General features: G+C 61.5%; 2 protein-coding genes across 2 annotated transcripts; both read left to right on the plus strand.

Moving 5' to 3' along the window:
- Positions 1-740: 740 nt before the first annotated feature.
- LOC140902615 (uncharacterized) lies at positions 741-12,441 on the plus strand. The gene is made up of 7 exons (XM_073322889.1): positions 741-919; positions 2,947-4,970; positions 5,487-5,560; positions 6,055-6,200; positions 6,700-6,824; positions 6,946-7,092; positions 11,635-12,441. The coding sequence occupies exons 1-7, from the start codon at positions 853-855 to the stop codon at positions 11,695-11,697; spliced, it is 2,646 nt and encodes an 881-aa protein (XP_073178990.1). The 5' UTR covers positions 741-852; the 3' UTR covers positions 11,698-12,441.
- A 13,074-nt stretch (positions 12,442-25,515) lies between these two features.
- On the plus strand, positions 25,516-38,607 carry LOC140902876 (mucin-1-like). Its single transcript, XM_073323467.1, has 8 exons — positions 25,516-25,582; positions 27,536-27,779; positions 30,819-30,891; positions 31,409-31,482; positions 33,090-33,235; positions 33,725-33,849; positions 35,148-35,294; positions 38,052-38,607. Exons 1-8 carry the CDS (start codon positions 25,516-25,518, stop codon positions 38,112-38,114), a joined length of 939 nt encoding a protein of 312 aa, XP_073179568.1. The 3' UTR covers positions 38,115-38,607.
- Positions 38,608-57,683: the final 19,076 nt, after the last annotated feature.

The raw sequence follows: 57,683 nt of genomic DNA on the forward strand, positions 1-57,683 counted from the left end.
GGACGGGGGGCGCTGGTGCCCAGCAGAGCGAGGGCTGCTGGCACCCGGCAGGGTGGGCGCCCACCTGGGCATGCCCTGGGGCTTACACCATGTGCATTCTGCATGGGTGAATCTGGGGCAGATGAGGGGAGCCCAGGGCCAGACAATAGCTGGTGCCTGGAATGATTAACCCCACACCGGGCGTGAGCTGGGGAGGGGACTAGGCGGCCAGCCAAGCAGCACCGAGGCCCCAAGGTATCTGAGCCAAGGGGCTGCAGGGACCCGCACCTCACCCCCATCTCTGGGCCTGGTTCCCCTCTCACCCCCTCTGGAGCTGTGGTACAAGGCCAGGACTGTGCTCAGATGGGACGGGGGAATCAGATCCACACGTTCCTCCTGCCTGGGGCTTCTGCCCCATTCTCCACCCAGGGGGGCCTCTCCCCAGCCCCAGTTCGGGGCCCTCCCCTGGCCCTCCCCGAGCCCCTGTGCTGGGGACAATCCAGGGATTTGTTCTGTGACCTTTCCACACCCATCTCCCATCTAGGGAGGGCGTGTGAGGTAGGGCTGGGGGTAGGTTTTGGGGGCATGGCCCCAGGGCTGGGGGTGCCCTGGAGGGCAGGGCCCCAAGACCAGCACAGACCTGGGTGACACGGAGCAAGCTCCTGGGAGTGTCCCCAGCCCGCTGGGTGAGGCCACACCTGCTTGCAGGTGCTGCTATAAAGCTCCAGCCCCAGAGCCGCTGCCAGTTCCTGATTCCTGGACTGTCGAGAGCCCTGCGGGCTAACGGGAGGCGCAGCCCCACCGGGCGAGGCAGAGAGAGACAGAGCCCGGTGCTGGGACACCTGGGGCCAAGCCCCGACCCCACCAGCCGCCATGAAGCCCAGAAGCCTGAGCACAGATGCCCTGCGGCTGGGTCTAGTCCTGCTGCTGCTGGCCACAGGTGAGCCTTAGTCTCCAGGAACTGCTGGGAGGGGGCCATCGGGCCTGAGCAGCACTTGTGGGCTCAGACCCACCCCGGGGCTCTGGGCTGCTCAGATGGGGGTGGGGCCATGGCTCAGCAGGTCCGGCAGCCCCAGGGCCCAGCTCTGTTCCGCTGCCTTGATCCGCTGATCTGCCCCTCGACCAGGGACAATGGGCGAGTGGGGCCTGATTGTCCCAGATGCTGCAGTGACCCAGAGAACAATGGGCAGCACCCAGTGTTCTTGGGGTCCCCTCTGTCCAGCTCCCGCACAAGGGCCCAGTGTTACTGGGGTCCCCTCTGTCCAGCCCCACCCAGGGCCCAGTGTTCCTAGGGTGCCCTCTGCGCAGCCCCACCCAGGGCTCTGTGTTCATGGGGTCCCCTCTCCCCTGGGCTGGGTGCTTTGGGGAGCCCCTTCTCCTCCCCCGAGCCCCTTTCTGACGGTGCCCAGGAACTCCCGGGTTGGGACCCAGGAGGGCGTTGGCCGACAGCCATTGGCCGACACTCCCCAGGGGCTGACGCAGGTGTGTCTGGACTGTGTCGGTCTGGCTGAGCCCAGTGCTAACGGCCCAGGACCAGTCAGGGAAGCCCAGCAGGGAACGTCCGGTCCAGGACCCCCGGGGGCAGCATGTGGGTCCCTTCCTGAGAGTGCAGGGAGCCCACGCCCCGAGTGACCTGCCAGGAGGCCGGGACACGCGCCCCAAGAGAAGGGGGGATGTTAGCCCCAGGCTGGTGCTGGCTGCAGGACAGGCCCCAGCTGCGGGCTCAGGTCGAGGGCGTCTTTATCAGTCCCAGGACTGCGTGGCCCATGGGCCGCCTGTGAGCGGGGCAGTGCTGCCCACTGGCCGGCCGGGCTCTGGGCATCGGGGTGGGCTGCTGTGTTAGCGGCAGGAATTGCTCAGCGGGACGCCGCAGCGGGGCGCTGCGAGGCCCAGGAAGGATGGGGTCAGAGCCTCAGCGCTCCAGGGCTGGAGCCCCGGCCGCCCGCACTGCCTGGGGGCACAGGCGTGGAGCTAGGGCAGCTGGGGGCTGCCGCACCCCCTGGCTTGAAGTGGTTTCCATCATACACAGGGTTAAACTTTGCTTCAATGGCTCTCAGCTCCCGCCCTGTACAAATTGTTCCAGCAGCCCTGCCTTGGGGCGTGCCAGCAGGCAGAGGAGAGGCCAGGAGGGGCAGGGAGGGCCCTGCCCCTGGGGCTCAGCCCCATCCATCTGTGAAAAGGAGGGAGGCAGAGCCCAGCCCAGCCCGCCCCACGGCTCGCTCCACATGGGGCACACAGGTCTGGGGAGCTTTCCGGGGAACCCAGGGGTGGGGGCAGCTCCCCGGGGACCCTGCAGGACTTGTCTCTACGGGGGACATCGGGCAGCTCCAGGTGGGACCCCAAGGGCTCCCGACACCCGGCTCCACGCACCGAGTCCGGCCTCCAGACACGGGGCTCGGGGAAGGTGCCTGATCCGCAGCGGGGCTGAGCTGTGCTGGAGCCCAGGGGTCGCTGGGCGGGGCCCACATCAGACCCCACATCAGGGTGTTGGAGCCCCAGCAGCGCAGCCCCTCTCCAAGTTCGGGGGGGGAGGGGGACTCGATGTGTCAGTCTGCGGCCCCAGGCTCTCCAGTCGCTCCCATCCAACCAGCACGGGGATCATCAGCACAGCCCCGGGACCTGTCCCCACAGGCCACCCCCGGCTCCTGCAGGACCCCCAGGCAACAGTGACGTGCCCCCTCCTTGTCTGACCCCTGCCTAGGAGCCACTTCATCCCCTTGGGGTCACCGGCTGCCCCCCTTGTCCCTGTGACAGGCCAGGCCTTGGCTGAGCCCTGGGAGCTTTCGGCCTCGCTGGGACCTTGTGGCAGTGAGTTCCCCAGGCTCATCACGTGCTGTGTAAAATAACTGCCCCTGACTCGTGGGCGCCTGATGCCCCAGCTGCCCCGTCCAGGGGTTTCTGCTTCTCGCCTGCACCTCACGTTTTGTTCTGTTTTCTCCTGAACTGAATGGACCAATTCTCTCCTAGGCGCAGCACAGGGCAGCAGCACCCCCCCACACACTGGCAGCACCGACAGGACCACTCCGCCCCCCAGCCGCACGACCACCCCACTCCCCGGCAGCATGACCACCCTGCCCCCCACCAGCACGAACACCCTGCCCCCCACCAGCACGAACACCCTGCCCCCCACCAGCACGAACACCCCTCACTCCAGCAACCTAACCACCCTGCTCCCCAGCAGCCCGAACACCCCGCCCCCCAGCCGCACGACCACCCCTCACTCCAGCAACCTGACCACCCCGCCCCCCGGGAACACGACTATCCCGTCCCCCGGCAACACGACCACCTCGTCCCCTGGGAACAAGACCACCCCGTCCCCCGGCAACACGACCACCCCGTCCCCCGGCAACACGACCACCTCGTCCCCTGGGAACACGACCACCCCGTCCCCCGGCAACACGACCACCTCGTCCCCTGGGAACAAGACCACCCCGTCCCCCGGCAACACGACCACCCCGTCCCCCGGCAACACGACCACCTCGTCCCCTGGGAACACGACCACCCCGTCCCCCGGCAACACGACCACCTCGTCCCCTGGGAACACGACCACCCCTCACTCCAGCAACCTGACCACCCCGCCCCCCGGGAACACGACTATCCCGTCCCCCAGCAACCCGACCACCCCATCCCCCGGCAACACGACCACCCCGTCCCCCGGCAACACGACCACCCCGTCCCCCGGCAACACGACCACCTCGTCCCCTGGGAACACGACCACCCCGTCCCCCGGCAACACGACCACCTCGTCCCCTGGGAACACGACCACCCCGTCCCCCGGCAACACAACCACCCCGTCCCCCGGCAACACGACCACCTCGTCCCCTGGGAACACGACCACCCCGTCCCCCGGCAACATGACCACCTTGTCCCCTGGGAACACGACCACCCCGTCCCCCAGCAACACGACCACCTCGTCCCCTGGGAACACGACCACCCCGTCCCCCGGCAACACGACCACCTCGTCCCCTGGGAACACGACCACCCCGTCCCCCGGCAACACGACCACCCCGTCCCCCGGCAACACGACCACCTCGTCCCCTGGGAACACGACCACCCCGTCCCCCGGCAACATGACCACCTCGTCCCCTGGGAACACGACCACCCCGTCCCCCGGCAACACGACCACCTCGTCCCCTGGGAACACGACCACCTCGTCCCCCGGCAACACGACCACCCCGTCCCCCGGCAACATGACCACCCTGTCCCCTGGGAATACGACCATCTCGTCTCCTGGCAACACGACCACCCCATCCCCCGGCAACACGACCACCCCGTCCCCTGGCAACACGACCAACCTGCCCCCCGGCAACACGACCACCCCGTCCCCCGGCAACATGACCACCCTGTCCCCTGGCAATACGACCACCTCGTCCCCCGGGAACACGACCGCCCTGTCCCCCGGGAATACGACCATCTCGTCCCCTGAGAACACAACCACCCCGTCCCCCGGCAACACGACCACCTCGTCCCCTGGGAATACGACCGCCCTGTCCCCTGGGAATACGACCATCTCGTCCCCCGGGAACACGACCACCCCATCCCCCAGCAACACGACCACCCCGTCCCCCGGCAACACGACCGCCCCGTCCCCCGGCAACACGACCACCCCATCCCCCAGCAACACGACCACCCCGTCCCCCGGCAACACGACCACCCTGTCCCCCGGCAACATGACCACCCTGTCCCCTGGGAATACGACCGCCTCGTCCCCCGGGAACACGACCGCCCTGTCCCCCGGGAATACGACCATCTCGTCCCCTGGGAACACGACCACGCTGTCCCCCGGGAATACGACCATCTCGTCCCCCGGCAACACGACCACCTCGTTCCCCAGCAACACGACCAACCTGCCCCCCAGCACCTCCATAACAACCCCAGCCCCAATCCATTTATTTCTCGCCTTCCGCATTGTGAACTGGAACTTCAACAACTCCCTTCTCGACTCCACCACCAGTTACTACAAGGAGTTATATTCCAAAATCCAGATCATGGTGAGCACAGCAGCTGCTCCCTCCCCTCCCGGCACCCTGCCCCGGCCTGCCAGCTGGGGGTGGCTGCCAGCCCCAGGCTGGGGGCTTCGCGGGGAGCTCCATCGAGCTGCCGTGCAATGAGCCTTCGGGCCTCTGGTGGCTGCTGCCGTTCGGGCACCACACACAGAGACCCCATGGAGCAGGGAGGGGAGACACCCCCACCCCACCCCCCAGCCCAGCCCTGGGCACCAGGCCCCTCAGCCCCAGAGTCTCCTGTCCTGGAGCAGTGAAGGGACAGACCCTCAATCCTGTCTGGGGAGCCCCCTCCCCGGGACCCTGCCCTCAGCTCTGGGCCCCTCTGCCCCTCTCCAGCCAGCTGTGGGGAGACACCCCGTGCCCCTGCACCCCAGCGAAGAGCACAGAGAAGACCAAGGAAGGTTGGCAGGGGCCGGGGCAGATCCGCCAAGCTGGGTGCTCCCAGCCTCCCCGAGCTGGCTGGGTGCTGGCGGTGACCCTGTTCCCCTCTGTCTGTGACAGTACGGCAAGATCTATGGCTGCCCAACGTGCCCGAATGGGCAGAACTACCTGGGATTGACTGATCTGCATTTCAGGTACAGTGTGTGCCATGGGGCTGCCCCAGCTGTGGGCAGGGGAGGGCTGGGGTGGGGGAGAAAGGTGAGGAGAGAGAGGCTAAATCTGTGAGCGTGTGACCCTGGGGGGTCACATCTGAGCAGCCCAGAGCTTTGGCTGCCTGAGGCCGTGCTGGGCAGGTGTGCTGCCCTGGGGAGGGGGCGGAGGTGCTGGGGCAGGGGCAGATGGGGGCATAAGGAGGGACGGTTCAAGGGGGTTGTGGGTGGGGCAGCTGGTGCAGGGCCCAGTGGGTAGTATGGGGAAATTGGTGCAGGGCTAGGTGGCAGGTGGGGGGCAGACGAATGGTGTGGGAAGGCCAGTGCAGGGGCAGGTGGGAAGGGGGGGTTGGGGCAGAGGCAGGTGGGAAGGGGGGGGTTGGGGCAGAGGCAGGTGGGAATAGGGGAGGTTGGTGCAGGGGGACGGGAAGGGCCGGGGCCAGACCCAGTTAACGCCCCCTCTCCGGCACGCTCGGCAGCCAGGGCTCGGTGGTGACAGAGTCCGTCCTGCTGTACCGAGTGAGCGACGACACCAGCATCAGCGCCGCCGACATTGAGCAGCAGCTGAGACAAAGGCTGGGCAGGAATAACAGCTTTGATGGGCTCCAGCTGGACAGTATCCGCGGTGAGCAGGCTCCAGCCGGGCCCCACAGTGTGGCCACAGCCACGTGTCCGGGGGTCCCTGTCCTGGGGGGCTCAGCCCATGGCTGAGGGGGGCTGGTGTCCTTGGCCCTTGTGCAGAGCTCTGTGGAGACCGGGCTGCCCTCGGGTGCTCCTCCAGCTCCCAGCAGAGCCCCCTGGCTGGGCTGCTTTGGGGCGTGTCTGTGGAGGGTGCCTGCCCTGCCCTGCCAGCCCGGCCCAGCCTGTATCTGTCCCAGGGAGGGAGCGAGGGTTTCTGGGCCCCCTGGCAGGGCGCCCATTCAGAGCCGTCCTCGCTGACCCTGGGGCTGGGCCCCCGGCCATCAACTCAGCCTCTTCCCAGCACCCCTGGGCCAGCCCCTTTCCCACAGCCCCTTTCCCTGGCTCTTCTGCCTGGCCAGCTGCATCCCCTGGCGTGGGCCCCTCTACGGGATCCCTCCCCTCCGGGTCCTCCCCAGCCCTGACTGCTCCTACTTGTGTTTCAGCCAACTCTGGCAGCTCTCCCCCGGCCACCTCGGCGCCAGCACCCCTGGTGCCCGGCTGGGGCATCGCCCTGCTGGTCCTGGTCTGCATTGGGCTGGTGCTGAGCATTCTCCTCTTCATCCTGCTGGTGAGTGCCCCCCGCTGCCCATCCCTCCGGCCTCAGGCCCCTCCAGCCGCTCTCCTTCTCCCTGCCTGACCCCTGCATCCCCTCCGCGCCCCCGCTCACCAGCCTCCTCTCGCCCCTCTAGATCGTCTGCTCGTGCTGCAGGAGGAACCGCGGGAAGCTGGATATGTTCAGCTCGCAGGCCTCATACCAGCCCATGAGCGAGTACCCCACCTACCACACCCACGGGCGCTTCAGCGCCCCCGGCAAGAAGCAGAACCCCTACAGTGACGTAAGCAGCGGGGCCTGGTCCTGCCCTGGGGTGCCCCCTCGCCCAGCGTGTGCCCCAATGCCTGTCCCCGTACACTGCCTGGGTGCACCCCGGACGCCGGCCCCCAGTACCTGGCAGCCCTGCCAGGCACACGCTGGGGGTGGATGTCCCCCACATTGCTCACTGAGGGGAGGTTTTGAGGGGAAAAGGGTGTTGGTGAGCTCATCCCAGAAAATTTCACCAGAGAGAAGAACACAAACCCGGAGGTGTGGGGGGCTAGTGCATGATGGTGGCACGGTGCTTCCCACGGTCCTAACTGTGTCCCATGCAATGCACCCCCCAGGACAGAGCTGGCCGGGGGAAGGGCAAAGGGGATCCCAGAGCCAGGAATGTAAGCACGGGGCCCTGCTGCACTATACAGCTGTCACGGAGTCCCTGGGCGATGCTCTGGAACTGCTCCCCATGAAGCCAGGCAGGACTCTGGGGCAGTCGCCTTTCTGGGAGCAGCCTGTCTTCAGGACACACAGCTCACCCGGCTTCCACCTTCCTGGGCCTGACCTCGGAGCATTCAGCCTCCTCTGCCCCTCCGTGCGCTTCCCACAGCAAGTCCACTCAGTCGGGGTCCTGGGGAAGCCAGAGGGTCCTGCCCCGCAACTTCGCAGTCAGACGGGACTCTCAGCCAGCCAGTAAAACAGAGGGTTTATTAGACAACAGGAACATGGTCTAACACAGAGCTTGTAGGTGCAGAGAACCGGAACCCTCAGCCGGGTCCATTTTGGGGGGCCGTGAGCCAGACAACCCCGTCTGCACTTCACTCCTCGTCCCCAGCCAGCCCCAAAACTGAAACTCCCTCCAACCCCTCCTCCCCTGGGCTTTGTCCCTTTCCCGGGTCAGGAGGTCACTGGATTCCTTTGTTCTCCAACCCTTTAGCTCTCACCTTGCAGGGGGGAAGGGCCCAGGCCATCAGTTGCCAGGAAACAGGGTGTCGGCCATTGTCTGTGTCCAGACCCCTGCACACACCTGCCCTCTAGGGCTCTGCAACAATCATACCCCCTTACCCCACCAGCTAGATACTTAAGAACTGCACAGGGGAAACTGAGGCACCCCCACACTATTCAGAGGAAACATTAAGAACAGTCCCACTTCGTCACAACAGCTCATCGGGGGGGGGGGATGTGCTGGGGTGATGCAATGTGGGGGGTGTTCCTGGGGTAGAGAGGGGGTTATGGGGTGTGATCCTGTGGGATTATAGGGCATGGTCTTGGTTTGGTTATGGGGTGTGGTTCCTGCGGGTGATGCAACGGGGGGGTGTCTGGGGGATTATACAGCGAGGTCCTGGCGGGTAGTCCTGTGGTGTGGGGGTGCATGTTCCTGGGGGGACAGGGGATGGGTCTGACCAGAGTCCGGGGAAGTGTTGTTCTCCCCAGTCAGGTGGCTGCAGCCCAGGTCCCGTGGGGCAGCCTCTGACCTTGCCCCCGGCCCCCCTCACTGAGTTAATCACTAACAGGGCAGCTCCTGGCTGATGTGAAACCAGCAGCTAATGGCTCTGCCCGCCCTGCCCCCACGGCTCTGCCCGGGTCCTGCCCTGGGACCAGGGCTCGGATGGTCCGTACCCCCGCCCCATCGCTCTCCATTCCCATGGGGGCTCGGCGCGGCTCCAGCGGGACCCTCAGCAGGGCTGTTTGGGGAGAGAAAGAAGGAGCCACCGGCTCCTCCGCCTCAGCCTGGGAAGAGCGTTAGGTGTGGCTGGGGGCGAGTAACCTCTGACCAGCCCCCGGCCCCGCTGGCTTCTCCAGCCCCTGCAGGTCCTGCACCAGACAGGGCGTTTGCTGAACGCTCGGCCCTAGTTCGGCAGCAATTCACTCCGGGCCGGTCTCTGGTCAGACGAGATGGTCACCATGGGCCGGCCGGCCTGGGACAGTCCAACCTGGACTCTGTGACTCCTGCTGCTGTCTGGGGGGAACGAGCCCCCTGCCTTGCTCCAGAGGGGCGGGGGCCTGGAGTGGGGCTGGGATCAGAGGGTGCAACAGTGGGTGGGGGGATGGAGTGAGAGGGGGGTCAAAGGGTGGCTTTGGTAGTGGGGGTAGGGGCAGGGTGAGGTGATGGAGTGGAGGTGGGGTGGTAGGGCAGGGAGGGAGGAGGTTGGGGTCAGAGGATGGCACTGTGGGTAGGGGGATAGAATGGGGATGAGGTTGAGGGTGGGGTAGTGGGGCAGAGATGGAGGTGGGGGTCGCAGAGCAAGGTGGTGGGGCAGGGAGGGAGGGGGTGGGGTCGCAGAGCGAGGTGGTGGGGCAGGCAGGGAGGGGTTGGGGTCGCAGAGCGAGGTGGTGGGGCAGGCAGGGAGGGGGAGGGGGTCACAGAGCGAGGTGGTGGGGCAGGGAGGGAGGGGAGGGGGTCGCAGAGCGAGGTGGTGGGGCAGGCAGGGAGGGGGAGGGGGTCGCAGAGCGAGGTGGTGGGGCAGGCAGGGAGAGGGAGGGGGTCGCAGAGCGAGGTGGTGGGGCAGGCAGGGAGGGGGAGGGGGTCGCAGAGCTAGGTGGTGGGGCAGGGAGGGAGAGGAGTGGGGTCAGAGGATGGCACTGTGGGTAGGGGGGATGGAGTGGGGGTGTGGTTGAGGGTGGGGTAGTGGGATGGGGTGGGGTCGCAGAGCGAGGTGGTGGGGTAGGCAGGGAGGGGGCGGGGGTCGCAGAGTGAGGTGGTGGCGTAGTGGGATGGGGTGAGGTCACAGAGCGAGGTGGTGGGGCAGGGAGGGAGGGGGAGGGGGTCGCAGAGCAAGGTGGTGGGGCAGGGAGGGAGGGGAGGGGGTCGCAGAGCGAGATGGTGGGGCAGGCAGGGAGGGGGAGGGGGTCACAGAGCGAGGTGGTGGGGCAGGCAGGGAGGGGGAGGGGGTCGCAGAGCTAGGTGGTGGGGCAGGGAGGGAGAGGAGTGGGGTCAGAGGATGGCACTGTGGGTGGGGGGATGGAGTGGGGGTGAGGTTGAGGGTGGGGTAGTGGGATGGGGTGGGGTCGCAGAGCGAGGTGGTGGGGCAGGCAGGGAGGGGGGTGGAGGTGGGTCAATGCCTGGCTCTGAGACAAGGCTCTCTACAAATGGCCCCCTTGGCAGCGCTGGCTGGGCCCCTTGCCTGGGGCGGCCTGGCTGGGCTCTGCCCCCTGCACCGTGCCCATGGATCCCAGGCGGCCCCGCTCCTGCCCCGGGACGGGGGGTTAATGTTGCTCTCACGCCCCTGCTGACTGGTGGGAGGGCAGCCGAGGCCCCTGCTGAGCCCGGGGTGGCAGGTGCCCTCGGGGAGGGCGGCTGGGCGGGAGCAGGCGGAGTCTGGACGTGAGGCTCTGGTTTTGCCTCCCCATGGAGCCCCGGCAGCCCTTAGCGGGTGGCTGGTGCCTCCTCGGCTCCACGTTTCTCTCCCTGTGGCTGAACAGCCTCCCCTGCCCCCTTGCCCGCTGCCCCCGGCACTGGCCCGGCACAGCTGCCTGGTGCCATGGCGCGCCGGGGCTGCCAGGAGCTCTGCCAGGGCTCAGTGACGGGGAGCCGAGGCCGGTGCAGGGGTGGAGGACTTGGGGGGCACTATCGGCGTGAGGGGCCTAGTGATGCCAGCACCAAGAGCCTGCAGCCCCTCTGCAGGGGGTGGGGGGTGCGTCTGCGGGGGGCCCCGCCAGCTGAGCCTCGTGGGCTGGGCTGGGAGCTGGCGTGAGCTGGTGCTCGGAGGAGTGGGCAGCTGGGGGCTCGTCAGTCCCTGTTGTCACCGGCTGTGCATTTGGCATGGCAGAGAAGCCCTGCTGCCCGGTGAGGTTCCTGGGGGGCTGGGCCCTGAAGCCGCCCCGGTGGGTGTTTGTGTCCCTGGGTGTTTGTGTCCCCGTTCCTCGCTGGGCTGGCTCCAGCTCCTCTGCTCTGCAGACGGTAGCTCAGGCTGTTCAAACACCCGGCCTGAGTAAATATTTACCTCTGCCCGGCTAGAGACAAAAGAGCCAAGTCATGGGAAGCTGGGGCGGGACAGGCGGGGCGCGTAGCCAGCTCCTAGGCACCTTGGAGGGGCTGGTGTTGCCTGGAGGGTGTGCCCCCTCCGCCCGGACCCCTGGCCCGCTGGCAGGGCAGGCCTGTGCAGGTCGGGGTGGGGGGCAGTGAGGGGCAGAGCTGGGCGCGTGACAAGAGCCATATTTACAGTAGACACTGGGCTGTTTGTGGTGCTGCTGGCAGGAGTCCAGCGCTTGCTCCTGTGGCACCAGGTGCTCTGAACATTAACCCCGTGAGGCAGCCACAGCCCTGCGGGGCTCTGGGGTGGGGTCACCTTCCCCCAGCCCCATCACGTGCCCCCCACGCTGCCGTGGGGCGGCGGAGCTGGTGCGGTCCCTGAGGTCTCTCCCTGCTGCCAGGGACGGGGTGGCCGGGATCGAACGGGACTGGGGTCTGTTCGCCAGGGCTCGGCCCACTGAGCCCCTCCCCAGCCCCAGAGCCCCGGTTTCCATGCCGACGGGGTACGTGGTGGTTGCCTGGTTGGGGGTCCTGTTGCCAGGTAACGGTGGATTGGCCCAGCCTGGCTCTAACCCCATTCCCTCTGCTTCCTCCCAGATCGCCGCCGGCAACGGCACCAACGCCTTCTACGCCAACCCTGCCACGTCAGAGAATCTCTAGGGGGCCACCCTGAGGACCGGCGGGAGCAGAGCTCCCAGCATCGCCGCGTGCTTCCTGCAGCTGGACTCCAGGGTGCCGGGCAGGGCGACTGCACTGTGGGGGAGAGGGTTGGATTCACAGTGGGCCAGGGTGGGGAGGGGGTGACGGCCCCCTCCACCCTGCAACCCCCAGCCCTGAGGGAGGGGGAGCTGCTCCAGCTCTGATTGGGCCATGTGGGGTGAGCACTAATGGGGCAAATTCCTAATGGGGGAGGGTAAAGGGGCTGCCCCATATATTCCCCCACCAGCCAGCCTGGGCAGTGCAGGGAATATGACAGGGACTCCCCAGGGGAGCCCCCCCCATACTGCCCCGAGCTGCGTATGGGCTGTTCCCCTGCCCCACTGCCCTGGGGGGCCCTCTCTGGCCCAGCTCTCGCCTGTTCCCAGGAGATGGGAGCGAGCGTCCGAACACATGAAGGAACTGGATGAACAATGTGAGGGAAGAACCTCTCCTACTCCCCCCAGCTCCAAGCACCTCCTGCCCCCAATCACTTGCCAAATGCCGTATCTGGCCACAAGGCCCCCAGTGTACTGGTTCCAGGGGTCACGTTGGCCTGCACCACTGGCCTGGGGCTGTTTTTGTACCTGTGATCTGTAACCACACTGTTCTGTGATGGCCGCCCCGCCGTGACGGGGGAGGAGGGGTCACAATGTCCTTGGGAAGGTCTGTATTTATAGGGATGCACAATAAAGGGATCTGTGATGAGTCAGGCTCTAGCCTGGTTTTCTCCTGCACCTCTCGGGCCTCTGCTTCGGAAAGGTGGGAGCTGTGGCTGCCCTGAGCTCTCGTTCTGCAGGGCCGCTGGAGTTCTCAGGGGCTCTTGCTGGGGATCGGGGCCTATGGCGGAGCCGTCCTTTAGTGCCATTTCTTACTGGCTCACCGCATGTGACGGGGAGAAACCGCCTGCCACTGCCCTCCTCCCTTTGGCTGTGTGCAGAGGTGTGTCCAGGGGCCCAGCCTGGGACAAGCTGAAACTCATGGGAAGGGCTGGGCAAGGCACTGGGCAAACACAGAAACGCCAGAAAACAAGGAAACAAAAGTGAATAGTTATGTAAGGAACTGACTGTGGGGCTAGGCCCAGGGCACAGGGCCAGGCAGCACCACCCCAGCCAGAGCCTCAGGTCCCTGGGCCCCTTAGCTCCCCCACCCCACCCTCAGAGGCGGGTTACTGGGCTCCTTGGCTCCTGACTCAGGAAAGCTGCAGCTACAGCCCCAAACCCCTGCTGCCCCAGGGAGGGCCTGACCCCAGTCTGTTGATATGGAGTGCACCCAGGAGGGGCTGGAGCCCACGGCCATGACTACGCCCTGGGGTCCGTGAACTCCTTCTGGCCCCTCTATGGGGAGGAGGAAGCAGGAAATGCCACTGTCCCGTGGGGTGTTTTGAAGCTAATTCTGCCCACAAGCAGTCAGGCGGGATGATGGAGAAGCCTGTGACGGCGTGGGAATTGGGCATAATATATTGGATGAATATTGTGTTTCTCAGTTTCCCCCATGTGGTATATGGGTAACTAGTTGTGGGGGGGAATAGTTGTTGGCTCTTTGCAGAGACACAGAGACACAGGCGTGACTCACCCCGAGCTGCCTGGGGGCCCATGGAAAGTCCCAGAGGACAATGGCCACTGTAATTGCTGGGACTCTTGGCACCTAGCAAAAAAAAGACCCTGGATGCCCCTCCCCCGCCCTTAGGAGCCAGGTGGGTGTGACCGGATGGGGGACAAAGGACTGGCGAGGGGCCAGGTGGGGCTCTTACCTGTGGGCTGCTGGAGGCTGGAGAAGCCTCTGGACTGGGGCTGAAGAGGGGTGAGAGGGCTCTGGACTGACCCAGCTGGACTTTGCTGTAACTTTCTCTTTTCTAAAAGAAAAGGAGGACTTGTGGCACCTTAGAGACTAACCAATTTATTTGAGCATGAGCTTTCGTGAGCTACAGCCCACTTCATCGGATGCATGCCGTGGAAACTGCAGAAAACATTATATACACAGAGACATAAATTGGTTAGTCTCTAAGGTGCCACAAGTACTCCTTTTCTTTTTGCGAATACAGACTAACACGGCTGTTTCTCTGAAACCTGTCATTTCTCTTCTCTGTGGTAACTAAGGCCGCTCTGTGCTGTGTCCACACACCAGATAATCCTCCTGCTGTTACCCCACTGGCTGAGAGTCGCTGCAGAGTCAGGAAGTTGGGGTGCAAGTCTCCCCAGGTGTCAAACTCAGGTGAGCTCTCTGCAGGGAGCTCACAGTGTGACCCAGGGGTGCTGAAGGTGCCAGAGGTTCGGTCCCAGGAGGCGGTGAAGCCGAGGGGCTGAGCCCATTGATAGTGTGACCCTAAGGGGGGGGGAGGGGAAGAGGCAGGTGGAGGTGGGCTGTGGGGCTGGGTATGAGGGGACCAGGCAAGTGGGGGTGGTTTTCGAGGGGATGAGGGAGGTGGGGGTGGGGTTTGAGGGGACTGTGAGGTTGCACTCCGCATGTTTTATGGAAATACGTTTATAAGTGTGAATATGATGTAACTGGTATACACTTTATGCTAAAGGTCTCTTGTAAGGTATCATTACAAAACTTATAATCTACTGCGTGTGGTCATCCTATTTGTATGAATGTATCATTCTTGTACCTGAAGCTAGAAATATGAAGTATAACTCTGAAGTCCTACTGTAATTATGCAAAGTGTGGGCCATTAATGGTGGTTTAGAATCTTGATGGCTCCCATTAACCAGGACAATTGGTTGTAAATAACTCTGTTTACTTGAAGAAAAGGAGTACTTGTGGCACCTTAGAGACTAACCAATTTATTTGAGCATAAGCTTTTGTAAGCTACAGCTCACTTCATCGGATGCATACTGTGGAAAGTTTAGAAGATCTTATTATATACACACAAAGCATGAAAAAATACCTCCTCCCATCCCACTCTCCTGCTGGTAATAGCTTATCTAAAGTGATCACTCTCCTTACAATGTGTATGATAATCAAGTTGGGCCATTTCCAGCACAAATTTGATTATCATACACATTGTAAGGAGAGGTTTCAGAGTAGCAGCCGCGTTAGTCTGTATTCGCAAAAAGAAAAGGAGGACTTGTGGCACCTTAGAGACTAACCAATTTATTAGAGCATAAGCTTTCGTGAGCTACAGCTCACTTCCTCAGATGCATATCGTGGAAACTGCAGCAGGCTTTATCTAAAGTGATCACTTTAGATAAGCTATTACCAGCAGGAGAGTGGGGTGGGAGGAGGTATTGTTTCATGGTCTCTGTGTATATAATGTCTTCTGCAGTTTCCACAGTATGCATCCGATGAAGTGAGCTGTAGCTCACGAAAGCTTATGCTCAAATAAATTGGTTAGTCTCTAAGGTGCCACAAGTACTCCTTTTCTTTTTGCAAATACAGACTAACACGGCTGTTACTCTGAAATCGGTTTACTTGTAAGCCTTCCTGTGTTCATGTGAGTCAGGGCAGAGAGAATGGAGGCTTGGGGTCTCACAGGACATGTGACCATGTCACCTAGTACTAAAAAGAAAAGGAGTCCTTGTGGCACCTTAGAGACTAACAAATTTATTTGAGCATAAGCTTTCCAGAGCTACAGCTCACTTCATCGGATGCATTCCGATGACGTGCGCTGCAGCTAACAAAAGCTTATGCTCAAATAAATTTGTTAGTCTCTAAGGTGCCACGAGGACTCTTTGTTGTTTTTACTGATACAGACTAACACGGCTGCTACTCTGTCACCTAGTACTGGTATCCATCTTAAACCTGGTGCTTTTCTATTTAGAAGGAGGGGAGGGGACCCAGAGAGACAAAGGATTCCTGCCTTGTGTCAAAGCTATAAAGGGGGGTGGAACAGAACAAAGGGGGCTGCCAGTCATGAGAAATCCCCTAGTTACCACCTGAACTGGAACTAACAAGAACTGTACCGGGGAAAGGATTGGGCCCAGACTAAGAAGGTGTGAGTATCAACTTGTCAACTGCTGGGAATGGGCCACATCCACCCTGATTGAATTGGCCTTGTTAGCACTTCAAAAAATAATTTTCCCTCTGTTAAAAGAAAAGGAGGATTGTGGCACCTTAGAGACTAACAAATTTGTTTGAGCATAAAGATCTGATGAAGTGAGCTGTAGCTCATGAAAGCTTATGCTAAAATAAATTTGTTAGTCTCTAAGGTGCAACAAGTCCTCCTTTTCTTTTTGCGGATACAGACTAACAGGGCTGCTACTTTGAAACCTTTCCCTCTGTTGATATTCAACCCTTTTTGTCAACTGATGGGCATGGGTGACACTCACCCTAATTGAATTGCCCTCATCAGCACTGACTCCCCACTTTGTAAGGCAACTCCCATCTTTTCATGTGCTGTATATTTATACCTGCTTACTGTATTTTCCACTCCATGCATCTGATGAAGTGGGTTATAGCCCACAAATTTATGCCCAAATAAATTTGTTAGTCTCTAAGGTGCCACAAGGACTCCTTGTTGTTTTTACTGATACAGACTATCACGGCTCCCCTCTGCAGTCTGTAAAAGAAGCTTATTGGAACATCTTTGAGGGTAAGATTTAACTGTATTCAGTTTCTTAAATGTATTAGGCTTAGACTTGTGTGTTTTGTTTTACTTTGCTTGGTGACTTACTTTGTTCTGTCTGTTATTACTTGGAACCACTTAAATCCTACTTTTTATACTTAATAAGATCACTTTTGTTTATTAATTAACCCAGAGTAAGTGATTAATACCTGGGGGAGCAAACAGCTGTGCATCTCTCTCTATCAGTGTTATAGAGGGTGGACAATTTATGAGTTTACCCTGTATAAGCTTTATATAGGGGAAAATGGATTTATTTGGGGTTTGGATCTCAGTGGGGACTGGGTGTTAGGGTGCTGGAGACAGGAGCACCTGCTGAGTGGTTTTCAGTTCAAGTCTGCAGCTTTGGGGCATGGTTCAGACCCTGGGTCTGTGTTTGCAGCATGCTGGTGTGTCTGGCTCAACAAGGCAGGGTTCTGGAGTCCCAAGCTGGCAGGGAAAACAGGCTCAGAGGTAGTTTCAGCACGTTGGGTGACAGTCCCAAGGGGGTCTCTGTGACCGAACCCGTGACAGGGATGAGGCGGGTGGGGTGTGAGGGGACGAGGCAGGTGGGAGTGGGCCAGGAGTCCGTGAGCACCCTGGCTAGTCCATCCCAATTACAGTTCCCAGTACCCAGTCAGAGCAGAGCCACATCCTCCCTTAGCTCCGGTCTGGTCGCTAGCACATGCAGGGGGTACAGAAGTTCTCATGCGGCCTCATGCCCTTTTGCCACCCCAAAACCTTTGGGTTTGAAACTGGGCTGGGGTTCTGTCACTGCCCCTCCCCCTCGTCTGTCAGGGAGTGAGGGGGGCAGGACCCCACCTACCTCCATGTATCAGCTGCCTTGGCCACAGTCTGGAGTGTCCTTCCCCCTGGTTGGCACAGGGAGTCACACCACGATCATTGGTGCTTACCCCAGCCCTCTCTCTGGGGCTCTGGTGCCCCAGGGGATGGTGAGGCCAGGGTGCCCCTGCAGCCCCCCGGAGTCATCTCCCAACCCCAGGGCTGTGCATATGTCAGGAGCCCAGCTCCCCTTGTGGGGTTAACCAGTTGGCCTCACTCCTAGGACTCAGTCCTCTCCCAGCCCCCCTTCCAGGAGGGCTGTGATTTGGGCTCTCACCATGGCCATGCCCCCCCCGACCAGGCCCCTGTGTTACCAGCAGCATCCTTCCAGCTGCTCCCCTATTCTCTGGGGTCTCTCTCACCCCTGGACAGGGCAAACATGTTTAGCCATGGTCCTGCCCTGCCTGGGGCCCCGCTGTGCTCAGCTGGGGTCTCGGCCCCCACCATGCTCAGCTCTGCCTTTGCTTCCCCAGGGAGGGTAGGCAGCATCAGAGCCAGCATGAGTCTCATCTCCCATGGGAGGATGGGTGGGGACCATCCCTCCCTCCCACTCAGACACCGGGCTCTGGTTACAGACAGGCCGGTATCCAGAGTGTAGCAGCTCCTCCTTTGTGTTACCAGTCGGGGGAAAATCCCCTCCTCCCTGCCAGCCCGGCAATTCACATCTTCACATGCACTTGCCTTCTCCGCCTTCTGGCTCCCTGGATTCAAATCCTTGGCCGTTACAGATGCAGGGCTCCCTGGATCCTTTGTTAAAGAGAGGTTTCAGAGTAGCAGCCGTGTTAGTCTGTATTCGCAAAAAGAAAAGGAGGACTTGTGGCACCTTAGAGACTAACCAATTTATTTGAGCATAAGCTTTCGTGAGCTACAGCTCACTTCATAGCTCACGAAAGCTCATGCTCAAATAAACTGGTTAGTCGCTAATGTGCCACAAGTCCTCCTGTTCTTTTTGTTAAAGAGAGACAGTCATTTTCCAAAAAGATGTCAAAGCTGGTGTCCTGGAGAACCCCAGCTACCAGCCATCCCGACCCCTCCTGGGTCTGCACCGGGATCTGGGCCATAGGCAGGGCGAGGGGCTTCGTCCCTGGGACCCTCACCCAGCTCACACAGCCCCTCAGCATCTGAGGCTGCACCACCAGGGCCTGACAACAGTTCTCTCGGTCCCAGGATCTCGCCACCCCAGGAATGTCTCCCCATTGACCGTCACCTTCCGCTCCCACTGGGGATCGGAGGAGCCTGAGCCCAATAGGGTACAACAGGACATGTGTACTGGGGCCTAGCATGGGAGCCCACCTCTCACCCTCTGTGCCCCTGAGGAGCTGGCTGGGTGGCTGCTTCCCTCACACAGTTCACTCTCGGAGCCTGGCCTACAGGCTGCCTCCCTGGGCCAGCAGAGGCTGAGTTAGCCCCTCTGTCCTGGGCATTTGCCAAGTTAACCTTTCGAGAGTTCTGCTTGGCCACCATTTCCTTGGTCTCTGGGCATTGCGCCCATTTCTGCCCACAGTAGTAATATCTCACGTCCCCTTTCAGTCTCTTTTCATACCCGGACCTACTGTCCACAAACTCATCTGCCAGCCTAGGCTGCAGGTCTTCCTGTCCACTAACCCCATTGCCAGGTCTTGAGGACAGATCTCATCCAGCTGCTCCAACCCAACCAGGGTATACAAATTCTCCGGCATAGTGACACCTGCACCCTTACCCCATTTGCGGAGATATTCTCCCAGCAGGGTGGTGACTTCCACGGAGGTCACACCCGCAGTCTTTTGCACACGCCAAAACCTCTTCCTATATGCCTCCATAGTCAATTCAAACTGAAGCAGCAAAGCTCTGTTGAGCAGTTCATAGTTCCCAATCTCCACTCCGTTCACTTGACTGTATGCCTCTATGGGTTTGGGACCGAGTAAGGGGGTGAGAAGTAGAGTCGATCTGCATGGTTCAAATCCCTAGCCTTTTGAGGCAGTGCGGTAGGTGTCTGTATCTCCCCCACCCCTTAAACCGGGAAACAATTTGGTATCTAGGTTCCCTACGGAATTGGCATCCCGAGGCCTTTCCCCACTTACCCCTTGGTGGGCCCTCTTGCCCCTCGGCTTTTCCATCTCCGGTTCATGCTTTCGCTCCTTCTCCTTAGTGTTCGGCTAGCCTCTGTTGCTCCAGCTGCCGCTCCTTTGCTCTTAGCTCCAGCTCCCACTGCTTCAAATCCACGATGGGTAGCCAGGTCATGAAGACCACTGCTGGACAGGGCGCTGGGTCTGGTGGATGCCTAGCTGCTGCTCGCTCCAGCTGTTGCCTCGGCTGCGGCCAGACTCTCTCAAAGCCCGGCTTGGGCCTGGAACCCGCTTCTTGGACCGATTGTCCTCCTCCAGCCGTCCAATCAGCTGTGCCTCGTTGTGCTTCTCCACATGGAACCCTCTCTCCCTTCACGGGTTTGCAGTGTTTGTCTTCGGGAGAGGGTTATACGGCTTTTCCCCGCTGTGTCCTTTAACTTCCCTTGTTTTACTGCTGCCAGTCACTTATTGCAAATGCAATAACTCAGCAGCCAACCGTCTACTGGGCGCATTCAGAAACCATCCTCTGGCTCCACCTGTCCCGGATCCCCAGGCCCGGTGCTCTCGCATGGCTCTGGAACAGCCCCTTGGAGGAGCCCGTCCGTGTGTCAGCCCCCTTAGAGGCAAACTGTCACTGGGGTCAGTCCCTTCGCTTCACCGCCTCCTGGAACTCGGAGCCCTCAGCATCCCTGGGTCATGCTGTGAGCTCCCTGCAGGGAGTCCATCAGAGTTGGATGCCTGGGGAGACTTGCACCCCTAAAGGGAACACTGCACCCCAACTTCCTGACTGCAGCGACTCACAGCCAGTGCAGTAACAGCAGGAGGGTTATCGGGTGTCTGGACACAGCATAGAGCAGCCTTAGTTACCACAGAGAACAGAAAATTACAGCAAAGTCCAGCTGGGTCAGCCCAGAGCCCACTCACCCCTCTACAGTCTGAGTCCAGAAGCTTCTCCTGCCTCCAGCAGCCCACAGCAAGAGCCCCACCTGACCCTTCCCTCGTACTTTGTCCTCCAGACGGTCACACCCCGCTGGCTTCCTGGATCATCCATGGTATCTTGTTGCTAGGTGCCAAATATCTGGGCAATTGGAGTGGCCATTGTCTGTCTTCTGGGACTCTCCATGGGTGTGGGTCCCAGGCAGCTCTGCGTGGGTCAGGCCTGCATCTCTGGGTCTGTGCAAAGAGTAAACAATCTTTACCCCCACCCATGCACCACATAGGGGAAACTGAGGCACAGACAATATCCACCCAAAGTACTATGACAAATTCACACTCTTTCACAGGCTTGGCGGGGGTGGGGGTGTTTGAGGGGATGAGGCAGGCAAGGGGGCTGGCTGTAAGAGGATGAGGCAGTTGGAGGGCCATGGGGCTGGATGTGAGGAAAAAAGGAAGGTGGGGGCTAGGGCTGAGTGTGCGGGGATGAGGCCGGTGGGGGTGGGCCGTGGGACTGGATGTGGGGGGCTGAGGAAGGTGGGGGGGGCTGAGGCAGATGGGGGGATTGGTGTGAGGGGTTGAGGCAGGTGGGTGTGGACCATGGGGCTGGGTATGAGGGAATGAGGCAGGCGGGGGGGGGCTTACGCAGGAGGGGCTGGGTGTGAGGGGCTGAGGCAGGCAGGGGTGGGGTAAGAGGGGGCTGTTTGGGTGGGCAGGCCAGCGCGTAATGGACACGGTCCCTGCTCTGCGGGAACAGGCAGCTATAAAGAGCCCTGAGGGCTGGGTGCGGCCAGGCCAGGGGAGATTACAGGAGCCATGTGTGGTGAAGGAGCAGCGGATCACAGCCCTAAGCTCCTGCGTCACTGAACCGTGGGCCCCCCTCAGAGCGGGGCCCTGGCAGAGCCCTGACGAGAGTGACTGTGGTGTTGCCTGCCAGCTCTGCCCAGCCTCCTTCCCCCCTCATCTCTCTCTCCCCTGTGATTCAGGGCAGAGGCCTCTCGGGTGTGTCCACACTGCAGTGTGAGCCCAGGGTCAGAGGGACTCACGTCAGCTGACCCATGAGAGAGACCCCGGGGTGTGAGCGGCTACACTAAGGCTGAACCCCATTTAACAGTGCTCGAACCCGGGTTTGAACCCAGGGTCCTGGCGCCCCCCTGCAGCCCTGCGTCAGCCCAGCCCAACTCCCCAGCGCCCGCCCGAAATAGGGCCGCTCCAGCCCCGTGACCACCATGCGCTGAGGGGGGACTTGGCTTCCACCCTGCACGGCCCAGAAGGTTTGAGCAGCCCCAGCACAGCCTGCCGGGCGGCTTTCTGGGCCGCGTGCGCCCAGCTGCCGGAGCCAGCCACATGGAGGAGGCGCTGTTGGAAGAATTCCTCTCGCTTGCTGTCACTCCTGTGTCAGGAAAGGCGCAGAGCAGCCGTGAGCCGCTGAGACATTTCGGCGACGTTGTCTGACCCGTCCGAGGATTTTATGATGGAGCAGAAGGAGGAGGACGAGGACCCTGGCATGGCAGCCTGCCACGGCCTGGTGCTGCTCACTGCGCTCCGCACAGCCACTGATGCCCCCTACGTGGACTGGCGCTTGCGGCCCGGTGCCAGAAGCCCAGGCCGGTGGGATCACGTCGTCCTGCAGGCCGGGGATGATCGGCACTGGGGGAAAGCTCCATTTCTGGAGCCTTGGGAGCAGCTTGCTCCGACCCTGCAGTGTAGACACCCGCACGAGGGCACCGTGGGCATTCCAGAAGCGGGTTCCTAGAGCCGTCTGGAAGCCGGCTACCCCAGACTGCTCCAGTCCATTGCCAGCCAGTTTGGGGCAGGGCGTCGACTCGGGGGAAGCGGTGGCGGAGGTTTCTGAGGCAGGTAGGTGTGTGGGGCACCCCAAGATGGTAGGCAGTAAAGCTATTCCGGAGGTAAGTGCTGGACACAGTGCCTGTCCCCGGGGCAGCCAAAGCCAGGGTTAGCAGGGCTCTGCCTGGCTCTCCAGCCCGTGGGCTCAGCCGCTGGCCCCCCTGCAATGGCTGTGGCTGGTGGGGGGCAATCCAGGAGCACCTTGCACCCGCTCTGTGCAGGGGGACACCTGAGTCACCACCTGGCTGCGCCGTCTGCACAGTGCTGCATGTAGGGACAAAGAACCCCAGTGGGGCCAAAGGGCCTATGGGGAAGCAGGGCCAGGGCCCAGGGGATCCCTGGCCTGGGGCACCGCAGGCAGCACGGCTGGGCCAGGAGCCTGGGTCTCTCCCTCAGGGCTTCTCTCTCCCGGGCTCAGAACTGAGTCCCATGTGCTGGGTGGAGGTGCTGCCATGTGCAAACGAGCCACCTTCCATTCCTGGGGACCGGACACGGCGCCAGGGCTGCCTGCCCTGCCCAGCCATCGCTAGGCTCAGCAGGGCCCTGGGCAGGAGCTGGACCAGCGCTGCCCACCCTGCCCCCTAGCGCCTGGCCCACCCTGCCGCGGCCCTGGACACAGGTACATCACAGAGACGCTTATCACCCGCCTGCCACAGCCCCCGGTTCCCTCTAAGTCACTGAGCAAGGAATGGAGACAGCTGGGGACAGGGCGAGATGTTTCCTCCCCGCCCTGCTGCCCAACCCCTCCCACGTCCCCTGCCCCGAGCGTGGCCGTCCTGCCCCCTGCATCACAGCCTCCAGCCCCCTGGGAGGGCTCCTCCTCCACCCCACAGGGCCCCTGCTCCTCTCGCCCAAGGGGCTTCCAGGCATCAGTGCGGGATGGGCTCCCTGGGGTGCCAGCCAGCCCCTGCCCAGGGGCATGAGCCTCCTCGCCTCCCCGGGGCTCAGCTGGGAATCCCCGGGCACTGAGCCAGTCACACTCAGCCCCTGGGGCCCCAAACCAGGCCCTGCTCAGGGAGCTGGAGGCCCAGTGCTAGCAGCTGGCTCCTAGCGGGCCCATCGCTGAGCCGGGCTGGAGTTTGTGGGCTGTGCGGGGCACTGGGGGGCCCATAACCCCAAGACACGCGTCTGGCTCTCGCGAGGGAATGAGACCCCCCTCCCCCGGGGGAATCTGTGCAGCCCTCTACCACCCCCTCCCTGCCCCCCCTTCCCCTTTCCCCGCCATTTGTGTGACTCTGGTGTTCCCAGCCCAAACTATGATCTTTTATGACCCTTTACACCGTTCATAAACTTTTACAGTCCCCACCGCAAGGACATGCCACCTCCTTACGGGAAGGCTGGGCAGGGACGAGGAAGTGGTGCCCCAGACGTCCCACCCAGCCGCTGCCTGCAGAGCCCGTGTCTGGGGCCGTCCGAGGGCCGGGCGAGCAGGCAGCGCCCTCCCAGCTACGTGTCCACAGCCCTGCACGCCCCTGGGCCTCAGCCCCGCACCGTGCCCGGGCGTGAGGCGGCCCCCTGCTGCCCACGGCATCGGGACACACGGCCAGAGTGTAGGGTTGGCACGGCAGCGCATGGAGCTGTCTGCACAGCAGCCCCTCCCCTGGCTCCCGGTGTCCATCGCTGGGCTGGCATTGCCCTCTGCCAGCCGTCAGTCGTGGTGCAGCCCCATGTCTGCCACCCACAGGCCTGTTCGGGTGGACGCCTGACTGCACAGACCGGGGAGCAGCAGCTGTGACCCCAGCAAAGCCACTTTCACCCCCCAGGGCCAGGCCCCCTGCTAACGGGGGGAGGCGGGCCAGCGTAGCAGAACCCAGGCCAGGCGTGGGCTCTGGGCACTCCCCCAGCAGCTACCAGCCATTCTTCAGCAGGCACCATGGCCTAGTGGTGAGAGCAGTGGTCAGGAGTTGTGGGTTCTGTTCCCCTTCTGCCACTGATTGACTTGGGCAAATCTCTTCACCCCCACGGGCTTCTCCCTAGGGCGGTTGGGATGTCCAAGGTCTCTGGGGCAGCTGCTGGAAGGTGCTACACAAAGGCCAAAGATTTGTACGAGGGAGCGGGGCCCAGATGCGTACAGCCAGCAAGAGTGTGCCTGGGTGCCTCCTCCAGGGCTGGGTCCCACCGTGGGGGTGGCATAACCCGCAGTCTCTGTGTTACTTCAAGGGGTAAATGACATTTCACTTTCCCCACACCACTCAAGATTTACAGCCCTCTGTCATAGCCCCCCTTAGTCGGCTCCTTTCCAAGCTGAAGCTGTCCCAGGTTTAATCTCCTCATACGGAAGCTGTTCCAGCCCCCTGACGGTTTTTGTTGCCCTTCTCTGCCCCTTTTCCAAGGCTAATACGTCTTTCGGAGAGGGGGCGACCAGCCCCGCAGGCCGTGTTCGGGTGGGGGATACCAGGGGTTTACATCGTGCCATTACGATATTTACTGTCTCATTGTCTATCCCCTTCCCTAGCAGGGCCTAGCACCGTGTCCTCTACTTAGCCAGTCGCTGCACGCTGAGCACGTTTCCAGAGAACCAGGCACGATGATGCGGCTGGTGCTCAGCGAGGGGCCGGGCCCCGAACTGTCCTGTCCTGGGGACCCTCGCTCAGGCTCAGACTCAGCTGCACTTCAGAGACCCCAGCGCAGCGTCAGGCGCCTCCTCTGAGCGGCCAGGGGAGCTGCTGCGAACACAGACATGCCCAGCAGGAGGCAGCGTCGCTCGAGCAATGAGCTGCCCTCACCGCCCAACAGGGGCCACAGGGATGTGGGAAGGGCTGGGGCAGGAGGGGAGGAGCCCACTGGATCACACCGTGAGCTTCCTGCACCGAGTTCCCCCGAGCTGGACACCAGAGGGAGAATTGCACCCACAAAGGCAGCAGAGCACCCCGACTTCCTGACTGCAGCAACTCTCAGCCAGCAGGGTAACAGCCGGAGGGTTATGAGAATAGCCTTACCACCGAGAACAGAAAGTTACAGCAAAGACCAGCTGGGTTAGTCCAGAACCCAGAGCCCTCTGACCCCTCTTCAGTCCCAGTCCAGAAGCTTCCCCTGGGTAGCCCATACTAACCAACCCCACCTGGCCCCTCCCCAGTCCTTTCTCCGCCAGCTGTGTCCTAAGGCGGGGGGACACCCAGGGTCCTTTGTTCCTGGGTGCCAAATTCTGGGCAATTGGAGTGACCATTGTGGTCTGGGACTCTTCCTGGGCCTCCAGGCCCCAGGCAGCCTGGGTGGGTCATACCTGTGTGTCTGGGTCCCTGCAAAGAGCAAACAACCCTTTCCCTCACCTAGTTACCCATGCAGCAGATGGGGAAACTGAGGCACAGACAATAGCCATCCAAAATATTATGAAAAATTCCCACTGCGACACAGCCCAGCCCAGTCCGCTGGGTGGGGCCTCCCTCCCTCCCCACCTGCTCGCAGGTGCTGCTATAAAGCTCCAGCCCCAAAGCCGCTCCCAGTTCCCAATTCCTGGATTGTTGAGAGCCCTGCGGGCTAACGGGAGGCGCAGCCCCACCAGGCGAGGCAGAGAGAGACAGAGCCCGGTGCTGGGACACCTGGGGCCAAGCCCCGACCCCACCAGCCGCCATGAAGCCCAGAAGCCTGAGCACAGATGCCCTGCGGCTGGGTCTAGTCCTGCTGCTGCTGGCCACAGGTGAGCCTTAGTCTCCAGGAGCTGCTGGGAGGGGGCCATCGGGCCTGAGCAGCACTTGTGGGCTCAGACCCACCCCAGGGCACTGGGCTGCTCAGATGGGGCCTATCAGCTCTTGCTGCCAACACGGGGCTGGTTTCACTGCTGATCTGCCCCTCAACAGGGGGACAATGGGCGAGTGGGGCCTGATCGTCCCAGATGCCCAGTGACCCAGAGGACCATGGGCAGCACCTGTCACTCCTGGGGTCCCCTCTGCCCAAGCCCCGCCAGGGCACAGTGTTCCTAGGGTGCCCTCTGCGCAGCCCCACCCAGGGCTCTGTGTTCATGGGGTCCCCTCTCCCCTGGGCTGGGTGCTTTGGGGAGCCCCTTCTCCTCCCCCGAGCCCCTTTCTGACGGTGCCCAGGAACTCCCGGGTTGGGACCCAGGAGGGCGTTGGCCGACAGCCATTGGCCGACACTCCCCAGGGGCTGACGCAGGTGTGTCTGGACTGTGTCGGTCTGGCTGAGCCCAGTGCTAACGGCCCAGGACCAGTCAGGGAAGCCCAGCAGGGAACGTCCGGTCCAGGACCCCCGGGGGCAGCATGTGGGTCCCTTCCTGAGAGTGCAGGGAGCCCACGCCCCGAGTGACCTGCCAGGAGGCCGGGACACGCGCCCCAAGAGAAGGGGGGATGTTAGCCCCAGGCTGGTGCTGGCTGCAGGACAGGCCCCAGCTGCGGGCTCAGGTCGAGGGCGTCTTTATCAGTCCCAGGACTGCGTGGCCCATGGGCCGCCTGTGAGCGGGGCAGTGCTGCCCACTGGCCGGCCGGGCTCTGGGCATCGGGGTGGGCTGCTGTGTTAGCGGCAGGAATTGCTCAGCGGGACGCCGCAGCGGGGCGCTGCGAGGCCCAGGAAGGATGGGGTCAGAGCCTCAGCGCTCCAGGGCTGGAGCCCCGGCCGCCCGCACTGCCTGGGGGGTGTCGGCAGGCGGAGGAGAGGCAGGGAGGGCCCTGCCCATGGGGTCAGCGCCGTTCCTCCAGGCACCTTCCACAGCAAGGAGGGAGGCAGAGGCTGCTGGAGCCCCTTGTGGGCAGGACACTGGCCAGGCTGGCGCTGCGAGGCCCCCGCTCTGGACCCCCGGCTACCGTCGCCAACGAAAGCCACTTGGGGAAGGAGCCAAGTCAAAATCCAAACCAACGGGCCAGAACGCAGAGCCCAGCCCAGCCCAGCCCGCCCCACGGCTCGCTCCACATGGGGCACACAGGTCTGGGGAGCTTTCCAGGGAACCCAGGGGTGGGGGCAGCTCCCCGGGGACCCTGCAGGGCTTGTCTTTACGGGGGACATCGGGCAGCTCCAGGTGGGACCCCAAGGGCTCCCGAAACCCGGCTCCACGCACCGAGTCCGGCCTCCAGACACGGGGCTCGGGGAAGGTGCCTGATCCGCAGCGGGGCTGAGCTGTGCTGGAGCCCAGGGATCGCTGGGCGGGGCCCACATCAGACCCCACATCGGGGTGTTGGAGCCCCAGCAGCGCAGCCCCTCTCCGAGTTCGGGGGTGGGAGGGGGACTCGATGTGTCAGTCTGCGGCCCCAGGCGCTCCAGTTGTTCCCATCCAACCAGCACGGGGATCATCAGCACAGCCCCGGGACCTGTCCCCACAGGCCACCCCCGGCTCCTGCAGGACCCCCAGGCAACAGTGACGTGCCCCCTCCTTGTCTGACCCCTGCCTAGGAGCCACTTCATCCCCTCGGGGTCACCGGCTGCCCCCCTTGTCCCTGTGACAGGCCAGGCCTTGGCTGAGCCCTGGGAGCTTTCGGCCTTGCTGGGACCTTGTGGCAGTGAGTTCCCCAGGCTCATCACGTGCTGTGTAAAATAACTGCCCCTGACTCGTGGGCGCCTGATGGCCCTGGGGGTTTCTGCTCCTCACTTGAACCCCACATTTTGTTCTGTTTTCTCTGAACTGAACAGACCGATTCTCTCCTAGGAAACACGACCACCGACACAGCCACAGCCAGCATGACAACCGCCAGCGACACGACCACCCCCATGCCCCAAGGGGACACAACCACCCCTGGGCCTCCCAGTGACACAATCACCCCCACACTCCCCGGTGACACGACTACCCCCGGGCCTCCCAGCGAGACGACTACCCCCAGTCGTCCTGGTGATACGACTACCCCCGGTGACACAACCACCCCCGGGCCTTCTGGCGACACAACCACTCCTGGGTCTCCTGGCAACACAACCACCCCTGGGTCTCCTGGTGACACAACCACCCCTGAGCCTCCAGGTGACACAACCACCCCTGGGCCTCCCGGCAACACAACCACCCCTGGGCCTCCCGGCAACACAACCACCCCTGAGCCTCCCAGCGACACAACCACCCCTGAGCCTCCCAGCGACACAACCACCCCTGGGTCTCCTGGTGACACAACCACCCCTGAGCCTCCCGGTGACACAACCACCCCTGGGTCTCCTGGTGACACAACCACCCCTGAGCCTCCCGGTGACACAACCACCCCTGGGCCTCCCGGCGACACAACGACCCCTGGGTCTCCTGGTGACACAACCACCCCCGGGCCTCCCGGTGACACAACCACCCCTGAGCCTCCCGGCGACACAACGACCCCTGGGCTTCCCGGCGACACAACCACCCCTGAGCCTCCCGGTGACACAACCACCCCTGGGCCTCCCGGCGACACAACCACCCCTGAGCCTCCCGGTGACACAACCACCCCTGAGCCTCCCGGTGACACAACCACCCCTGGGCCTCCCGGCGACACAACCACCCCTGAGCCTCCCGGTGACACAACCACCCCTGGGCCTCCCGGTGACACAACCACCCCTGAGCCTCTCGGCGACACAACCACCCCTGAGCCTCCCGGTGACACGACTACCCCTGGGCCTCTCAGCGAGACGACTACCCCCAGTCCTCCTGGCGACACGACTACCCCTGGTGACACAACCACCCCTGGGCCTCCTGGCGACACAACGACCCCGGCACCCCCTGGCGACACAACGACCCCTGAGCCTCCCGGTGACACAACCACCCCTGGGTCTCCTGGTGACACAACCACCCCTGAGCCTCCCGGTGACACAACCACCCCTGGGCCTCCCGGCGACACAACCACCCCTGAGCCTCCCGGTGACACGACTACCCCTGGGCCTCCCAGCGAGACGACTACACCCAGTCCTCCTGGCGACACGACTACCCCTGGTGACACAACCACCCCTGAGCCTCCCGGCGACACAACCACCCCTGAGACTCCCGGTGACACGACTACCCCCGGTGACACAACCACCCCTGGGCCTCCCGGTGACACAACCACCCCTGGGTCTCCTGGTGACACAACCACCCCTGAGCCTCCCGGTGACACAACCACCCCTGGGCCTCCCGGCGACACAACCACCCCTGAGCCTCCCGGTGACACGACTACCCCTGGGCCTCCCAGCGAGACGACTACACCCAGTCCTCCTGGCGACACGACTACCCCTGGTGACACAACCACCCCTGAGCCTCCCGGCGACACAACCACCCCTGAGACTCCCGGTGACACGACTACCCCCGGTGACACAACCACCCCTGGGCCTCCCGGTGACACAACCACCCCTGGGTCTCCTGGCGACACAACCACCCCTGAGCCTCCCGGTGACACAACTACCCCTGAGCCTCTCGGCGACACAACCACCCCTGGGCCTCCCAGCGACACAACCACCCCTGAGCCTCCCGGTGACACAACCACCCCTGGGCCTCCCGGCGACACAACCACCCCTGAGCCTCCCGGTGACACAACCACCCCTGGGCCTCCCGGCGACACAACCACCCCTGAGCCTCCCAGTGACACAACCACCCCTGGGTCTCCCGGCGACACAACCACCCCTGAGCCTCCTGGCGACACAACCACCCCTGGGCCTCCCGGCGACACAACCACCCCTGGGTCTTCTGGCGACACAACCATCCCAGAGCCTCCCGGTGACACAACTACCCCTGAGCCTCTCGGCGACACAACCACCCCTGGGCCTCCCGGCGACACAACCACCCCTGAGCCTCCCAGTGACACAACGACCCCTGGGTCTCCTGGCGACTCAACCACCCCTGAGCCTCCCGGCGACACAACCACCCCTGGGTCTCCTGGCGACACAACGACCCCTGAGCCTCCCGGTGACACAACCACCCCTGAGCCTCCCGGTGACACAACCACCCCAGGGTCTCCTGGTGACACGACTACCCCCGGTGACACAACCACCCCTGGGCCTCCTGGCGACACAACCACCCCTGAGCCTCCCGGCGACACAACCACCCCTGGGTCTCCTGGCGACACAACCACCCCTGAGCCTCCCGGTGACACAACCACCCCTGAGCCTCCCGGTGACACAACCACCCCTGGGTCTCCTGGTGACACAACCACCCCTGAGCCTCCCGGTGACACAACCACCCCTGGGCCTCCCGGTGACACGACTACCCCTGGGCCTCCCAGCGAGACGACTACCCCCAGTCCTCCTGGCGACACAACTACCCCTGGTGACACAACCACCCCTGGGCCTCCTGGCAACACAACGACCCCGGCACCCCCTGGCGACACAACCACCCCTGAGACTCCCGGCGACACAACTACCCTTGGGCCTCCTGGTGACATGACTACCCCCGGTGACACAACCACCCCTGGGCCTCCCGGCGACACAACCACCCCTGGGTCTCCTGGCGACACAACCACCCCTGAGCCTCCCGGTGACACAACCACCCCTGAGCCTCCCGGTGACACAACCACCCCTGGGTCTCCTGGTGACACAACCACCCCTGAGCCTCTCGGCGACACAACCACCCCTGAGCCTCCCGGTGACACAAGCACCCCTGGGCCTCCCGGCGACACAACCACCCCTAGGTCTCCTGGCGACACAACCACCCCTGAGCCTCCCGGTGACACAACTACCCCTGAGCCTCTCGGCGACGCAACCACCCCTGGGTCTCCTGGTGACACAACCACCCCTGCGTCTCCTGGTGACACAAGCACCCCTGGGCCTCTCGGCGACACAACCACCCCTGAGCCTCCCAGTGACACAACCACCTCTGGGCCTCCCGGTGACACAACCACCCCTGGGTCTCCCGGCGACACAACCACCCCTGAGCCTCCCGGTGACACAACCACCCCTGGGTCTCCTGGCGACACAACCACCCAGGCACCCCCCAGCAACACGACCTCCTCCAACCCCCTCAGCACTGCCACAGTGGTTAGCCGTTTCTCTCTCTCGTTCCGCATTGTGAACAGGATCTTCAACAGCTCCCTTCTCGACCCCACCACCAGTTACTACCAGGAGTTGGAGATCAGAGTCCGGATCATGGTGAGCACAGCAGCCCCTCCCTCCCCTCCCGGCACCCTGCCCCGGCCTGCCAGCTGACGGTGGCTGCCAGCCCCAGGCTGGGGGCTTCGCGGGGAGCTCCATCGAGCTGCCGTGCAATGAGCCTTCGGGCCTCTGGTGGCTGCTGCCGTTTGGGCTCCACACACAGAGACCCCATGGAGCAGGGAGGGGAGACACCCCCCACCCCACCCCCCAGCCCAGCCCTGGGCACCAGGCCCCTCAGCCCCAGAGTCTCCTGTCCTGGAGCAGTGAAGGGACAGACCCTCAATCCTGTCTGGGGAGCCCCCTCCCCGGGACCCTGCCCTCAGCTCTGGGCCCCTCTGCCCCTCTCCAGCCAGCTGTGGGGAGACACCCCGTGCCCCTGCACCCCAGCGAAGAGCACAAAGAAGACCAAGGAAGGTTGGCAGGGGCCGGGGCAGATCCGCCAAGCTGGGTGCTCCCAGCCTCCCCGAGCTGGCTGGGTGCTGGCGGTGACCCTGTTCCCCTCTGTCTGTGACAGTACGGCAAGATCTATGGCTGCCCAATGTGCCCGAATGGGCAGAACTACCTGGGATTGACTGATCTGCGTTTCAGGTACAGTGTGTGCCATGGGGCTGCCCCAGTGTGGGCAGGGGAGGGCTGGGGTGGGGGAGAAAGGTGAGGAGAGAGAGGCTAAATCTGTGAGCGTGTGACCCTGGGGGGTCACATCTGAGCAGCCCAGAGCTTTGGCTGCCTGAGGCCGTGCTGGGCAGGTGTGCTGCCCTGGGGAGGGGGCGGAGGTGCTGGGGCAGGGGCAGATGGGGGCATAAGGAGGGACGGTTCAAGGGGGTTGTGGGTGGGGCAGCTGGTGCAGGGCCCAGTGGGTAGTATGGGGAAATTGGTGCAGGGCTAGGTGGCAGGTGGGGGGCAGACGAATGGTGTGGGAAGGCCAGTGCAGGGGCAGGTGGGAAGGGGGGGGTTGGGGCAGAGGCAGGTGGGAATAGGGGAGGTTGGGGCAGGGGCAGGTGGGAATGGAGGAGCCGGGGCAGGTGGGAAGGGGGGGGTTGGGGCAGAGGCAGGTGGGAAGGGGGGGGTTGGGGCAGAGGCTGGTGGGAAGGGGGGGGTTGGGGCAGGGGCAGGTGGGAAGGGGGGAGGTTGGGGCAGGGGCAGGTGGGAATAGGGGAGGTTGGTGAAGGGGCAGGTGGGAAGGGGGGGGTTGGGGCAGGGGCAGGTGGGAAGGGGGGGTTGGGGCAGAGGCAGGTGGGAAGGGGGGGGTTGGGGCAGGGGCAGGTGGGAATAGGGGAGGTTGGGGCAGAGGCAGGTGGGAAGGGGGGGGTTGGGGCAGGGGCAGGTGGGAAGGGGGGGTTGGGGCAGAGGCAGGTGGGAATAGGGGAGCTGGTGCAGGGGCACGGGAAGGGGGAGGTTGGGGCAGAGGCAGGTGGGAAGGGGGGAGGTTGGGGCAGGGGCAGGTGGGAAGGGGGGAGGTTGGGGCAGGGGCAGGTGGGAATAGGGGAGGTTGGTGAAGGGGCAGGTGGGAAGGGGGGGGTTGGGCAGGGGCAGGTGGGAAGGGGGGGGTTGGGGCAGAGGCAGGTGGGAAGGGGGGGGTTGGGCAGGGGCAGGTGGGAAGGGGGGGGTTGGGGCAGAGGCAGGTGGGAAGGGGGGGGTTGGGCAGGGGCAGGTGGGAAGGGGGGGGTTGGGCAGGGGCAGGTGGGAAGGGGGGAGGTTGGGGCAGGGGCAGGTGGGAAGGGGGGAGGTTGGGGCAGGGGCAGGTGGGAAGGGGGGAGGTTGGGGCAGGGGCAGGTGGGAATAGGGGAGGTTGGGGCAGGGGCAGGTGGGAAGGGGGGAGGTTGGGGCAGGGGCAGGTGGGAAGGGGGGAGGTTGGGGCAGGGGCAGGTGGGAAGGGGGGAGGTTGGGGCAGGGGCAGGTGGGAATAGGGGAGGTTGGGGCAGAGGCAGGTGGGAAGGGGGGAGGTTGGGGCAGGGGCAGGTGGGAAGGGGGGAGGTTGGGGCAGAGGCAGGTGGGAAGGGGGGAGGTTGGGGCAGGGGCAGGTGGGAAGGGGGGGGTTGGGGCAGAGGCAGGTGGGAAGGGGGGGGTTGGGGCAGAGGCAGGTGGGAAGGGGGGGTTGGGGCAGAGGCAGGTGGGAATAGGGGAGGTTGGTGCAGGGGCACGGGAAGGGCCGGGGCCAGACCCAGTTAACGCCCCCTCTCCGGCACGCTCGGCAGCCAGGGCTCGGTGGTGACAGAGTCCGTCCTGCTGTACCGAGTGAGCGACGACACCAGCATCAGCGCCGCCGACATTGAGCAGCAGCTGAGACAAAGGCTGGGCAGGAATAACAGCTTTGATGGGCTCCAGCTGGACAGTATCCGCGGTGAGCAGGCTCCAGCCGGGCCCCACAGTGTGGCCACAGCCACATGTCCGGGGGTCCCTGTCCTGGGGGGCTCAGCCCATGGCTGAGGGGGGCTGGTGTCCTTGGCCCTTGTGCAGAGCTCTGTGGAGACCGGGCTGCCCTCGGGGGCTCCTCCAGCTCCCAGCAGAGCCCCCTGGCTGGGCTGCTTTGGGGCGTGTCTGTGGAGGGTGCCTGCCCTGCCCTGCCAGCCCGTATCTGTCCCAGGGAGGGAGCGAGGGTTTCTGGGCCCCCTGGCAGGGCGCCCATTCAGAGCCGTCCTCGCTGACCCTGGGGCTGGGCCCCCGGCCATCAACTCAGCCTCTTCCCAGCACCCCTGGGCCAGCCCCTTTCCCACAGCCCCTTTCCCTGGTTCTTCTGCCTGGCCAGCTGCGTCCCCTGGCGTAGGCCCCTCTACGGGATCCCTCCCTTCCGGGTCCTCCCCAGCCCTGACTCCTCCTACTTGTGTTTCAGCCAGTTTTATCGGTACAAGTTCGCCCACCTCGGCGCCAGCACCCCTGGTGCCCGGCTGGGGCATCGCCCTGCTGGTCCTGGTCTGCATTGGGCTGGTGCTGAGCATTCTCCTCTTCATCCTGCTGGTGAGTGCCCCCCGCTGCCCATCCCTCCGGCCTCAGGCCCCTCCAGCCGCTCTCCTTCTCTCTGCCTGACCCCACTGTGATGTGTTTCCCCCCCGCACTCTTCAGGGTGCCATCTGGACCTGGGGTACCACTGAACCCGCCTGGCCCACCAGCCTGGGCTCCCTCTCACACTATGCTGCTGTGAGAAGTTGCCAAGCTTTCCAAGCTTGCTCTTTCACCAGCATTCACACCAGTAGGGACACACTCAGCTGCAGCTTCACACACAGATGCTGAGATCAGTGGGAGGCTCAGCTAAAGAACTACCCAATTACTCAAGTGCACACCCCGCTCTGGAGTGTAAACCCAAAATTATGCCATCTTGCACTGCAAAGAGAACTGTACAGCGTAAATTCATGAAATTTTCTCCCTCCCTCAATGTGGAGAGGAATATACACAGGTTTCTGCCCCAAGTCATGATTTCCACACACACTGGTTTTAGACAAAACAAAAACAAGTTTATTAACTATAAAAAATAGATTTTACATGATTACAAGTGATAACAAACAGATCAAAGCAGATTACCTAGTAAATAAACAATACCGCCAACTGAGCTCACCACACTAGATAGGTAGGATATGAATTAGCAAATTCTCTCCTTGGGTGATAAACAGGCTGGCCGATGCTTATGGCACAAGCTGCTTTTGCTTTGCAGCTTGAGTTTCCCAGGTTTTCATATACAGGCTAGAAATCCCTCTGTTCTGGGACCATCACTTCCCACAGTTCAGTCCTTGCCCCTCAGGTGTTTCCAGGTGTGTTGTTGCAGGGAGAGTGAGGTCCCCTCGTAATGTCATTTCCCCCCTTTGAAATCTTCTCCCCACTTGCTGGAAAGCTCTTTTGCTGTGACCTGGGTCAAAAAGTTCCCATTGTGTGGCGCTGTCTCTGAGAGGTTTCTATTGTCTACAGTTCCTGGGGTAGCCCTGGTGCTTGTGTGTATTTCCTCCATGAGTCATTAACATTGTTTGGCCTTTTTACTGTTGTACCTGAAAGGCTGCTTGGGGGTGTTTTTACCCTCACAACACGTTCCAGTAACACACACGTAGCCAAACTTCATAACTTCACACACGACGACAACACACACAATCCAATGAGATATTACTGTCGAGCAGATCAAGACTTTTAGAATGACACCTCACAAGGCACACTTTGTTCAAAACACATCCTAATTACATGACAGTACTGAATTTTGGGGTGCCAGGGTGTCACACCCACCATCCCCTTTGCATCCCCCTCTGCTCACCAGCCTCCTCTCATCCCTCTAGATCGTCTGCTCGTACCGCAGGAGGAGCCGTGGGAAGCTGGATCTGCTCAGCTCACATACCTCGTACCAGCCCAGGAGCGAGTACCCCACCTACCACACCCACGGGCGCTTCAGCGCCCCCGGCAAGAAGCAGAACCCCTACAGTAACGTAAGCAACGGGGCCTGGTCCTGCCCTGGGGTGCCCCCTCGCCCAGCGTGTGCCCCAATGCCTGTCCCCTGTACGCTGCCTGGGTGCACCCCGGACGCCGGCCCCCAGTACATGGCAGCCCTGCCAGGCACACGCTGGGTGTGCCAATGCCTGGCACTGATGACAGATGCCCCACCACACACATTGCTCACTGAGGGGGGTTTTGGGCGGAGGAGGGGGTTGGTCAGCTCATCCCAGAAAATTTAACCAGAGAGAAGAACACAAACCCGGGGGGGGCGTGGGGGGGCTAGTGTGCGATGGTGGCATGGTGCTTCCCATGGTCCTAACTGCCCCACTCAATGCACCCCCCACCCCCGCGAGAGAGCCAAGTGGGAGGGTCAAGAGCACAGGGAGTCCCAGAGCCAGGAATGTGAGCACGGGGCCCTGCTGCACTATACAGCTCGTCGGGGGGCGGGGTGATGTGCTGGGGTGATGCAATGTGGGGGGTGTTCCTGGGGTAGAGAGCAGGTTATGGGGTGTGATCCTGTGGGATTATAGGGCATGGTCTTGGTTTGGTTATGGGGTGTGGTTCCTGGGGGTGTCTGGGGGATTATAGAGCGAGGTCCTGGCGGGTAGTCCTGTGGTGTGGGGGTGCATGTTCCTGGGGGGACAGGGGATGGGTCTGACCAGAGCCAGTGGAAGTGTTGTTCTCCCCAGTCAGGTGGCTGCAGCCCAGGTCCCGTGGGGCAGCCTCTGACCTTGCCCCCGGCCCCCCTCGCTGAGTTAATCACTAACAGGGCAGCTCCTGGCTGATGTGAAACCAGCAGCTAATGGCTCTGCCCGCCCTGCCCCCACGGCTCAGCCCGGGTCTCTGGGGGCCGCCAGTCCTGTACCTGCCATGGCCTGTCCTGTCCTGGGCAGCACCAGCGTCCCCTGTCCCTGCCTGCCCTGGGACCAGGGCTCGGATGGTCCGTACCCCCGCCCCATCGCTCTCCATTCCCATGGGGGCTCGGCGCGGCTCCAGCGGGACCCTCAGCAGGGCTGTTTGGGGAGAGAAAGAAGGAGCCACCGGCTCCTCCGCCTCAGCCTGGGAAGAGCGTTAGGTGTGGCTGGGGGCAAGTAACCCCTGACCAGCCCCCGGCCCCGCTGGCTTCTCCAGCCCCTGCAGGTCCTGCGCCAGACAGGGCATTTGCTGAACACTCGGCCCTAGTTCGGCAGCAATTCACTCCGGGCCGGTCTCTGGTCAGACGAGATGGTCACCATGGGCCAGCCGGCCTGGGATAGTCCAACCTGGACTCTGTGACTCCTGCTGCTGTCTGGGGGGAACGAGCCCCCTGCCTTGCTCCAGAGGGGCGGGGGCCTGGAGTGGGGCTGGGATCAGAGGGTGCAACAGTGGGTCGGGGGACGGAGTGAGAGGGGGGTCAGAGGGTGGCTTTGGTAGTGTGGGTAGGGGCAGGGTGAGGTGATGGAGAGGAGGTGGGGTGGTGGGGCAGGGAGAGAGGGGGGTGGGGTCAGAGGATGGCACTGTGGGTGGGGGGATGGAGTGGGGGTGAGGTTGAGGGTGGGGTAGTGGGATGGGGTGGGGTCGCAGAGCGAGGTGGTGGGGCAGGCAGGGAGGGGGGTGGAGGTGGGTCAATGCCTGGCTCTGAGACAAGGCTCTCTACAAATGGCCTCCTTGGCAGCACTGGCTGGGCCCCTTGCCCATGGATCCCAGGTGGCCCCACTCCTGCCCTGGGACGGGGGGGTTAGTGTCACTCTCACGCCCGGTGGGAGGCTCCTGCCTGGGGGATGCCTGCCCTGACGGACGCTGGCCAGGGACCAGGGGGGGCTGTCAGGGCACTGAGTCACTCTGCTGTTCAATGGCCTCAGCCAGACCAGCCCCAGCCCCAGCCCCAGGTCCGGCCCAGGCCAGCCCCAGGCCCAGCGAGGGTGGCCAGGCATATCCAGTTTTATGCCTGGTTGAAAAGGGACTCTGGCGGTTCTGGTCAGCACTGCTCGCCGGTCCATTAAAGGACAGTGGGGCTGCAGGATCCCTGCCCGGCTCCACGCAGCTCCCCGGAAGCAGAGACATACCCCTTAGCTCCTAGGCGCCCCATTCCCACGCCCCAACCCCCTACCCCAGCCCGGAGCCCCCTCCCACACTGTGAACCCCTCGCCTCCACCCCGCAGCTTGGAGCCCTCTCCTGCACCCCAAACCCCTCATCGCAGGCTCCACTCCAGAGCCCACTTCCCAACCCCCTACCCCAGCCTGAAGCCCCCTCCCGCACCCTGAAGCCCTCATTTCTGGTCCCACCCTGGAACCGCACCCCCCCCACCCATTTCTGGCCCCACTCTGGAGCCCTCACGCCCTCTGTACCCCAACCCCTTGCCCCAACCTGGTAAAAATAAGTGAGTGAGGGTCGGGGAGAGCGAGAGACAGAGGGGGGATGGACTGAGCGGGGACAGGGCCTCGGAGAAGGGGACAGGGCAAGGCCGTTAGCTTTTGAGTGATTAGAAAGTTGGCCACCCTAGGCCCAGCACCCATCACGTGCCCCCCACGCTGCCGTGGGGCGGCGGAGTTGGCGCGGTCCCTGAGGTCTCTCCCTGCTGCCAGGGACGGGGTGGCCGGGATTGAACGGGACTGGGGTCTGATCGTCAGTGAGCCCCTCTCCAGCCCCAGAGCCCCGGTTTCCATGCCGACAGGGGTACATGCTGGTTGCCTGGTTTGGGGTCCTGTTGCCAGGTAACGGTGGATTGGCGCAGCCTGGCTCTAACCCCATCCCCTCTGCTTCCTCCCAGATCGCTGCCGGCAACGGCACCAACGCCTTCTACGCCAACCCTGCCACGTCACAGAATCTCTAGGGGGCCACCCCGAGGACCGGCGGGAGCAGAGCTCCCAGCATCGCCACGTGCTTCCTGCAGCTGGACTCCAGGGTGCCGGGCAGGGCGACAAGGCAGCCCCGGGCAGGGCTTTGCTGCACAGGGGGTTGGATTCACAATTGGGGAGGGGGTAACTGCCCCCCCGACCCTGCAACCCCTGGCCCTGCGATTGGGCCACATGGGGCGAGCACTAATGGGGCAAATACCTCTCTCGCTCCACAAGGGAGAGCAAAGGGGATGCCCCATATATTCCCCCCCCCAAGCCAACCAGCCTGGGCAGTGCAGGGAGTGGGGCAGGGACTCCCCAGGGGTTGCGTTGGCCTGCACCGCTGGCCTGGGACTCTGTTTTTGTACCTGTGATCTGTAACCACGCCGTTCTGTGATGGCCGCCCCGCTGTGACGGGGAAGTGGGGGTCACAATGTCCTTGGGAAGGTCTGTATTTATAGGGGTGCACAATAAAGGGATCTGTGATGAGTCAGGCTCTAGCTCCGTTTTCTCCTGCACCTCTTGGACGTCTGCTTTGGCAACTCTGCCCGCAGGGCAGGCGAATCAGCGCCACGGTCCATGCGCAGGGGGCTGTGGGACCGGCATCCCTCAGAGCCAGCACCGCCCAGCACACAGCTCACAGCCCAGCAAGTCATCCTGCCATCTAGGGCCAGGGTACTCGGTGCCCTCTCCTGCTCCGACAAAGGGGAGCTCAGCCCCTGAAAATTCCTCCCCTCCAGCCAGGTGAGAGCAGGAGGGCAGCAAAAACGCAGCAAGGAAATGGCTGTGCAGGTGTAAAATGGACTCAAAGAAAAGTCTGGCTCTGAGACTGGCCTCTGTGTGACCAAGAGCCCTGCAGTGCCCAGAATCCTGAGGGGCAGCACGTTGGCAGTGCCCAGAATCCCCCCGGGTGTTACCCAGAGCCCTCTCATCAGCGCCAAAGCGCTGTCTGGTATTTCAGTGGGACTGAACTGCAGGAAATGGGGTTTCACGGCAGCCACACGTAACCTGCAATGTCACCAAAGGTGAAATTGGACGAGAGGAGGCGGGGGCCATAAAACCATCATGAGGGGCTAGAACAGACCCAGCTGCCCCTTGCTTTAACCTGGGCTAGTGCATTGATCTTCCTGAGCCCGGCGTTTCCACGGGGGTGGGACAAAGTGGGATTGTTCTTAATGACCTCTGCATATTGTGGGGGTGCCTCAGTTTCCCCTGTGCAGGTCTTAAGTACCTAGGGGGTGGGGTAAGGGTGTATGATCATTGCAGAGCCCTAGAGGGCAGGTGTGTGCAGGGGTCTGGACACAGAGAATGGCCGACACCCTGTTTCCTGGCAACTGATGGCCTGGGCCCTTCCCCCCTGCAAGGTGAGAGCTAAAGGGTTGGAGAACAAAGGAGTCAGGTGACCACCTGGCCGGGGAAGGGACAAAGCCCAGAGGAGGAGGGGCTGGACCCTCTGGCTTCCCCAGGACCCCGCCTGGGCAGATTCGCTGTGGGAAGCGCACGGAGGGGCAGAGGATGCTAAATGCTCCGAGGTCAGACCCAGGAAGGTGGAAGCTGTGTGAGCTTTGTGTCCTGAAGACAGGCTGCTCCCAGAGAGGAGACTCCCCCAGTGTCCTGACTGGCTTCATGGGGAGCAGGTCCAGAGCATCTCCCAGGGACTCCGTGACAACTGGTGGTAGCCGTGGGATGTACTGCACGCCATGGATGGCACTTCCTGCAGTAAGTGACTGGGGAGTAGTAAAACGAAGAGGGATTGACGAGGACCAGGCATGCTGAAGGCTCAGAGAGGAGCAGTTTCGGGGGGTGGTTAACCCCTGGCAGTGTGTGACCAGCGAGAAGGACTGTGCAGTAATGGGGTCCCCCTGGGGACTGCGGGGAGCAGTTTCAGGGGCGGAGGAGCCTGCGGCTTGACCCGGGGAGAGAGAAGGACTTTTGCAGTAACAGGGTTCCCCTGGGGATTGCAGCAAGCGGTCCCAGGGCCGGAGGTGTCTGCCGCTTGACCCTGGCAAAGAGGTGGTGACCTCGAGAAGGGCTGGCACACTAGGGGTTCTCCCTGGAAACCGTGGGGAGCTGAGAGCACACAGGCCTGTGAGTCCACAACAACTTGGGAAGAGTGGAGTGATGGCCTGTCACCGTCTCCTGAAGAAGAACATTGTAACCCTGTGCAGAAAGAGAGGGTTGAGCGTTGGAAAGTTCACCAAACCAGAGTTAATCGTGCAGCTGGAGGAGGATAACCGCTCTAAGGAACAGATTCCTGACCCCAATGGGGCTATAGCAGGATCTGGGAGCAGCTGGAGTGGTAGCCAGGCATCCCGAAGACTCCTGTCCCCGACCAGACGAGGGTCTTCATGATCGGGTTCCCCATCGGGGGATCGGAGATGGACGGGATTGGAGCTGAGTCCGAGAGAGCAAGAGGACCGTGGGAGACAGCGAGAGCCCGAGAAAGAGCTGCAGAAGCAGCAGCAGCATGAACTGGCGGTGGGAAGTGGAGAGGCCTAGGGGACCTCCCCGGGGTGAGTGGGGATAGACCCCGGGGGGCCAGTTCCACAGGGAACCTCGAGACTAAATTGCTGCCCCTGGTTAAGGGGAGGGAGATGTGGATGCCACCTCACTGCCTTTGAGCAGGCTGGCGATTTGAACCAGGGGGACCTTGCAGAAAAGCCCCAGTTTCTAGCTCCCTTGTTGGGTCCCAAGGCCATAGACTCCATCAGCCAGATGGGTGGGGAGGTGGACAGGCTCCCACTCCTGGCCCCAACCAACTGGGGCCAGGCCCCTCGGACCTCCAGTGGGAGCAGAAGGTGATGGTCAATGGGGAGACATTCCTGGGGTGGCGAGATCCTGGGACAGAGAGAACTGTTGTCAGGCCCTGGGTGGTGCAGCCTCAGATGCTGAGGGGCTGTGTGAGCTGTGTGAGGGTCCCAGGGACGAAGCCCCTCGCCCTGCCTCTGGCCCAGATCCCTGTGCAGACCCAGGAGGGGTGGGGCTGGCTGGTCTTTGGGGTGCTCCAGGATACCAGCTGCGAGATCCTGTTGGAGGGTGACTGTGTCTCTTTGGGACAGGATCTAGGCCCTGCTCCGGTAACAGCCAAGGGTTTCAGAGTAACAGCCGTGTTAGTCTGTCTTTGCAAAAAGAAAAGGAGTACTCGTGGCACCTTATGCTCATGCTCAAATAAATTGGTTAGTCTCTAAGGTGCCACAAGTACTCCTTTTCTTTTAGCCAAGGGTTTGAATTTGAATCCAGGGAACCAATCGGTGGAGAGGGAAATGGTCAGTGAAAATGCAGATGACCTGGCTGGCAGGGGGGAGGAGCGGCTAGGCTCAGGCTACCTGCCTGCCTGTAACCAGCCCCCTGGGGCTGGGTGGGACAGAGAGATGCTCCCCACACCCCTGCACACCGGAGAGGGGGGCTCAGAGGGCTCAGGCTGGCTCTGATGCAGTGAGGAAAGCAGCCAGCTCGCTGCCTACCCCCACTGGGACAGCAAGGGCAGCGCTGAGCAAAGTGGGAGTTGAGACCCCAGCTGAGGGGGGGAAGACACAGGCAGGGCAGGGGATCTGTTGGGAGTGGCAAGATGTCATGGAGTCCCTGGGCGATGCTCTGGAACTGCTCCCCATGAAGCCAGTCAGGACTCTGGGGCAGTCTCCTTCCTGGGAGCAGCCTGTCTCCAGGACACACAGCTCCCCCAGCTTCCACCTTCCTAGGTCTGACCTCGGAGCATTCAGCATCCTCTGCCCCTCCGTGCGCTTCCCACAGCGAGTCCGCCCAGGCGGGGTCCTGGGGAAGCCAGAGGGTGCTGCCCCCCAACTTTGCAGTCAGATGTGACTCTCAGCCAGCCAGTAAAACAGACGGTTTATTAGACGACAGGAACATGGTCTAACACAGAGCTTGCAGGTGCAGAGAACAGGACCCCTCAGCCGGGTCCATTTTGGGGGCAATGAGCCAGACAACCACGTCTGCACTTCACTCCATGTCCCAGCCAGCCCCAAACTGAAAACCCCCTCCAGCCCCTCCTCCTCTGGGCTTTGTTCCTTTCCGGGGCCAGGTGGTCACCTGATTCCTTTGTTCTCCAACCCTTCAGCTCTCACCTTGCAGGGGGGAAGGGCCCAGGCCATCCGTTGCCAGGAAACAGGGTGTCGGCCATTCTCTGTGTCCAGACCCCTGCACACACCTGCCCTCTAGGGCTCTGCAATGATCATACACCCTTACCCCACCACCTAGATACTTAAGAACTGCCTAGGGGAAACTGAGGCACCCCCACACTATTCAGAGGAAACATTAAGAAGAGTCCCACTTCGTCACATCTCTCTCCCCCTTCGAGATCGAACTGAGTGGGGTCACTTTAGCCAGTGACCTGGGGAAGTTCGAAGCCCCCAATGTTCCCATGGATGCCCCAGCATCTCTCCCATTCCTTGGTGGGAGTTACACCAGGCCCTTCCAGTTTCATGCCCTCCCTTAAGTCGGGGGTGGTCGATAGCACTCGCAGGCTGCATGTGGGAAGGTTTGTGCGGCCCGTGCAATTTGGCCACCCCAAAACTCCAGGGGGTCAAACTGGGATTGTGTCTTCTCCCCAACAAGCTGGCCAAACACAGCCACTTGGTTATCAGACTGTTTAACTTTCTTAACAGCTTTCCCTTCATCTGAGACCTTCTCAAAGCTCTCCACACTGTGTCTTTCAACAGGAAAGTCAGTGGATCCATTCACAACAGAAAATTTATGGCTGTTAGGAACTGAAACTTTCTTGATTAAATCACTTTCACACCCTTCAGTGGCAGTAAACTGCTTGCAAAGACTCCATGAGGATTCCTTTCCCGAGGGCTTTTCTATGCAACAATTCACCCCTCACAGAAATTCTGCTCTTACTCTCTTTCCCTAGGGCTTGCTCTAGAGGAACACTTTCCTGAGCAACAACAGACTCTTTCTGGGTCTCCCTTACATCCAGAATTACCTCTGGCCCATCCGGTGGATTCCTACACAATCCCCTTTCAGGCAAACTGACAGACTTCCTAGATAAAGGGTCAGAAGCCTTCTCCTTCCCCTTGCCACACACAAGTTCAGGTTTCAGAGTAGCAGCCGTGTTAGTCTGTATTCGCAAAAAGAAAAGGAGTACTTGTGGCACCTTAGAGACTAACCAATTTATTTGAGCATGAGCTTTCGTGAGCTACAGGATGCATCCGAGGAAGTGAGCTGTAGCTCACGAAAGCTCATGCTCCAATAAATGGGTTCGTCTCTAAGGTGCCACAAGTTCAGGAATCTTTTCCTTCTTGCGACAGGTTTCCACTCCCTCAGTAGGTAACACAATCACACACCTTCCTGCTCTCCTTGTGCCCTGGTAGGATCTCACCCGGATTAGACAGAGTTGCTCCACCCTTTCCCACCCACACACTAGCAACAGGCAAAATAGAAGCACCAGAATTGTCTGGTCTCTGGGATTTTACATAGACACTAACTGGATGCGACCTAGTTACAGGGCCATTCTCCCGAGCAGACACAGACTTAGGACCATTCCCTTCCTGGGCTTTAGCTGAATCCAGAACCAGCTCTGAGACAACTGCACGACCCTCAACCATCACAGGCTGCAAGGCCCCTTCTGTCTGCTCCACAGACAAAGAAGAGCCGGACACACTTTCTCCTTTCCCAGACAAACAGCTTGGGACCTCTCTCCCCTTGTTCCAGCACACAAGGCTGGTCACAGACAGCTGCTTGGAGATCAGGGTAGCTCCCTCCATAGGCAAGTCAATATCCCTGACAGACACGGGCACGTTTCCTTCACTCTCACAATTCTCCACCCAGCTAACAGGTAAGGTCCAGGGACACTCGTCTTCCACCCTCCTCGCCTTCCCCCACTGCTGACTAGACACAGCCATCAGCTCACAAGGCTGCCTAGGCTCATCCAGACTTTCCTTACCAAGCACCTTGCCACTCCCAATGGATCCCCTGCCCTGCCTGTGGGTCCCCCCGCTCTGCTGGGGTCTCAGCTCCCACTGCTCAGCGCTGCCCTTGCTGTCCCAGTGGGGGTAGGCAGTGAGCTCTCTGCTTTCCTCACTGCATCAGCACCAGCCTGAGCCCCCTGAGCCCCCCTCTCCGGTGTGCAAGGGGGCGGGGAGCATCTCTCTGTCCCACCCAGCCCCAGGGGTCTGGTTACAGGCAGGCAGGTAGCCTGAGCCTAGCAGCTCCTCCCCCATGCCAGCCAGGTCATCTGCATTTTCACTGACCATTTCTCCACCGATTGGTTCCCTGGATTCAAATTCAAACCCTTGGCAGTTACCGGAGCAGGGCCTGGATCCTGTCCCAAAGAGACACAGTCACCCCCCAACAGGGTCTCGCTGCTGGTATCCTGGAAAACCCCAACGACAGGCCAGCCCCACCCCTCCTGGGTCTGCACAGGGATCTGGGCCTCAGGCAGGGTGAGGGGCTTTGTTCCTGGGACCCTCACCCAGCTCACACAGCCCCTCGGCATCTGAGGCTGCACCACCCGGGGCCAAACAACAGTTCTCTCTGTCCCAGGATCTCGCCACCCCAGGAACGTCTCCCCATTGACCATCACCTTCTGCTCCCACTGGAGGTCCCAGGGGCCTGGCCCAAGGAGACTCCACACAGACATATAGGTTGGGGTCAGGAGTGGGAGCCTGTCCATTTCCCCACCCATCGGGCTGACAGAGTCTATGGTCTTGGGACCCAGCAGGAAGTCCTGCTGGGTCCCAAACAACAGGAACATGGTCTAAAACAGAGCTTGCAGGTGCAGAGAACAGGACCCCTCAGCTGGGTCCATTTTGGGGGGCAGTGAGCCAGACAACCACGTCTACACTTCACTCCATGTCCCAGTGTGACAATGTGACGCAGCAGGGAGAGGGGAGTGTTGACCTGGGAATGTGCCCTGGGGATGGGAGACCTGAGAGCCTGTCACCTGAGCCAGGAGGGGGAGGGGGAGGTAACACCTCTGCCCGGGAATGTGGACAGAGGCTGCAGGAGGGAACCTGCTGGGTGGGTTTAGTTTCAGTTTGGGGCTGGGTGGAGGAACACAGGGAACCCCAGGGCTGGGGTCTAAGCTCCCTGCTCCCCCAGAAGGACTTGACTGAGGGGTCCTGGGTGTACCCACAAACTCTGTTTTGGACTGTGTTCCTGTTGTCCAATAAACCTTCTGTTTTACTGGCTGGCTGAGAGTCTCAGTGAATCCCAGGAAGAGGGGTGCAGGGCCCGGACTCCCCTACACTCCGTGACAACTGGTGTCAGAGGTGGGATCTACTGCACCCCGTGAATGGATTCAGATTCAGAGAGAGACAGTTTCAGGGGGCGGTTAACCCCTGGGAGTGTGTGACCAGAAAGAAGGACTTTTGCAGTAACAGGGTCCCCCGGGGGATCGCAGCGAGCAATCCCAGGGGTGGAGGAGTCTGCAGCTCGACCCTGGCAAAGACGTGGTGACCTCGAGAAGGACTGGCACACTAAGGGCTTTTCCTGGAAACCGTGGAAAGCTGCCCGGCCTGCGAGTGGCCAGCAGGGAGATGTACGCTAAACACCTGAAGAGCGACCTGGTGGAGCTGTGCAGGCAGAGGGGGCTGCGCATCGGGAGGTCCACCAAGGAACAGCTGATTGCCCAGTTGGAGGAGGGGGATCGCTTGGATGACCCGATCCCTGTCCCTGAGGGAAGCCGCCCAGCGGACGCAGCGTGGGCCCTGGGGCCTGACCGGGCTGCGAAGGGTCAGACTGCTGCTGAGGACATCCCAAGACCCTTCCTACCTAGGGCTGGGGGAGGGGTTGGGGGAAGCCCAGGAAATACCGAGGGCACCCTGACCCCAGCAGCCAGCAGGGGATCCTCCCGGCGGAGCTCCCCATCCCTGGAGCGGAGGCGGCTGGAATGGGAGAGGGAGATGAAAATGAGGGAGCTGGAGGATCATGAAAAACAACGTCAACATGAGGAGAAACAACGTCAACATGAGGAGAAATGATGTCAACATGAGCAGGAGGAGAAGGAGAGGGAACGTCAGGAGAAGGAGAAACAAAGACAGCATGAACAGGAGCTGGCCAGGCTGAGGAGCAGTGGGGCCCCGGCTGCGGTGAGTGAGGGGGGACCCAAGACTGCAAGGAACTTTGATAAGTGCTTCCTGGCCCAGAGGAAGGAGGGGGAGGACATGGATAGCTTCCTGACGGCCTTTGAGAATGCCTGCGAGCTGCACAGGGTTGACCCTGCAGACAGGCTCCAGTTCCTCACCCCCTTACTGGACCCCAAAGCCGTGGAGGTGTACAGCCGAATGACAGGGGCGGAGGCAGGGGACTATGAACTGTTCAAACAGGCCCTGCTCCGTGAATTTGGGCTGACCCCCAAGATGTACTGGAGAAGGTTCCGGAGTCAGCGTAAAAAGCCTGAGGTCACCTACCTACAACTGGTCAACCGGATGCAGGGGTATGCCCGCAAGTGGACAGCTGGGGCCCGAGCTAAAGAGGACCTGCTGGACCTAATCGTACTGGAGCAACTGTATGATCAGTGCCCTTCCGACCTGAGGCTGTGGCTGGTGGACAAAAAGCTCGAGAACCCCCAGCACGCAGGGCAGCTGGCCGACGAGTTTGTGAACAGTCGGTCAGGGGGTAGCCGGGAGGAGTCCCAAAAGAACAGGCCCCCCCCCCCGATGCAGAGAGAGAGTCACCATGGGGCCTCCCAGCGGGGAAATAGGGAGAACCCCCTCCCAAGGGGAACGCCTGGCGTCGGGCCCCTCCGACCCGCTCGAGGGGACCAACGTGACCTGAGCTGCTATCACTGTGGCCAGAGAGGCCACGTACGGACCCAGTGCCCTGGGCTCAGGGACAAACTGAGCTAACCCAACCTACCCAGGGTTAACTGGGTAAGGACTCAGCTGGACGAGGGCAGACAACCCAGGAAAGGGGGGCTACCAGTTTACCACCTGCGCAGGAGGAAAGAGTACCCCAGGCCAGCTCCGCCAGAGGGCTGGAGGCTCTGGACTCAGGGTGCTCGGTTTACAGGGTGGGCGCGGGGCTGTCCCTCCGGAGAGAGTGCCTTGTTCCCCTGGAGGTGGATGGGAGGAAGGTCAATGGATACTGGGATACGGGCGCGGATGTGACGCTGGCCCGGCCTGAGGTGGTGGCCCCAGATCGGGTGGTGCCCAACACCTACCTGACACTGACAGGGGTGGGCGGGACCCCATTTAAGGTGCCCGTGGCAAGGGTACATCTGAAATGGGGGGCCAAGGAGGGCCCCAAAGATGTGGGGGTGCACCACCATTTGCCCACTGAGGTTTTGATGAGGGGAGACCTAGAGGACTGGCCAAGCAAGCCCCAGACTGCCCTGGTTGTGACGCGTAGCCAGAGCCGGCGAGGGGCACTGTGCCCTGATCTTGGGAAGGGTACCACACCGGAGGCGCAGGACCCTACCCTGGTGGGGAGGGAGCGCCGAGGGGCACGGCTCAGAGAGGCAGAGGTCTCAGACCCGGCCAGCGAGAGGGAACCGGGCCCCGTCCCTGCCCCAGCCGCTGAGTTCCAGGCCGAGTTGAGGAAAGATCCCTCCTTGCGGAAGCTCAGGGACTGGGCCGACCTCAGTGTGGGGTGGACCATGAGGAGAGGCTGCCAGGAGAGGTTCCTGTGGGAGAAGGGGTTCCTGTACCGAGAATGGGCTCCCACAAGGGAAGTAGAGTCCTGTGGGATCAGGAGGCAGCTGGTGGTCCCCCAGAAATATCGCCGCAAGCTCCTGTACCTGGCCCATGACATCCCCCTCTCAGGGCACCAGGGAATCCGGCGCACCCGGCAGAGGTTGCTACAGAACTTTTACTGGCCCGGGGTCTTTACCACGGTCCAGCAGTATTCCCCATCCTGTGCCCCCTGTCAGAGGGTGGGGAAGGCCCGGGACAAGGGGAAAGCGGCTTTGAGACCTTTGCCCATCATAGAGGAGCCTTTCCAGAAGGTGGCCATGGACATCGTGGGGCCTCTCAGCAGGACGACCCAGTCGGGGAAGAAATACATTCTGGGGGTGGTAGATTTTGCCACCCGCTACCCCGAGGCAGTGCCCTTAGCTTCCATTGAAGCAGACACCGTGGCCGATGCGCTCCTGACCATTTTCAGCCGAGTGGGGTTCCCCAAGGAAGTCTTGACAGACCAAGGCTCCAACTTCATGTCGGCCCCGCTCCGGTGCTTGTGGGAGAAATGTGGGGTCCGGCACGACTGGGCCTCAGCTTATCACCCCCAGTCCAATGGGCTGGTGGAAAGGTTCAATGGGATGCTAAAGATGATGCTGAAAACCTTTATGAACCAGCACCCGCAGGATTGGGACAAGTACTTACCTCACCTGCTGTTCGCGTACAGGGAGGTGCCCCAGGAGTCTACCGGATTTTCGCCTTTCGAACTGTTATATGGCAGGAGGGTGAGGGGCCCCCTGGACCTGATGAGAGACGAGTGGGAGGGGAAGGCCACTCCCGATGGAGAGTCAGTGGTGGAGTATGTCCTGATCTTCCGAGAGAGACTGGCTGAACTCATGGGCCTGGCCAGGGAGAATCTGGCCAGAGCCCAGAGGAAGCAGAAGGTCTGGTATGACCGCACGGCGCAGGCCCGTGCCTACGCCACCGGGGATCAGGTGATGGTTCTCATCCCCGTGAGAAAAAACAAACTACAGGCCGCCCGGGAGGGCCCTTTCAAGGTTGTCAAGCAGCTAAACGAGGTAAACGATGTGGTGGAGCTGTCGAACCGGGCGCACCACCGCCGGGTGTACCATGTGAATATGATGAAGCCATATTATGCCAGGGGGAATGTGGTGTTGGCCGTGCGTGGACAGTGGGAGGAGCAGGGAGATGACCCTTTAGTAGATCTATTCCCTGGGACCAGAGCTGGTTCCCCCCTGGAAACAATTCCCCTCTCGGATCAGCTAACCCCTGCCCAGCAAGCTGAGGTCAGGGGGGTGCTGCATCCGTACCGACAGCTGTTTTCCAGCCAGCCTGGACGCACTAATCTGACTGTCCACCGGGTGCAGACGGGGTCGCACCCGCCGATAAGATGCTCCCCCTTCCGAGTCACAGGGAAAACTGCTCAGGACCTGGAAAGAGAGGTCCGGGACATGCTGGCTTTGAGGGGGATCCAGCCATCGGCCAGTCCTTGGGCCTCGCCGGTGGTGCTGGTCCCCAAAAAGGATGGGTCGATCCGGTTCTGTGTGGACTATCGGAAGCTCAATGCCATCACTGTATCTGATGCCTACCCCATGCCCAGGCCGGACGAGCTCCTAGACAAGCTGGGAGGAGCTCGGTACCTCACCACCATGGACCTTACAAAGGGCTACTGGCAAGTGCCGCTGGATGCAGATGCCCGGCTGAAATCGGCCTTTATCACCCCTCTGGGTCTCTACGAGTTCCTGACCCTGCCTTTCGGCCCCAAGGGAGCGCCGGCCACCTTCCAGCGCCTGGTGGACCAGCTACTGAGGGGGATGGAGAGTTTTGCCGTGGCGTATATTGATGACATCTGTGTCTTTAGCCAGACCTGGGAGGACCATGTGTCCCAGGTTAGACAAGTGCTGGACTGACTCCAGGGGGCTGGGCTGACTGTAAAAGCGGAGAAGTGCAAGGTGGGGATGGCTGAAGTATCTTACCTGGGCCATCGGGTGGGGAGCGGCTGCCTAAAGCCGGAACCCGCCAAGGTGGAGGTGATCAGAGACTGGCCCGCTCCCCACACCAAAAAGCAGGTCCAAGCCTTTATTGGGTTGGCAGGATACTACCGAAGATTTGTACCCCACTTTAGCGCCATAGCCACCCCCATCACTGAGCTATGCAAGAAGGGGAAGCCAGACAAGGTGGTCTGGACCGAGCAGTGCCAGGAGGCTTTCCGGGTGCTGAAGGAGCCTCTGGTCAGTGGCCCAGTTCTGGCAAACCCAGACTTTGACAAGCCCTTTGTGGTGTTCACCGATGCCTCCGACACGGGACTGGGGGCGGTGTTAATGCAGGAGGATGAAAAGGGGGAAAGACACTCCATCGTGTACCTGAGCAAGAAGTTGCTACCCCGGGAGCAACACTACGCGGCCATCGAGAAGGAGTGCCTGACCATGGTGAGGGCCCTCAAGAAACTAGAGCCCTATCTCTTCGGGCGACACTTCACCGTCTACACCGACCACTCTTCCCTGACCTGGCTGCACCAGATGAAAGGAGCCAACGCCAAGCTCCTGAAGTGGAGCCTGCTCCTGCAGGATTAGCACATGGACGTGGTCCACGTGAAGGGAAGGGCCAACCTGATAGCGGACGCGCTGTCCCGGAGAGGGGGCCCCGAACTTCCCCAGGTCACTGGTCAGCGTGACCCCGCTCAGTTCAGTCTCGAAGGGGGGAGAGATGTGACGATGTGACTCAACAGGGAGGGGGGAGTGTTGACCTGGGAATGTGCCCTGGAGATGGGAGATCTGAGAGCCTGTCACCTGAGCCAGGAAGGGGAGGGGGAGGTGACACCTCTGCCCGGGAATGTGAACAGAGGCTGCAGGAGGGAACTTGCTGGGTGGGTTTAGTTTCAGTTTGGGGCTGGGTGGAGGAACGCGGGGAACCCCAGGGCTGGGGTCTAAGCTCCCTGCTCCCCCAGAAGGACTTGACTGAGGGGTCCTGGGTGTACCCACAAGCTCTGTTTTGGACTGTGTTCCTGTTGTCCAATAAACCTTCTGTTTTACTGGCTGGCTGAGAGCCTCAGTGAATCCCAGGAAGAGGGGTGCAGGGCCTGGACTCCCCCACACTCCGTGACACCCAGCCAGCCCCAAACTGAAAACTCCCTCCAGCCCCTTCTCCCCTGGGCTTTGTTCCTTTCCAGGGCCAGGAGGTCACCTGATTCCTTTGTTCTCCAACCCTTTAGCTCTCACCTTGGGGGGGTAGGGGCCCAGGTCATCAGTTGCCAGGAAACAGGGTGTCGGCCATTGTCTGTGTCCAGACTCCTGCACACACCTGCCCTCTAGGGCTCTGCAATGATCATACACCCTTAACCCACCCCCTAGACACTTAAGAACTGCATAGGGGAAACTGAGGCACCCCCACACTATTCAGAGGAAACATTAAGAACAGTCCCACTTTGTCACATCTCTCCCCCCTTCGAGAACGAACTGAGTGGGGTCACTTTAGCTGGTGACCTGGGGAAGTTCGAAGCCACCAATGTTCCCATGGATTCCCCAGCATCTCTCCCATTCCTTGGTGGGAGTTACACCATAAATGGACTCGCTGTGGGAAGCGCACGGAGGGGCAGAGGATGCTGAATGCTCCGAGGTCAGACCCAAGAAGGGGGAAGCCGTGTGAGCTGTGTTTCCTGGGGACAGGCTGCTCACAAAGAGGAGACTTCCCCAGAGTCCTGCCTGGCTTCGTAGGGAGCAGTTCCAGAGCATCACCCGGGGACTCCATGAGAGGGGGCTCTTCAAGGGCTGCCCAGGACCCAGTTGTTTTGACGCCCGGATGCTGAGATGCCTTTCCGTGGCCTGGGGTCGTGGGCCTGCTTGGGCAGCGCTGCTTGTTCCTGTGACGGGCACGGGCAGTGTCGTGGGCGAGGGCAGGGACAGACACATAGGGAAGCTGACAGCTGGTAGCCAGACTTCCTGGTCAGGGCTGGATTAACCCATTGGGGTCCTAGGCAAAACACACATAGGGGCCCTACCCAGTGATGCATAACAGCACGGCATCAGACAGCCCACTCCCTGCAGCTGGGCTGGCCGTGCTGTGGCTGCTCTGGGACCAGCTGTGCGTCCTTTTGCTGCTCATCATGGCTGGGGGGGGTGTCGCACCTCCACTCAAATTTCCCAGGCCATAGAGTGCACCGTTTGGCTGTTTGTCGGCCCCCAGGTCCCTCCCCCAACATGTGGGCCCCAGGCATGTCTAGTGTGCATAGGCGTTGATCCAGCCCTGTTCCTGGCACTGGGCACCGCTGGCTCACAGGCCAGTCCCTGGGGAAGGGTGGGAGCAGTGGCTGCCCTGGCCCTGGGATGGGGCTGGGTGGAGCTGTGCCAGCCCTGAGCTCTCGTTCTGCAGGGCCGCTGGAGTTCTCAGGGGCTCTTGCTGGGGATCGGGGCCTATGGCGGAGCCGCCCTTTAGTGCCGTTTCTTACTGGCTCACTGCGTGTGACGGGGAGAAACCGCCTGCCACTGCCCTCCTCCCTCCGGCTGTGTGCAGAGGTGTGGATCCAGAGACCCAGCCTGGGACAAGCTGAGACTCATGGGATAGGATGGGCAAGGCACTGGGCAAACACAGAAACGCCAGAAAACAAGGCAATAAAAGTGAATAGCTATGTAAGGAACTGTCTGTGGAGCTAGGCCCAGGGCATAGGGCCAGGCAGCACCACCCCAGGTACATAAGAACGGCCAGACTGGGTCAGACCAAAGGTCCATCCAGCCCAGTATCCTGTCTACCAACAGTGGCCAGTGCCAGGTGCCCCAGAAGGTATGAACAGAACAGGTGATCATCTAGTGATCCTTTCCCTGTCGCCCATTCCCAGTCTCTGGCAAACAGAGGCTAGGGACACCATCCCTGCCCATCCTGGCTAATAGCCATTGATGGACCTGTCCTCCAGGAACTGATCTAGTTCTTTTTTGAAGATAGGGGCCAGGGAGCCCTGGATGGGCCCTGGCATGGGGCTAGGCAGACTCCTGGAAACCCTCCAGACACACCAAGGGCATGGTGCCAGCCAGAGCCTCAGGGGCCTGGTCCCCTGAGCTGCCTGTGACGAAGTGGGACTGTTCTTGATGTTTCCTCCGAGTGTTGTGGGGGTGCCTCAGTTTCCCCGATGCAGTTCTTAAGTATCTAGGTGGTGGGGTAAGGGTGTATGATCATTGCAGAGCCCTAGAGGGCAGGTGTGTGCAGGGGTCTGGACACAGAGAATGGCCGACACCCTGTTTCCTGGCAACTGATGGCCTGGGCCCTTCCCCCCCTGCAAGGTGAAAGCTGAAGGGTTGGAGAACAAAGGAATCAGGTGACCTCCTGGCCCGGGACAGGGACAAAGCCCAGAGGAGGAGGGGCTGGAGGGAGTTTCAGTTGGGGCCTGGCTGGGACATGGAGTGAAGTGCAGACGTGGTCGTCTGGCTCACTGCCCCCCAAAATGGACCCAGCTGAGGGGTCCCGTTCTCTGCACCTGCAAGCTCTGTTTTAGACCACGTTCCTGTCGTCTAATAAAGCTTCTGTTTTACTGGCTGGCTGAGAGTCCCATCTGTCTGCGAAGTTGGGGTGCAGGACCCTCTGGCTTCCCCAGGAGCCCCGCCTGAGCGGACTCGCTGGGGGAAGCGCACGGAGGGGCAGAGGATGCTGAAGGCTCCAAGGTCAGACCCAGGAAGGTGGAAGCTGGGTGAGCTGTGTGTCCGGCAGACAGGCTGCTCACAGAAAGGCGACTGCCCCAGAGTCCTGACTGGCTTCATGGGGAGCAGTTCCAGAGCATCGCCCAGGGACTCCGTGACAACTGGTGGCAAAGGTGGGATGTACTGCACCCCGTGGATGGCACTTCCTGCAGTAAGTGACTGGGGAGCAGTAACACGAAGGGGGATTGCCGAGGACCAGGCCTGCTGAAGGCTCAGAGAGGAGCGGTTTCGGGGGGCAGTTAACCCCTGGGAGTGTGTGACTAGCGAGAAGGACTGTGCAGTAATGGGGTCCCCCTAGGGACTGCAGTGAGCACTCTCAGGGGCGGAGGAGCCTGCAGCTTGGCCCGGGGAGAGAGAAGGACTTTTGCAGTAACAGGGTTCCCCTGGGGATTGCAGCGAGCAGTCCAAGGGGCGGAGGAGTCTGCAGCTCGACCCTGGCAAAGAGGTGGTGACCTCGAGAAGGGCTGGCACACTAGGGGTTCTCCCTGGAAACCGTGGGGAGCTGAGAACACACGGGCCTGTGAGTCCACAACAACTTGGGAGGAGCAGAGTGATGGCCTGTCCCCATCTCCTTAAGAAGGACATTGTAACCGTGTGCAGAAAGAGAGGGTTGAGCGTTGGAAAGTTCACCAAACCAGAGTTAATCGTGCAGCTGGAGGAGGATGACCGCTCTAAGGAACAGATTCCTGACCCCAATGGGGCTATAGCAGGATCTGGGAGCCGTTGGAGTGGGAGCCAGGCATCGCCAAGACTCCTGTCCCCGACCAGACGGGGGTCTTCACGATCGGGTTCCCCATCGGGGGATCGAGACGGACGGGATTGGAGCTGAGTCCAAGGGAGCAAGAGGACTGTGGGAGACAGCGAGAGCCCGAGAAAGAGCTGCAGAAGCAGCAGCAGCATGAACTGGCGGTGGGAAGTGGAGAGGCCTAGGGGACCTCCCCGGGGTGAGTGGGGATAGACCCCGGGGGGCCAGTTCCGCAGGGAACCTCGAGACTAAATTGCTGCCCCTGGTTAAGGGGGGGGGATGTGGATGCCACCTCACTGCCTTTGAGCAGGCTGGCGATTTGAACCAGGGGGACCCTGCGGAAAAGCCCCGGTGTCTAGCTCCGTTGTTGGGTCCCAAGGCCATAGACTCCGTCAGCCAGATGGGTGGGGAGGTGGACAGGCTCCCACTCCTGACCCCAACCTCTATGTCTGTGTGGAGTTTCCTGGGGCCAGGCCCCTCAGACCCCCAGTGGGAGCGGAAGGTGATGGTCAATGGGGAGACATTCCTGGGGTGGCGAGATCCTGGGACAGAGAGAACTGGTGTCAGGCCCTGGGTGGTGCAGCCTCAGATGCTGAGGGGCTGTGTGAGCTGGGTGAGGGTCCCAGGGACGAAGCCCCTCGCCTTCCCTATGGCCCAGATCCCTGTGCAGACCCAGGAGGAGTGGGGCTGGCTGGTCGTTGGGGTTCTCCAGGACACCAGCTGCGAGACCCTGTTGTGGGGTGACTGTGTCTCTTTGGGACAGGATCCAGGCCCTGTTCCTGTAACCGCGAAGGGTTTTGAATTTGAATCCAGGGAACCAATCGGCGGAGAGGGAAATGGTCAGTGAAAATGCAGATGACCTGGCTGGCAGCAGTGAGGAGCCGCTAGGCTCAGGCTACCTGCCTGCCTGTAACCAGACCCCTGGGGCTGGGTGGGACAGAGAGATGCTCCCTGCCCCCTTGCACACCAGAGCGGGGACTCTCGCTGGCTCTGATGCATTGAGGAAAGCAGTGGCCTGCCCCACTAGGACAGCAAGGGCAGCGCTGAGCACAGTGGGAGCTGAGACCCCAGCTGAGTGGGGGGAGACACAGGCAGGGAAGGGGATCTGTGGGGAGTGGCAAGGTGCTTGGTAAGGAAAGTTTGGATGAGCCTAGGCAGCCTTGTGATCTGATGGCTGTGTCCAGTCAGCAGGGTGGGAAGGCGAGGAGGGCCCTTAACCAAGAGAGCCCGAATTGCAGCCCTCCAGACTGGAGCACTCGGAGAAAACCCAATCCCAGTTTGACCCCCTGGGGTTTTGGGGTGGCCAAAGGGCATGGGCTGCAGAAACCTTACCACATGCAGCCTGCTAGTGCTATCGACCACCCCCGACCTAAGGGAGGGCGTGAAACTGGAAGGGCCTGGTGTAACTCCTACCAAGGAATGGGAGAGATGCTGGGGCATCCATGGGAACATTGGTGGCTTCGAACTTCCCCAGGTCACCGGGTAAAGTGACCCCGCTCAGTTCGATCTCGAAGGGGGGAGAGATGTGACGAAGTGGGCCTGTTCTTAATGTTTCCTCCGAATATTGTGGGGGTGCCTCAGTTTCCCCTAGGCAGTTCTTAAGTATCTAGGTGGTGGGGTAAGGGTGTATGATCATTGCAGAGCCCTAGAGGGCAGGTGTGTGCAGGGGTCTGGACACAGAGAATGGCCGACACCCTGTTTCCTGGCAACTGATGGCCTGGGCCCTTCCCCCCCTGCAAGGTGAGAGCTGAAGGGTTGGAGAACAAAGGAATCAGGTTACCTCCTGGCCCAGGAAAGGAACAAAGCCCAGAGGAGGAGGGGCTGGAGGGAGTTTCAGTTTGGGGCTGGCTGGGACATGGAGTGAAGTGCAGACGTGGTTGTCTGGCTCACTGCCCCCCCAAAGTGGACCCAGCTGAGGGGTCCTGTTCTCTGCACCTTCAAGCTCTGTGTTAGACCATGTTCCTGTCATCTAATAAACCTTCTGTTTTACTGGCTGGCTGAGAGTCCCGTCTGACTGCGAAGTTGGGGTGCAGGACCCTCTGGCTTCCCCAGGAGCCCCGCCTGAGTGGACTCGCTGGGGGGAAGCGCATGTTCTTGGGCGTCTGGGTGAGGAGGCTATGGAACTTGGGGAGGAGGGCGGTTGGTTACACAGGGGCTGTAACGGCAGTCTGTGCTCCAGCTGCCTTTGCTGCAGCTCAACCATACACTGGAGCATACTGGTTTGATCCTCCAGCAGCCTCAGCATTGAATCCTGCCTCCTTTCATCACGCTGCCACCACATTTGAGCTTCAGCCCTGTCTTCAGCCCGCCACTTACTCTCTTCAGCCCGCCACCTCTACTCCCGGTCATTTTGTGCTTTCCTGCACTCTGACATTTTTTGCCTCCACGCATTCATCTGTGCTCTGTCAGTGTGGGAGGACAGCATGAGCTCAGAGAACATTTCATCACGAGTGCGTTTTTTTTTCTTTCTAATCTTCACTAGCCTCTGGGAAGGAGAAGATCCTGTGATCATTGAAACACATGCAGCTGGTGGAGAAAAAAAAGGGACAGCGGTATTTAAAAAGACACATTTTATAAAACAGTGGCTACACTCTTTCAGGGTAAACCTTGCTGTTAACATTACATACATAGCACATGTGCTTTCGTTACAAGGTCGCATTTTGCCTCTCCCCACCGCGTGGCTACCCCCTCAACCCTCCCCCCTCCCCGTGGCTAACAGCGGGGAACATTTCTGTTCAGCCACAGGCAAACAGCCCAGCAGGAATGGGCTCCTCTGAGTGTCCCCTGAAGAAAAGCACCCTATTTCAACCAGGTGACCATGAATGATATCTCCCTCTCCTGAGGATAACACAGAGAGATAAAGAACTGATGTTGTTTGACCGCCAGCAAACATACACTGCAATGCTTTGTTGTACAATGATTCCCGAGTACGGTGTTACTGGCCTGGAGTGGTAAAGTGTCCTACCACGGAGGACGCAATAAGGCTGCCCTCCCCAGAAACCTTTTGAAAAGACTTTGGGAGTACATCCAGGAGAGCCGCGAATGCCAGGGCAAAGTAATCCTTTCACATGCTTGCTTTTAAACCATGTATAGTATTTTAAAAGGTACACTCACCGGAGGTCCCTTCTCCACCTGCCGGGTCCAGGAGGCAGCCTTGGGTGGGTTCGGGGGCTACTGGCTCCAGGTCCAGGGTGAGAAACAGTTCCTGGCTGTCGGAAAACCGGTTTCTCTGCTTGCTTGCTGTGAGCTATCTATGACCTCATCATCATCATCATCATCATCGTCCCCAAAACCTGCTTCTGTGTTGCCTCCATCTCCATTGAAGGAGTCAAACAAGACGGCTGGGGTAGTGGTGGCTGAACCCCCTAAAATGGCATGCAGCTCATCATAGAAGCGGCATGTTTGGGGCTCTGACCCGGAGTGGCCGTTCGCCTCTCTGGTTTTCTGGTAGGCTTGCCTCAGCTCCTTCAGTTTTACGCGGCACTCCTTCGGGTCCCTGTTATGGCCTCTGTCCTTCATGCCCTGGGAGATTTTGACAAA

This window comes from Lepidochelys kempii, chromosome 24, assembly GCF_965140265.1.
Source record: "Lepidochelys kempii isolate rLepKem1 chromosome 24, rLepKem1.hap2, whole genome shotgun sequence".
Taxonomy (NCBI): domain Eukaryota; kingdom Metazoa; phylum Chordata; order Testudines; family Cheloniidae; genus Lepidochelys; species Lepidochelys kempii.

Bases quoted from the DNA above. Each gene is read 5' to 3' on its own strand.
- LOC140902615 (XM_073322889.1), top strand. From the start codon at position 853: ATGAAGCCCAGAAGCCTGAGCACAGATGCCCTGCGGCTGGGTCTAGTC. The intron at 920-2,946 runs GTGAGCCTTAGT...ATTCTCTCCTAG, and splicing joins CCTGCTGCTGCTGGCCACAG to GCGCAGCACAGGGCAGCAGC. The intron at 5,561-6,054 runs GTACAGTGTGTG...CACGCTCGGCAG, and splicing joins TTGACTGATCTGCATTTCAG to CCAGGGCTCGGTGGTGACAG.
- LOC140902876 (XM_073323467.1), top strand. From the start codon at position 25,516: ATGAAGCCCAGAAGCCTGAGCACAGATGCCCTGCGGCTGGGTCTAGTC. The intron at 25,583-27,535 runs GTGAGCCTTAGT...ATTCTCTCCTAG, and splicing joins CCTGCTGCTGCTGGCCACAG to GAAACACGACCACCGACACA. The intron at 33,850-35,147 runs GTGAGTGCCCCC...TCATCCCTCTAG, and splicing joins TTCTCCTCTTCATCCTGCTG to ATCGTCTGCTCGTACCGCAG.